The 72,089-nt window shown below is 38.3% G+C and overlaps 5 protein-coding genes across 6 annotated transcripts in view; 3 read left to right on the top strand and 2 right to left on the bottom strand.

The window, feature by feature from the left end:
• Positions 1–2,598, top strand: part of LOC140234142 (nuclear exosome regulator NRDE2-like) — a 10,182-nt gene extending 7,584 nt beyond the window's left edge. Inside the window, exons 7-10 of the mRNA XM_072314220.1 lie at positions 280–470; positions 1,274–1,386; positions 1,670–1,741; positions 2,265–2,598. Of these exons, the coding sequence (XP_072170321.1) occupies positions 280–470; positions 1,274–1,386; positions 1,670–1,741; positions 2,265–2,414 (526 nt within the window). The 3' untranslated portion in view covers positions 2,415–2,598. The remainder of the gene's footprint in view (positions 1–279; positions 471–1,273; positions 1,387–1,669; positions 1,742–2,264) is intronic.
• Positions 2,599–15,140: 12,542 nt separating this feature from the next.
• On the bottom strand, positions 15,141–16,832 carry LOC140226230 (uncharacterized). Its single transcript, XM_072306722.1, has 2 exons — positions 16,740–16,832; positions 15,141–16,211 (listed from the first exon to the last, which is right to left on the bottom strand). Exon 2 carries the CDS (start codon positions 16,149–16,151, stop codon positions 15,321–15,323), a length of 831 nt encoding a protein of 276 aa, XP_072162823.1. The 5' UTR covers positions 16,152–16,211; positions 16,740–16,832; the 3' UTR covers positions 15,141–15,320.
• A 347-nt stretch (positions 16,833–17,179) lies between these two features.
• On the top strand, positions 17,180–21,325 carry LOC140226220 (uncharacterized). The gene is made up of 3 exons (XM_072306711.1): positions 17,180–17,811; positions 18,892–19,176; positions 19,861–21,325. Exons 1-3 carry the CDS (start codon positions 17,283–17,285, stop codon positions 20,268–20,270), a joined length of 1,224 nt encoding a protein of 407 aa, XP_072162812.1. The 5' UTR covers positions 17,180–17,282; the 3' UTR covers positions 20,271–21,325.
• Positions 21,326–28,481: 7,156 nt separating this feature from the next.
• Positions 28,482–66,305, top strand: LOC140233692 (glutaminyl-peptide cyclotransferase-like). 2 transcript variants are annotated; one of them, XM_072313803.1, is made up of 7 exons: positions 28,482–28,643; positions 55,691–55,837; positions 58,574–58,858; positions 60,838–60,993; positions 61,819–61,918; positions 63,271–63,384; positions 64,709–66,305. In XM_072313803.1, exons 1-7 carry the CDS (start codon positions 28,515–28,517, stop codon positions 64,858–64,860), a joined length of 1,083 nt encoding a protein of 360 aa, XP_072169904.1. In that variant the 5' UTR covers positions 28,482–28,514; the 3' UTR covers positions 64,861–66,305. The 2 variants fall into 2 exon arrangements, with proteins under 2 accessions (XP_072169904.1, XP_072169896.1); XM_072313795.1 differs by lacking the exon at positions 28,482–28,643 and adding an exon at positions 53,583–54,023.
• A 5,678-nt stretch (positions 66,306–71,983) lies between these two features.
• Positions 71,984–72,089, bottom strand: part of LOC140234024 (uncharacterized) — a 28,748-nt gene continuing 28,642 nt past the window's right edge. The window contains exon 2 of the mRNA XM_072314108.1: positions 71,984–72,089. This exon is cut by the window's right edge and continues 40 nt beyond it. Coding sequence (XP_072170209.1) covers positions 71,984–72,089 — 106 coding nt within the window.

Here is a 72,089-nt window from a genome sequence, read left to right as displayed (position 1 = left end):
AGCGAGGATTACTTGTGATTGTTAGATAATGTGTCATGACTTTCAGGCTAATGCACTCAAGATTTGAGCATGTTTTTTGTCACTTTCCTTAGTTGGTTTGTCTTTTAAGTGGGAGCACCCACTGTTGATATCTAATACTCGGTACTTGATTAACGTATTGGTGTTCCACAAATTCACAGACAAGAAAAGATTTTTAAATGATTTTGCCATTGAGTGTGCTGACTGCAGTAATCAATTTTATAATGTAATGAACTGCTTGCTTTTGAATGAAATGTACAGAAATAGCAACAACCCTGAGCTTCTTGACACCCTGATCATGTTGGAAGAGCGGTCCCACATTGCTGGTAGGCTGAGGCGTTACTTTGACAAGGCAACATCAGAGACCACTCACCCTGTTCCATGGCTGTTTGCAATCCAGGCAGAACTGAGGAGGCTCCAGAAAATACAAGGGGATCAAGATATCGGTGTTGGTGAGCTTTGACAAATACCTTTTAAAGTAGACAGATTTACTACTCAAGCAGTATAAACAGCAATGCTACCTGATTGTTTCAATGCAGACATGGCTTTGTGAGGAAGGCTTAGTGGTAATTGTACTTCAAAGTATTTGTTTATGAAGCAAAGCAAGATTAAAAGAACAAGAAATAAAGCAGTGCCGATCTGTTACTTATCCTTTTTTATATATAATCAAAATTCTTGTCGGATAGATAATACATTGTGCAACTTTATACTCTAAATGACCTACAAATCAAGTCTAACATATTTATATTAAACTTTAATTCTCTCTGCTTATGATTTATGCTTTCCTGTTAAAGTGGAAATTTTTGTGTAATTTTTTGCACAAGAGGTTACGGGTAAGATTGATTTTGTGTGTTTTGAATTCCACAGAATCAAAACATAAAATAGTGTTACATATATATAAAACAAGCAAAAATGTTTCAAGCCTTTATTTTCTTGCATGTTTCTTATCACACAAAAAGCGTGAAAATTTCCACTTTTACAGTAATTGACAGTGTTGTCCCCCACAGTTTACGTTTGATTGCTGTCAAGTCTCACAGTCTTACTGACCATTGACACTTGTGACGAAAGTAAAGCACCCAGAGTGAGCATTGTTTGAATGCGATACAGTGTAAACCTTGTTGTGAAAATGTGAAAAAGTTCCACCTTACTAATCTCCATTCACACCAATTCTGTACACTGTATTGAAAATAGGTTTTGAAATACATATCACATTGGTTAAGTACATTTGTCCTTCATGTTATTTTCTAATTTGCAGCTGGTAGAGAAACAGGCATCACCCATAGGGTTCGCTCCCTCTTTGACAAGGCTACATCCAATAGACACACTCGACACTGTGTTCTGCTTTGGCGCCTTTACCTTCACTTTGAGGTGAGAATGGGTTTAGTTTAGTCTGGGACTGACAGTTTGGTTGAAGTTCTCATTGTCTCATTGAAGATTTATTGATTTGTTGGGAGGAAAATATCTTTTTCATATTTCTTGGAACCGCTACTTTTTTTTTTTCTGCAGAAGTAGAACAATGAAGGATGTTTTGCAGAAACAAAATTTGAAAAGTCTGATGAGAGTTTTCCCCTTTCTTTTGAAAATTATTCACTGAATGAACAAGTACTGGTTACTGTGCATCCTACTCTCATTGTCTTCTCTTTTTTTTCAGGTTCAACAAGGGGACAAGCAGAGGGGAAAGTCTATCTTCTATCGTGCAGTGCAACATTGCCCATGGTCAAAGGTAAAATGAGCTACACCTTGTTACCTGCATTCATGTAAAACTAGCCAACCTGCATGTGTGCTGCAGTTGCTTTCAAACTACCTAGATTGTATATAATTTTCCCTGTTTATTTAATGTAAATGAAAAATAAAATTGAATTGAATTGAATTGAAACGCTGTATGAATGCAAAGAAAGAATGAACAGTAAAACCCAAAATTTTCATGGACATGAAATTTTTACAAATCTCTTGGAGATTTATATATTTTGTAAACAAATATTCTCATCTGTGAAATTAAAAACAAAGGAAGATTTCTATAAATGTCCCAGTGTGCAGAATTAATGGTGTAAAAAAGTTTGCACTTTTGAGAGTTAATGTTGTGGTCACTTCATTGATATACAGAGAAGGGGGGGGGGGGGGAGGGGAGTGGGTGGAAGTACGCTGTGTAAGCACTTGTGAATATACATGTCTTGGCACGGGGAGATTCATTCTGTCTCAATATTGGGCAATGTGGCAATAAAATAGTTTTCATTCCTTTGTACCAGAGCCTGTACATGGACGCAGTGAGGAACTTTCCTGAGGAACTCCAAGCCATTCTGGATCTTCTGCTGGAGAAAGAGATCAGGGTGCGAGCACCGCTGGAGGAAGTGGAGCTGCTGATGAAAATGGCCCAGTCAAAGCTGAAGAAGGAGTGAATGAACAAATGTCTTCCACAAGATAAAATCTCTATTGATGTTATGTAGGATGTCTGAAGAAAAGGTTGAGGGTACATTGCTGCTTTGCGATGATGATTTAAATGTATGTAGGCCTATCTGCAGGTGATCATGGAGTGTGATACATGGTGATGACAAGAATTTGCTTTGATGCAAGTGAGAAAAAACATCAATCTTAAAATTAGGGGGTGGGGGATGAGGGGGGGGGGGGGCAGAGGGAATCATAATCATAGTGTGCACGAATTGTGGTGGTACCCGAGCCCCTTACGCATTGTCTAAATATTCCAAATTAGCAAATTTTAATGATTTTTGTTATTTCTTGATCCTCTTTTGGAAAATTTGTACCCCCAAAATAAATGTAAAAATCAAAACTCTATTTGACATGTACACCTGAGACTGACATTCATATGGCAATAATGCATATTGTTAAAATATGATGTGATATGACTTGATTGCCCATTACAGACCCAAAATAATTCTCTCTTTATGTACAGGTGTACTGTAAAAGTGGATATTTTTGCGCGACTAATTTTTCGCGCTTGGCCGGGTGAGAAGACTTTCGCGTGTTTTTAATTTTGCGGAGTCAAGACATCGACCATTTGAACATATATGGCATGCAAAAATATTCATGTGCTTTTATTTTCGTGCTAGTTTCTGGTTGCGCGAAATGCGCGAAAATTTCAACACCGCGAAAATTTCCACTTTTACAGTATTCTCATGGTTGGACATCCAGGTATTTAGCAGCAGCTGAAGTGAAAGCAAACCCACGATCAGTGCATGATAGGCAAAGTTTTGAGACAAAATTATCTTCTTTTCTTTCATAATTGGCTTTGAAATTCTGTGAAACTGTCAGATGTGGTGCATCTTGATATTTCTCACAGCCACAAGAAATGTTAATGATAAATTATGGAAAAGAATGGTAGATTGAGGATTTTGAACACTGACGCCTTGTTTTCTGTACGCATGTGTGTGCATGCCCAGCATTCACAGCAATTCACACTCCAGCTCCGAGCTCAACACATGTACTGTGTACAGGTGAGCTGTTCGTTTTCACTCCAGTTATACCAGTTGTGGCGTACACCCAATCATGAGCATAGTGTTCCGACAGTTGGAGTGCCATAAAGGCTCTGAGTTGCTGCCATTGTTTGCTGTCCAAAGGTTCAAACCTTTCCTGTGAATGACTGTTGCATTGATTGATTAATCAATTGTTAAATTGAAGCACAACAGTTGCACAGGTTGGGCACAGCAGAGCATCTATGTGTAAATTCTGCACCACCTATGGCCAAGCCTTGTAACCTAAAGTGTATTCTTTGAGCAACCAAAGAAGCGCCCTCTGTGTGCAAGGGAACGAACACCCATGTGTGAATCAGGTATATGTTTTCACATTCTTTCTCTTTTACAAACATGCTTTCTACTGTAACCATATGCATGTCATTGTCACGCAGCATCCTGACGAAATAAACTTTCTACTGGTGAATCTTCATGATTAGTATTTGAATGGTTTATTATTATTTGATGTTTCAACTAGAACTGAAGCTGTCAGTCCAAGTGCCAAAGGAAGATTTTGGGCCTATACAGTGTAGCCTTGTTTTGCCGTCTGCACAGTGTTATTTCAAGGATACTGAATCTGAATCTGGATATTGCAATTCTTGTATCCCTGAGAGTTTTGAGATACTCAAGATGGTTGCCAGAATGGGTGCCAAAAACTAAAATTCCCATATTTTCCTGTGAATGGTAAAAAATTGAAAAAAAAACAAACGATGGTTTTGCCCTTTGTATTTTGAGGGTGCCCATTCCAAATCTGGATGATACAACCTTTTCATCCCTCAGGGTTTTAAGATATTCAAGAACAAAAATTCCCATAAGCCTACATTTCCTTATGAATGGTGACCAATTGAAAGTAAGTTCATGGTTTAACCCAATTTTGAGGGTGATGAAACTGGATCTGGATGTTGCAGTTCTTTCATTCTTGACAGTTTAGAGATACGTATTCAAGATGGTTGCCAGAATGGCCACGAAAATGGCCACCAAAATCTGAAATTTCTTTATACAGTACAGTGTGTACACGTATTTCATTATGAATGTTGAAAAATTGAAAAAAAATTTTTTTGTTGTTTACTTTTTTTCGAGGGTGCTAAATCCAAATCTAGATCTGAATCTGGATGGTGAAACTCTTGTATTCATGAAGGTAGTGAGTCCACTTTTTACTTTTTTGTCCATACCTTTGAAATCGCTCGTTATCTTCTTGAAACGTGGTATGTAAACATGTAATGCCTGAATGATTCTCTTGAGAATTTTTTGTTCATGGAGTAAGGGTTGAAGGCCAAGAGAAAAAAAAAATGCTATAAGTGCTGAAATTACACTATTTTTAGCTCACCTGAGCCGTAGGGTCAAGTGATCTATTGCGATCGTTCTTCGTTCTTCGTCCGGCGTCCGGCTGTGTGCGTCGTCCGGCGTGCGTCGTGCATAAACTTTTAACATTTTCATCTTCTTCTTAAAAACCCTGGACCGATTTTCACCAAACTTGGCAGATAGCATCCCTAGGGGGTTAGGATCTCAATTTGTTAAAATGGGCACCATGCCCCACCCAGGGGGCCCCCAGGGGGCCCCCAGGGGGCCCACCCCCCCCCCCCAAATTAAGGAATCTTTAAAAAAATCTTCTCCTCTAGAACCAGAAGTGATAGAGCTAAGTTAATACTATGAGTTAGTACATTAATGACTGTAGTTCCAGGTGTGTTCATGGCGGATCCAGGGGCCCACTTGGGGCGGGTGGGGGGATGGGTAGGTCCAAGTAGGGGTCTAAATTGTACATTTTCATCTTCTTGAAAACCTCATGATGGATTTTCACCAAACTTGGAAGGTAGCATCCCTAGGCAGGGGGTTGGGATGTCAATTTGTTAAAATGGGCCCCATGCCCCACCCAGGGGGCCCCAGGGGGCCCAAACGTCCCCAAATTCCCAAAATCAAGGAATCTTTAAAAATCTTCTTCTCTAGAACCAGAAGTGATAGAGCTAATTTATAAGCTAATACTATGAGTTAGTACATTGATGACTGTAGTTTCAAGTTTGTTCATGGCAGAATCAGGGGTGCCCCCCTTGGGACCCAGGGGAAGGGGCTGAGGAGGGGTCATAATGGGGCCTAAATTGTACATTTTCATCTTCTTCTTGAGAACCGCATGACCGATTTTCACCAAACTTTGCAGGCAGCATCTCTAGGAGGATAGGATGTCAATTTTTTTCAAATGGGCACTGTGTCTCACCTGGAGGGCACCCAAGGGACCCAAACCTCCCAAAATTAGGGAATCTTTAAAAGTCTTCTCTAGAATCAGAAGTGATAGAGCTAAGTTAATACTATGAGTTAGTACGTTAATGACTGTAATTTCAAGTTTGTTGATAGCACATCCAGGGTGCCCCAACCCCTCTTGGGGGCAGGAGGAGGGGTGGGGAGGTTTGAATTGGGGCCTAAATTGTACATTATCATCTTCTTGAAAACCTCATGATTGATTTTCACCAAACTGGGCAGGTAGCATCCCCATGGGGTTAGGACCTCAATTTGTTAAAATGGGCACTATATGCCCCACCCAGGGGGCCCCCTAGGGATGGGGCCACCATCCCCCAAATTAAGGAATCTTTAAAAAATCTTCTTCTTTAGAACCAGAAGTAATAGAGCTAACATTGATACTATGAATGGGGAAGGGGGGGGGGGGGAGGGGTCCAAATTTTGCCCTAATTGTACATTTTCATCTTCTACTTAAGAATGCCTGGTCAAATTTTGGTGGAGCTGTGGTAATTTAGATTAGTAACTGCATGAAAGGTGAACTTGCGATCGATACTCAGGTGAGCGCGAGACCCCCGGGTCTCTTGTCTTCATATCTTGAAAAATACTCAGTGCATGAACTTAATTAAAATAGATGTACATAAACAAGTACATGTGTTACTGTGCAATGATTCTGTAAGGACGGATTTGGGCCTGGGGGTCAAAGGTTACATGATAATGTTATAATGGCACTATTTCCCCCGTATTTTGAAAACACATGTAGCTCAAAGCATTGTCATGATATTTGGATATTACAAGTTTGTGGTTATTTGAAGATAAACATGAGCCATGGGGTCAAAGGGCAAGTGAAAGGGTCAAGTGAAAATGCTCATATTCCCGAATATACGTGTACTTGCTCTCCAAAACACTTTAGCCATACCATTCTAATTGAAATCTAGTTCAAGGAATGTATAAACAACACATATGTTTTGTGCAGCCACTTTGGCAGCCATCTTGAACATTTCAAAACCCACAAGGATGCAAGAGTGATACATGTAGAGGAGGGCGCCCTTTTCTACGGGATCAGACGGTAGGCATGTGATAATGCTGATCTAAATTTCCACCAAAATTCTGACCGAGACTAGATTCTGGCGGTAAGCAAATTAGTTTTCTGTCTCTTGATGATCTGTAGCAGAGCCTGAGTAGTGATGGGATCTAAAAGACAGCTAGACACTCCTGAAAAGTATGACTCCAATCTGACGGCCCCCAGGAAAGTCATCGTGCAAGATCTTGACACGAAGCAGGCCAGCGCGTCGGGGGAGGATTCGGCGGCGGAGGGTGCAGGGGAGACGCAGGTGGGTTCGGCTAAACGTTCTCTTCCGTTGAACAGTGTCGATGGTGTTATGGAATCTGATCCACCGCCGCGTTGGTTCAGCAGCTTTGTTGATCGATTTGAGTCTCGCTTCTCTCGTTTGGAGCAACGCATGGAGTCTCTTCTTCAGGAGAAATTAGATGAAATGACTTTGAAAGTCTCTCATAATGAAGAGAAAATCACAGCATGTGCTATCCAGCTTGACGACGTGATTGCAGAAGTGAAAAAGCTTAAATCAGAGAGAGAAGACATGATTGCCAAGATAGATGACTTAGAGAACAGATCCCGACGCAATAACCTTGTCTTTCATGGTGTGCCGGAAAGCCCTAGAGAAAATTGCAACGAGGTACTACAGGATTTCCTTCATGGTTTTGTGGGCTTATCTCCAGATGAGTCTACATTCGAGAGATGCCATCGCACACCAACCTCACCGAAGAACCCGACTCCAGATCAGAAAACAGGTCCAAGGGTCATACATGTAGCCTTCACATCATACACCGTGAAGGAGAAAGTACGTAAGGCTTGCATCGTCAAACTGAAGGAGAGCAACTTCAAGGGGAAGAAGATCTTTGTGTCCGAAGATTTTTCCAAGCGTGTTCTACAAAAGCGAAGAAACAAGTTGGATCTCATCAAGCGCTTGAGAGATGAGGGGAAGAGACCCTTCTTCCTCTTTCCAGACAGAGTGGCCTTCAGGGATCGAGATGGAAAGCTGCACTTTGTTGGTTAACTCAGCACGTTAATTTATCGTCTTTTTTTTTCTATAATACTTTCAAAGAGGTGTAAACGGATGTTGACTTTCACTTTATTACTTGTTAGCCATTGGTATAGTATCAGTCCCTGAGGCTGTATAGTTCAACTTTATTTTAGCTTCAACCAACGTTACTACAATACAAGTATACATTGATTTGTTACTGATATATCAACAACATGTGAGTTTCTACTCTCTGGACAGTCTTTTGGTGCCTCCATGTTTTGTTGTGATCTCTGTGGGTTTTTTAGCACATGCATTCAGGACCGAGTTTTGATTTTAGGTCCTGTTTTTCATCTTGTGCTTTCCCTCCTATGTTACCTACACCTGTCTCAATATGTCCTTTTTTTCTCTTTTTTTTTATTCATTACTACACTGTTTTTGATATGCTATGTTTGTTTAATGGCAGCTTCTGTATTTTGTGTGCTGATATTGTTTGCTCTATGAAGTTACAGGATACATTCTGTTTGGGATTTAAATGTACAGGTACTTGTGTATTTGTAAACTTAACTAGAGTAATTTTCAGATATTGTGACTATGGAGTTTATTTGTTTGCAAAATGTTATTGAAGCTGCGTTCTTTTAATTGCCGTGGATTGCAAGACCATGTAAAACGAAGGAAGGTTTTTAATTTTATGAGAAGTATTGATAGCGATATTATATTTTTACAGGAAACACACTCAGAAAAAAATGATGAAAATTATTGGAAATGTCTTTGGGGGGAATCTGCTTGGTTCTCAAGTTTTTCTTCTAACAGCAGGGGGGTTGCCATATTGATAAGAAATTCTGTATCTGTCAAGGTCAACTCTATATTTAGGGACCCTAATGGTAGATTTTTGATAATTGATGCATTATTGAATAGTTTATCTGTAATTTTGGTGAATGTATATGCTCCGAATAATGACGACCCTAATTTTTTATTAGAAGTGTTTGGTGAAGTTGAAAATACAAATGGATCATCGTTAATTGTGGGAGGGGATTTTAATACAGTCATCGGCCCCTTGGATTACCAGGGTGGTAGGACACGCCATTCTAATGTAAAATCCAGTGAAATGTTGTCGGTCATAATGGAGGATTTTGGATTATGTGACATATGGAGAAATTTTCATCCCACATTGAAACAATACACAAGGCATCAGAAAACCCCAAGGGTTTTGTCTCGATTAGATTTTATTCTCGTTTCAAATAATTTTTTACATAATTGTGTTAAATCTAAAATTATCCCTGGAATCCAATCAGATCATTCTGTTGTTTCTTTGGAGTTTACTGATAATCAACCAATGAAAGGACGGGGATTTTGGAAGCTGAATTGTTATTATTTAAATCATGATGCTGACTTTGTTAATTTGATTAAGGATAAGATAAACGATTTTAAAGATATTCACAAAGGTTCACAGTGTAATCCTAATAGTTTGTGGGACTCCTTAAAGTGTGTGATTACGGGTGTGTGTATAGAATATACAACTAGAAAAAAGAGAGAAAGAAATAAAGAAAAAGATAAGCTGCTTGCTGAAATTAGTAGAATAAGGATGAAGTTATCAAATGTTGCAAATACCTCAGATCATGATTTTTTATTATTGGAGGAAATGGAAGCCAAATTAAATAAGATATATGATTTTGAAACAAAAGGTCATATAATTCGTTCTAGAGTCCGTTGGTTAGAAGAGGGAGAAAAAAGTTCTAAATATTTTTGTAACTTAGAAAATAGGCAATGGCAGAATAAGAGTATAAACAGATTGAATGATAGTAAAGGAAATTTGATTGTGGACCAAACTGTTATTTTAAAAGAAATAAGTGATTTTTATAGTAAACTGTATTCCTGTAAAGATGATGGCTCAATACATGATATTGGCCGCAAAAGTGAAGTATTTTTGAACAACATTGATATCCCAAAATTAACAGAAGATGAAAAAGCTTCTCTTGAGAAACCCCTCACAAAACAAGAACTATATGATGTAATTAAGTCTATGAAATTTAATAAAACACCAGGTTATGATGGCCTTCCTGTTGAATTTTATACATTCTTTTGGCCTGATATTTGTGATATGTTGCTGAACTCATATAATTATTCCATGCAGAGTGGATTATTGTCGTTATCTCAAAGAAATGGTGTAATAACTTTACTCCCAAAGAAGGATAAAGATCTTTTATATATTAAGAATTATAGACCTATAACACTATTGACGGTTGATTATAAAATTTTAGCGAAGTGTTTAGCTACTCGTTTGAAAAAATACATAAATAATTTAATTCATTCAGATCAATCTGGTTTTTTAAAAGGACGATTTATTGGTAATAATATACACCTTATTTTAGATATTATTGAATATGCTGATTTTAATGATATTCCTGGTGTTATCTTATTATTGGACATAGAAAAGGCCTTTGATAGTGTTAAGCATGATTTTTTGTTCCAAGTTTTGAAACACTTCAACTTTGGAGATTCTTTTATTAATTGGATAAAGGTAATATATTCAGGACGACAAAGTTATGTTATGAATAATGGGTTTTTAACTGATTGTATTACTATGCAAAGGGGTATTTTTCAAGGTTGTCCTATATCTCCATATCTATTTTTATTTGTGATAGAAGTAATGGCTTTGTCAATTCGGCAAAATAACAATATTAATGGTATTTCTGTTGGGGACCAAGAAGCAAAGATTTCTTTATTAGCTGATGACTCGGTTTGTTTCATAGATGGTTCAAAGGACTCATTTGATCACCTTTTTGATACTTTGCATATTTTTGGATCATTATCTGGCTGTAAAATTAACAGAAGTAAATCAGAAGCTATATGGATTGGAAGTAAAAAGGGGTGTCAGGAATTTCCTCCTTCAGCTCAAGGAATTAATTGGAAAACCTCAAATTTTAAGTCATTAGGAATTAATTTTTCTCTTAATCTTGGATTACTTTTTGATCTTAATTATAAAGAGAGATTGAAAAGAATTGAACAAACTCTCAATTGTTGGCGAATGAGAAATCTTTCCTTAATTGGTAAAATATGTGTCTTAAAATCTCTGGTGTTACCACAGTTATTGTATTTATTTTCTGTTCTTTGTATAAAGATACCTCCCCTATTTTTTAAAGGACTCAATAAGTTATTTTATAAATTCATTTGGAATGGAGGTCGAGATAGGGTGCAGAGAAAAATGATGTGTAACGATTATCTTCACTGTGGCTTGCGAATGACTGATGTTCAGATGTTCGCACTTGCTCAAAAAATGTCCTGGGTGAAATGTTTGCTTGATAAAGACTATAATTGTTTGTGGAAGACTATTGAAGTATCCTTTTTAGAAAAATTTAATGCAGACAGAGATGTGTTATGGAAATCTTATGCTCCTGAATGTATATTGAGATCTTTGAATAACATACAGTTAGCAGAATCTTTACGTACATGGTACAGTTTCAGAGAGAAGGCTTCTTTTGTTTATTTTGGACATAAATTTTCAGACCTTGTTTTATGTCAGTCACTGTGGTTTAACAGACTAATTCGTTCAAAATCTAAGCAGTTTTTATATTATGATACTTGGTATGCTAAAAATGTTCGTACAATTGCAGACTTAGTTAATCCACCTTTACCTGGTTATAGATTATTTGAAGAATTTGTGTTAGACTTTGAAGTTCCCAAATCTGATAGAAGAAAATACAACTTTTTAATTAAACATATTCCTCATGAGTGGCTTGATAACCCAAGTAACACAAATGTTGATGTTATTGATACCCTCTCCGAGCATTTGGTTAAAACGAAAAAGGTACCCTGTTATGCTTATAATATATTGTTGGATGAGTGTGTTCCAGACTCACGATATGTATTTTGGGGCAGTAAAGTAGCTCTTCCGCATGATATTAACTGGGAAACTGTGCATATTAATAACTTTAGATGTACTATAGATACTCGTTTACGCTCCTTTTATTTTAAATTATTTCATAATACCATAGCCTTGAATTCCTTTTTATACAAGATTAAACGGAAGAACTCCCCAAATTGTAGTTTTTGCAATAAAGTTGAAGAAACAGTAGTACATCTTTTTTGTGATTGTGAGAAGGTAAGCCCCATTTGGAATGATTTGTTACGCTTAATACATAACAAGTATGATTCAAATTTTAATTTAACAGATTTTAATAAATTTTTTGGGGTTATCAAGGATAAATTTTTGACATTTCTTTTTCTGGCAGTTAAATATTTCATTTATGTGTGCAAATTTAAAGGTGGTAATCCTAATTATGTGGCAGTAAAGTCTTTTATTAGAACTCTGAAGGAAACAGAATATTATTTGGCAAAAAAGAGAGGCAAATTACCAACTCATTTCAAAAAATGGAAGTTTGATTTGTAACGTGCATATGCATATTGTACCTTTTAAATCATGATTCCAATCTTGTTACATGTATATTTACCTTGTTATACTTATCTTATATATTTATCCTGTTAACTTTCAAATACTCTTGTTATATTGCTGTCTGCACCTTTGCCGACTGGTACCTTTACTTTGCTGCCTTTTTTCTCTTTTTCTCTCTTTCTTTTTTTCGCAAACTTATTTTTCTTGTTTGTGTTATTTGTATACCATAATTGGAAATGATTTATGTTTGTATGCCAATTGATGAAATCAATAAAACATATAAAGAAAAAAAAAAAAAAGAGTGATACATGTATCATGTAGATTTGGATGCAGCACCGTCGAAATAGGGTTAAACCACCACCACAAAAAAAAAGAACAAAACATTGAGCGGACGGCAAAACAAAGGTACGCTCAAAATTTGACCCAGACTCAGATGTACAGTACTGCATGCGTATATCCCAGCGAGTTGTACTCAAGATAGTCGGGCGTAGACTGCTTTGTCTTAACTTATTCACTACGATATTCTAAAATCATCATCATAGATTTCATAGGAGACCAATCAGGTTGCTGTTAATAATGGATGGACAAGGCACTCAGCTACGATGTAGTTCTAAGCTTGCTCATCAATTCCACGGCAAATTTGCACACTGTTCAGATTACCTTTTGGCGGTGCAAGTAGCAAATTAAAAAGCTAAGACACGGGGACGGAGACAGTGACATAAACATTATGGTAGTAAAAGGAGATAGAAAAGAACAGTACCTGTAGATAGATAAAATGACAACGAGAGAGAGAGAGAGAGAGAGAGAGAGGGGGGGGGGGGTTGGAAGGGAGATCCTGAAATGATTTCGTCAAGCATCATCGACTTAATGGGATTCCAGCGGCATCCACCGTTTCTAAGGAGACCAAATTACGCATCGTCCGAAAGACAACGGATTCATTTTCTGCAACTGCTAGGGGATACCTTTTTCTTTTTATCTAGCGCTGATGCGGTCCAGCGATATGGAATTGCTCGACTGAGCAACACGTCATTAGGAACACCATAGCAGAAATAAAAAAAAAGCTTGAGAGGTAATGAGAAGTCGAGAGAGAAGGAGAAAGAGAGAGACAGAAAAGGATTTGAATTACCCTTGTTTAACTTGTAGGTAGGACGAGTTACTCATTTTCTTCATTGCTCACGACGAGTGAATACTTGAACATTGCCACACTGCGGTTTGGCTAGGTAACTTGGCTCTTTATATTGCTTAGGGAGGTAACAAGGTAGAAAAAGGGGTAAAAGTAACAAAATTGAGTGAATGGAAATGCAGATCACGCATGCCGTAGTGTGAATATACTTATTGTTAAGTGTGTTTTGAGCTTATGTTGTGCGATTAGATACCATGCATGTCATTCTATTGGAATTCAATGTATTTTGCAACACATTTACTTCACGAAACTATTAAGTACAAAGTTAATTTATACAACCCTTTTCACCTTGCTCATTGCCCGCTTTGATTTACCACACTGTAATACTGTAGGTGTTTTTTTTTTCTCTCTCGCTCTCGCTCTCCACCTCCCCCACCCCACCCCCTTTCTCTTTCTCTGTCACCGGTATCATCCATGCCCTTAATACATGCAAACAGTCTGATAAACATTACTGCTAATGACATATCTGTGCCGTGCAAGAATATTCATGATCACATGTATATGACATATATTAGAAATGATATTTCTAATATAAGTCATAGACTGTGATAATGATATTAATATTATCAAAACCTTAAGGCTGCGAGGGGAAAATGAGCAACATTTTCCTGTGGGCTTATTTCTTTCAAAGGAAGGTAACCCTGTGTTGAGAGGATTTTACAGATTCCAGGATAGTTATGTTTTTTTTTTTTTTCTTATATTCAGATGATAAGCGTGTCACTCATAATAAGTCCTTTCCTTTGCATTCGACAGCTTGTCCCCGGGGAGCTTGTCTACATCTCTCTCCTATGTCATATCCCCATATTTGTATAGTTCTTGGAGGGACGGGGAGGGGTTGAGCGAGGGTTATTAAGAGGCTCCGACAAGGCGGAATGACGGGAAGACGAGCGTACATGGGACTATATTTGCCGAGATTAAATGATGCACATAAACGTTTCAGCTCCGATGGAAGCGTGGGTAATTTACCATTATCTAATGGGCGACATGCACTTCAAATCCCGGAGATGTATAGAACCCTATTTAAGGAATCGTAATCGCCTTGTTTGTTAAATTAAAGGGTTCTTCAACCTCCATTGCCCCTCCTGCCTCCAATATGATGTTTGGTTCACTGCCACTCCCCCCCCCCCCCCTTTCCTCCATCCATCTCTTTTTGTTTCGTTCTTCTGATCACTTTTTAGACTAATAGGATAGATGCAGGCGGGTTGCTTGCTTGCTTGACAGTAACACGATGAACGCACAATTGCCTCTCCTTCCTGGAACCATGACGTCGCTCACAAAGCAAATGAATCCGTTGTTAGTTGTGAATCGAATAAAATTAATCCGACAAGACAAACACCATGGATATACTCTACGAATCAGCAGAGCAATAGATGTAATAATATATTAAGCTACGAAGTCAAGCTAGAAAAATGATAGATACTGATGAACTATAACGTCATTCAGTGAAGACATGCAGTTCATTCTGAATCTTTCTTACGCCCAAAGTCACTAGCGAGCTTTAAATCTGCGACGCGAACGCTAAGACGACGCGGGATCCGGATTAGACAATGGAAACAGCTGTCTCGCGCATGTGCAGAACAGCCCACATCGTCTAACGTTCGTGTCTCGTATCTAAAGCTCGTCAATATGAGGGAAGTGGAAACTCTTTGTCTCTTTTCATCTCCTGGTCAATGTCATTCAGAAATACATTTACTTTCCGACTGCTTTGCTCTGAATGGTGCTCAATTATTGGTCAAGAGAGAACGACAATATATAGACGAATTAGACGGAGTTAGATGTAGCCCCTTTATTAGATTAAAAAAACATCAAAACAGCTACAACAGCCCAAATCAAACCGTGGATGTACCACTCCAGAAACACTGGTTCTTATTTGAATTGGACTTTCTTGTCGCTATCATTTAATTGATAAACTGTGTGATTAAACACGTGACTGTGTAATAAATTTGTATAAAAAGCACCTTTGTCTGTTCAGAGAGGGATCACGTAACACATTGTCATTGACGTCTCTGGCGCTTCTTATGACTTCGGCCCATATCGGATTCGTCGTCAGAGTCACTGTCATCATCTCTTTCGTTCATTCCATGCCTCTTCCGAAGAGACTGCAATCTGTTGAGTGATGACTTCCTTCGAGAAGAGATCTGACAACGCCTTCTCCAAGGAGGGTTGTTTGACAAGCGCTTTGCTACTTCCTGACTCCTTTCCTTAATCATCTTGCGGATGATTTTGACGGATGCCTGGTTGCATCTCATCTCCATGGGAACGGACATCTCGCCAAATTCATCCTCAATGGCGATTAGCGACGGAGCACCATGAAGAAGCGCGAGTTCAACTTCAAGAATAGAGCCTCCGGCGGCGAGCTCTCGATGTCGGCCGAGGACGCGGAGAGGACACACTCTCAAGATGTCTTTGATGTCGCAATAATCATCCTCCTCCTCATTTTTCTCTTCCTCCTCGCCTTCTTCCTCTGCCACAAATACCTTCCCTACCTCATCTTTCCCCTTTTCCTCAGCCTCCGCTTTATTTTCTTCCTCTACTTCCGTGACAAGTACCGCTACACTGGTGCAGGAAGATGCCACTTCGACTTCATCGTTCTCGTATTCTTTGCGGCCATCACTCGCTGCGGCGACGTCATCGACTTCCAAAACGGCAACATGGGCATTCACTTCCTGACTGGAGTCTGATTCATGGATGACGTCAGACGTGAAAAGTTCCTTCTTGTCTACATGTTCCTGATGAGTTGATGGTTGACATGACGGGGTTGTCATGGGTAAGCATGGCCCTGAATTCTGTCCTTGATTGTGGAGAACACTATATGTAAGCACCATTCATTATTTCAATCACCATCAGGTAGCAGAGCGAACTTGAATGATGTTGGCTTGATAGCTCTGTAAGAAGACCATAGGTATGAACGCTTTCAAGTTGGAATCTCACTGAATTCAAGATTAGCATGAGGTTTAAATTAGGAAAGAAAATGATAACGGTTCGGGCATCAACATCGCTTTGCTTTGATACGTCGAGATTCACGTGAATTGAGACATTCTTGGCATTGCCTTACCCAAGAAGTATCGGAATTCTTCACCTTTTTGTCAAATGTATTCCGTGATTCCCCATTGTCCCAAAGATGTGTTTCATAAACCATCATTACCACATCTACACATTGAGAACCGTCATATTCCTCATTATGGTAAACATTTATTTACAGACTCGGATGAAACGAGGATGGGCAAACAATGACGGATTCATGGTTTCCATCGAAGTAATAATTTCATTCGATGTATTTACGGTATTCAATTGAAACATTCTGAAACAAAGCCACTTAGCATTTTCTTCAGCCATCGGTAATCAGTCAATATCGGAAAAACAAGAATACCAAAGCAAATATAAAGATATATAAGAATAAGTAGTAATGATACCAGTTTTCCCGTGTCCGACACTGGTCTTGTACAGGGGTAAGCTCAATGAATCAGCCAAAATGAGTGCTATACATACGAGCATATAAATATTCCAAGATCAGCAAAACGGGCCTATACTAGGAGTATTAGTACAACGTGTACGAGAAGTACGTAAGTGTAGAGTGCAACAGAAGCATGCATTTTCTGCCGGTGGCATGGTAACGTAGGACGCAAATTATTATGACGCAATAATCTTTCTCGGCGATTTGCGTATTCACAACGCCATGACGTCACAAATGAGATTCATGTACAGCATATCAACTCGGAGCCTCCGTATGGATTGTCTAGTAACGCAACAATCGTCTTTGCTGCGCGCTTTATACAATTGTGACGTCATAATTTCCCTTAAGCGCATTGTTACCACCTGTAATGTAATACAAACTGAAGTAGATAAAGATAGACAAATCTAGCTTTGTACCATTCCTCTTATAGTCGATTAATCACCATCAGTAAAGACATAACGGACTTGCAATGAATTAAATAAAATAAGTAGCTGAAGTAGCGATGTTGCCAAGGGCGAGTCCCCAGTGTTGGTCGGACTCGCAAGAGGGACAGAATAAGCCAGACAATGACTTCTTCGACTCGGACAACTTTCAGCTCTTGGTGCTGACTAAGCAACGCGGGGAGGAGACCTGCCGCAAGGCTGTACTCAAAGCCCGTCGGGAGAGGAAGCGGCGACAGGCCCTGATCGACCGATCAACCTCACAAGAGCTCGGCTTTTACAGTCAACTTTTTCGAGCAGACGGTAATCGGAAACCGAAAAAACCGGGCGCTCCTCCGCAGACGTTTTTCGGATTGCGTCGGCCCCTAAACAAGCAAGAGCAGCGTGTGGTAGCAGCTTTGCCCTGTTGGGAAAAATCTTTCCAAGAGTGGGCAGACAAGCCATTTAGCACCGTCTTCCACGGGTACAATGCTTACGATGGACATTTTCCGCTTCTAATGCAAGTAAATTCTGAGTCAGAGGACAAAGTCGTGACGGTGATTCAGACAGAGACGAGAAGAAAGTCCATGGTGATCACCAACTACGCAGACGGTGAGATAAAAACTCATTCGTCAGGTTCCTTTGGGAATAATTAAAGGGGCAGACGATGTCCATAATTTCACATCATACTTGTCATATATAGCACATAAATCGACAACTCCATGTATAGATTTATGGAATTTATTGTGGTCCTTCAGCAGATAAACCAATACATGTACATGTACTCTGAAAAATCTTTAACAAATTACACTTAACATGTTGATGACATAGAAGCCTCACATAATACTATTTCAGAAACGTATATCAGTGTTATTCCATTACAATACCTCTTGCTTAACAAGTTCACTTGTGTAGAATCTACGCATACCTTCTTCTTTTGTTTATTTCCTTGAGCCCCAACTCATGCATTCTTATGGCGACGCTGCCATGTCATCATCCTTGTTCATTGCAATTTGTTATACATTTTGAAAACATTTTTATTCTTCTTCCCAATCACTCTTCATTCTAAAACTGTACTCATTATAACTAATTTATAGTTGTTCAATTGTAAAAAGTCGTAAAATCATCCGGAGGTCGCCTTTAACTGGCGAAGACAATGGTTTTGTAAGGTATAAATCCAGGACTTACGGAAATATTATTTCGTTGATCTTGCCTGTTCCATTATCTCCCGTCATTAAAGTCCTGCAATTCAAATTCGTGTTCCATAATGCATTCTACAACATTATTCTCATTGTTGATTATTAATGGCAATTATGTTGCTAGAGGCAATTATAATTCACCCTGATCACCCTCCGCTGGTTTATAGTGATGGGACTTCATGTTTCCCACGAAGTCCACATTGTTGGCCTATGGGGTAGGCCCTACTGTATCTCTCAATGTGCATTCGTCAAGGATTAGCATTTTCATTCATCTGGATCCATGTTTTCCTAACTATTTACGTACCAAACCTACGGCTAAAAGTACAAAGGCGACATGGTAACATAGAGGAAATAATTGAAAACACGTTTACACAAACACATACATGACATGAAGATAATAAAGATATATTACCCCTACTGTACTTTCCAACATTGAACGATCACGTGAGATTCAAGACCTGTTATTGTTTAATTCCTTAATTCACACCACCAGCTACCATTAAACTGGAGGGGGATGACCAGGCGGTTTGCTACGCGGTCTTTCCCATCCTCCATGTCGTCATCGAGAGCGCCGAATCGAGCGAAAGCTCCGATGCCTGCAGCAGCACCAATAGCAACGGTAGCAGCGACGAAACCAGCATGCCAAGGAATCGACCGCCGCCCCTCCTGCCGCAAGATGTGCTCGATAGACTGACGGCCATTGCTGCACAAAGTCAGTCGAACGACGGGGACAACGATGACGACGAGTCAGATGAATCCGATGTCGGACCTCCCAAAGGTAGATGTCACAAAAACGACAACGTGTCTAAGATTTTGCTTTGACAAGATATCGGGGGGGGGGGGGGACTGCTGCATGCTATTTGAGCCATCGATTTAATCCCATATTCTGATCACCTGCACAGCTTGGCGTCAACGTTGATAAGTTATCAATGACCAATGATTCAAATTTTATACTTATGAAAGATTAGGTGGAGAGGGCGTTTCTATAATCGACATACGGGAGTCATGTGCCACACTAGTTTCGTCACAACATAATACCCATTCCGTAAATACAGTCTCGGCATGATCGCTACATCCTAGCTCAACAATATTCGCATTCCTACTTTATGATTTTTAGATGTGCGGCAGATATTAAAGATTCGACCATATCAGAGGTGAAATTAAAAGAAGAAATAATTTATGTTCACACACACACACACACACAAAAAAAAAGAATTGATCGCTATTACTCGTAAGGAAATGTTTGTACTGTGTGTGAAAAACTGGATTTGTCACGCTCCTCTGTATCTTTTTATATAATCTGAGTTAGAAGATTTTTTGTACAGATCGGGAGGTAGTGTCCTCCCGTCCTGAAATGACTATGAAAGCAGAATTAAGAGATTTGGGGATGTTTAAGTTGATCCAATAAATGCATTTTAATCGTCCTAAACACTGATGTATAAAAGATGTATTGTGCATTCAGGTTGGTTGGAGCGTCAGCAACAGCGCACACAAGGGGAACGACGGCTTTCTATCACGACACGCCCATGCGCCGAGAAGCCCCGCATGCTGAAGCGACGTTCTCTTGACTACGGTTCACTGTTCTACCACCACGAGGTCGAGAGTATGGACGCCATCGTGGAAGACGGTGACGAGGAAAACTCCCCGTCGCCCACGGGCGGAGGCTCCGTGTTGCACTCGCCGCTGTCGATTGTCAAAGGTTCGCGAGAAGGCACGTGGGCCATGGAGGCCATGTCCAAGTTGCGAGAGTCCAAGGATCGAGATCTCAGTGACATCATCCGCCGTGCCGAGCGAGAGATGGAGCTGATGGACACCAACCTCCACAAACTCGAGAAATTTCTGGAGGAAGCTGACTCTGACGACTCAGATTAGTGAAAGTGAAACACGTTCATCACAATGTTTTCCTGTCATGGATTTCATGACTACGACTTTTGTGACAAAATCGAATTAGTACAAACAGTGCCAAAATGGAATTGAGTCACTTATTGTCCGATTATGTGTATTATCAACTATTGACAGATTTCATCAAGCCTTAAAAAGGTTTGCTACGCCCCGTGAATGCTGATAAAATAATATGGATTTAAATGTTTAATCAAAGATATTCCTTAATTCGTTAGTTGATGACGTCTTTATAGTCAGCATTGTTATCTCCAATAAAACATGTAAAATATTTTGGGTTTTCTTATCCTTCTCACCCTAATCACCACCTTTGTCAAATTAGAAATGATAACACTCTTCATCAAATACAGCCATGCGTTTTATCTTTTGTTGTTAGTTGCCATGGTTACAATGATATAATGGATGTGTGAATACTTTTATAAACCACAAAAATTTTCACAGCATTTTCTCTATAGAAAAAGTGTATGCCATGCGTCAACTTTGTAAAACTTGCAGATAATTTTCGCAGCGTGCAGACTTAAATACAAGTGCGTGCGTGTGGTAATGCATGTGTCATACATAATCCAATTATTTACTAGTACTATTTTCATATCTCAGAATTCGTCCACGTAAGTAATCATTACAGTTTGAACACAACTATCACCATTAGTAGTCACATTTATTACCGCCATTTAATTTGATGTGATGAAATAAGCGTGTCCTCTAGAACACTTTTCGATACTATATCACTGCTCAAGTTTCTACACGGAGGTGTGTGCTTGGCAAATATTTCCTAAAATACAGTACTGTATTCTGACTTGTTGCATCATAATATATTGTATATATTGAGAGAGACATCGCCTAGAAATATTTAATGTCATTTTTGCACATGTTTATGAATAGCACAGAGTACAACCAGGGGCCCGTTTCATAAAACTTGTTATTAGTGACAACTGCCACATTTCTATGACAAATTTGCTCTCAGCCAATCAGATGCAAGGATTTCAGAACGAAGAGCTTCTTTCATCACGGCGGTTTGAATGGAGCGAGTCAGCTGTCTAATTAGAGCTGTGAATAAAATTCCTCCTCAACTCGCCATGATTAAAGGAGGAGTGCACCTGAGCCCTAAGGGTATTTGTAATCTCTTCGCCTGATCATTTACAGGTACTTGTATATTTCTGCCTAAACCTGACGAAATCTCCTTGCTTTACTCGTTCTGTTCGTCGTTCATCGTCCAGACCCGTTTTCACTCCCTCACAATGGCGTCACGGATCGCAGTGCAGAGTCAGTCAGGTTCCTCACTGGAAAGACGGATCGCCCTTTCCCGTTGTGTTTATGCAAACTTGTCTCTCGAAAGACAGCGCACAGATCAATAAGAAGTGGAAGATGTTGCGTGTGATCTTTTGAGAAGCAAAATAACTTCAATCTTGCATGTAATGAGAGAAAAATAGATGTGATTATCATTATCATCATTATGCCTTTTTTGTTTGGTATTGGTGGGCATCTTCTCCCCTTGTTGATTTCCAAGTGATCAATTCCATGGGCTACAGTTTGCTATTCCGAAGGTTCGTTAATCCGATACATGACGTAGAAACAATTATTATAAGCCACAGATTGTTCGGATTTTCGGATTAACGAAACGTTTCTCATTTTCTGATTAACGAACGTTCGAAATATCGAACCCTCGGAATAGTGACACAAATGTTAGGCTTAAGAACTTTTTTTTTTTTCCATTTTCGGATTAATGAACCTCTTCCATGGATGATTGTAGTTAGGGAGTTTGTGTGTTTTGGAATAACGAACCTTTGGAATAACGAACTTTGTTTCACTTTTGAATTAACGAATCTTCGGAATAACGAACATCATCAAATTTTATGTACATTTTGGTCAGTTGATTCCGGGATTTTAAATCAGGGAAGAATTTTAACCAATATCGATATAATCTATAATTAGGTGCTTGGGCAGAGCCGACATATCGAATAGCCTTGCCTTTCGAGAGCACAGCGTTGAACAGTCATGAAAAGATATGATCACTGTACACTACTTTGTAAGATTTATTTTTATCCTCTAGTTTCTGTTTATCATTCTCCAGAGTATCATGTTTGTGAACCGTTACCCCAAAAGTCAAATATTCCTCGAAGATGCCGTGTATATTTTGTCCTTTGGGAGGCATTGGTTCATATCGTCTTGCCGGAATTGATTCGTGCATCTTGAAATAAGCACTCTTTAGATCTAGCAATCCTCCAAGGAGGATAAATTGAGGAATCCCATAAATTTCTGAGGCGGGCTTGATGGAGTACGTGAACTCCCACTTGACGGTTGAACGTCCTCCAGGTTGTGTCTCCTAGCAACGAGTTAGAAATAGTACGGGGGCTGGTGGGGGTGGAATTTAAGGCATGGCATGAAACGTATTTCATCGATTATGACGGTTTGTTATTCTGTAATCAGTAATATAGGATGCAATATTCAAGACGACTGACTTGCGATAATGACGTTCACGAAGGACGCCGTTGGGTCGTTCAGGATCTATGAATAACTGATAAAACACGAAATATTCAGTCGACTATGCACTGAGTGGACAATATTAATGTCGAGAAATGAAACGAATTGATGGCTTGTCTGATATCAGAAAGGAATGAAAGATACTGCCCTCGGCAAAGTGACTTCAATAGGAGCATTTCGACACTTAATTGACAACGAAATTGCATCATATCGGATTACGGGATTTAAATAGAACAGCAACAAAGAGACAACAGCAGCAAAACTATATAATGAAGTTAGGATAACGCATCTGCGTATAATAGCCTTCTTTAACGTAGGAACAATGTCTGTTCAGACTTTGTTTTCATCTACTGAAGACAGCATAATATGCAATCATGCATAGTCGTAGATATAGATAAACAGAACGGACTTTAATTCAATACCTCCGACCCGCCATGTGTGAAATCATTTTAAAAAGTCAGCGGTGAGCAGGAATTTTTATGAGAATGGATATATATATTCCTGCTGGCTGGACATGGTGACAACGAGAAACCTCCACAGACAGTTGTCAAAATATAAGAAGACTTGATTTCGCGTTATCTCCCAATCGTCGCGATTCTTAAGGTGCGACGGATCATTAACATTAAACGCCAGCGGCAGAAATCAATGAGAGGGGCTTAACAGCAGACTATAGCAATGCCGGAGTTATGAGTGCCAATGTTTTGATAGCAGGCTTCAGATAAAATAAATTTAAATGAGAACTACACTTACTTTCTCTTTTCCTTCCTTCGTCCTCAACCTCCTACCCCTACCCGCATTGATCCCTTTGTAGGCTCCTTTACGGGGATTGGGACCAGGTTGTTGTTTTTTTCCTAATCTTAAGGACGAAATGCTGGAGATTTTAATCATTGTGTATCATCGTTGAGCCACGATAGGCTGTATGTACTATGCATTCATAGTTTCCGCAAAGTGGACGTGAAACTAAAATAAGTTCTTTGAGTTCACGTTATTATCTTATATTGCATTACATAATAGAAACAGACACATTCGATTGGTAGACCAAATCATGTATAGTCTGAATTGAGAGATTTCCCCACTTGTGAAATTAAAGTCTTGAGAAAATGTAGAAAATAGTGGTTCATATCCTGACTGGTACAAAAGCAGGTTGGCATAAACCGAATTTCACACATTACAGGCAATGCCATTTCATGCACTTGGCAGCGAGAAATGTGCAAAGAAATGTTACGCCTTGCAAGTATTGCAATATGGAAAATTGATGATAAAATTGATGATGATAGATGATTAAAGTAGAGACTACCCACCTTGTACATTTTCATTTTCCATAATGGTTGAATATGAGAGATAATGATGGAAAAAAAAACCCACACACACACACACACACAACCACACCTTTGCTTGTGATGCTTTAATGATAGTTCATTGATACATTATTTCAGTCCATACAGCTCATTAACCCACTTCTTTCTAGTAATGTATATGAATATTATGCAAGACGTAAGCACACACACACACATAAACACACAAGCACAAACACACACGTATACTATATATACATAATATGTATATATATATATATATATATATACATATATAGAAAGAGAGAGAGAGAGAGTACACAAACAACTTGTATAAAATACAGATTCATCGTCTGTGACTTCTATATTCATGAAAGCACTTAGAATTCATTGGATTGCTCAATTCAGATGACGTCATATGGATTATCCAAGAGAGTGAAGATGCGTCACTTGGTGTCCTATCAAATTATTGGCCTCATCATCCATCCTTTATTCTCCACTGGTCCTTAATCATTCTACTGCGATCATTGGTTATCAAAGAGGGTATCCTCTGTGATAATTTAGCTTCGAATACATCACTGTATATTCCCAATCTATATTCTTTTAAAAGCTGATGAATACTGTAAATATGGACAAAACAGGCCTGTTTCCTAATATAACTATTCCAGTTTATGCATGAACTCCCCCTGTAGACGGTATGAAGGGTCTATAGACCGCCATACTATGATTCGTGCAATCAACCTCTAGCCATGTGTATATACAGTTTAAAATCTTAGATGCCGTTTGCATGTGTGTTAGTATTTTCTTATGTTGGACTATAGCCTTAATTGCCTGTGGTTGACAGAAAAAGGGTCTGCTCAGAATTTGGACGCATTAACAAACCTAACTTAAACTGAGATATACCTTGTCATAATAGCTGTCGATGAGTCAGTGTGGGATTTAATCTCTCTTGTGATCTATATTTTTATATTGGTTAAAGCATTACAGTGTCCTATATTCCTACTGTCTCTATTTTCATGACGTATACATTATCCACAATCTTGGGAAGATTTTTAGAATTGAAAGGGTAAAAAAGCCCCCCCCCCCCAAAAAAAAAAAAAAAAAAAAGAAAAGAGAGAAAAAAAGGTAGTAGGCACCTGCATACTGGGTTGCAGAGAAAGGAGGAATGCAAGGAAAATCGGACTTTCGGCGGACTTATGTCACGGCGGCTTTTCCCAGGAGCAAAAGCACTGATGCCGAATGCAAATGATATGCATGTTTTGCCGGGTATTCGGTTCACCCATGAAATACGACATGAGTCGTGGATGTGTGGCCCGCGCTATTAGTCATGTGAATGATTTACATGTTGTTTCGGGCTGTTGTTGTTTTGTGTTTTTTTTTTCTCCTTTTCTGCGGCGAAACGGACCATGAACTTCTGGATTGCCACGCATGCAGTATTTATGTACTAGTATTATGTATTGCCGGTTCAGATGAAGGGGGGGGGGGGGCTGCTGTGATATCTAATGAAGACATTTATTATGATGAATGTATTGCCGCATCATTATTGCAATGCTATGTTGTTATATTTCTAACCCGTCGAAAAGCAGACGGATGGGCAAACTGATGTAAAAAGAATGACGTAGACCACAAACGGGCGCTGGTGCTGGTTGAAAGAAAAAAAAAAATGAATGTATAAAATACGTAAGTTTAAACATGATCTTTCATGTTCTTGTTTATGACAGGGTTTTGCCACGATTTAATGAGTTGCTCGCCACTCCCGCTTTAATAAAACATCCAGTTTACGTATGCACCATACCGGGTTATTTATTCATTTATTTACTTATTTGCATACCTGAACAGTTTAAGAATTAGGGAATAGATTGATTCAATATTACATCCACTAACGGAATATCAGGTTGAGCCTTTCACCATACCTCAGCAGATGGGCGCCAACCATATCTTTTTCGTCTTTTTTTTAACATTATTCTTTTTCCATATGGTTGTATTATAGCGATAAAAAACTAAAATAGATGGAGAAGCAGAATATTGTATTGCAGTAAAGTTGCAAACAATGAGAATAGAGTAGGAAGCTTCGATGGATGCGAAACAAAGGACCTAGACTGTATATACTACAGAAAATATAACGGCACTTGCAGTGCTACCTTTCGAAAAGTGGGTAAATGTATTCTCAAAACTTATTTCTTGGAAAACGTAGCAGCGAACATCAAGTGATAGGAAACTAAAGAAGAAGAAGAAGGGAAAAATATCTCACAAAATGGAGCAAATGAACGATTACATTTCCGTTGCCATGCCAACAGATGAAGGTTTTATTTTCGTCGGTTGAGATCTCGTTCTGTTGGGGCCGCCTGAAGCTTTGAGGGCAATGCTTTCAAACTGATGCATCTATAGATAGTTTGCCATGCGCGAAGTACCGTGCATGTGTTTGTGTGTATGTGTGTGCGTGTGTGTGTGTGTGTGTGTGTGTGTGTGTGTATGTGTGTGTGTGTACTTGCGCGTGTATGCGAGTGTGTGTCAGTGTGTGGTCTGTGTCGACAGACAGCGTGTGTGCATGACACGAAAGGATAGATTACAACCACAAGCTTCAGTCACTCTGTAATCAGTTTTCGAATACAATTTCACTCCAAATCACTTTTTATACCATAAATAAAAAAAGAAAATAGAGTATCAGCTGTTGCTTACAACCATATCCCTGGCATAGTCGTACAATACTCGTGTTGTTTCCAAAGTTTAGATATCGAAATGTCAGCCATCAGAATTACTTTACAAATCAGAACCAAACACAGCCAAACCAAAAGGAGATAAACACATTTTAACCTTTCTCTTTTTCCCCTGTGTGAATAGGAGTGTCATGAAAACCACTAAACTCTTTCATCTCTACAGATGTGCAAATGCCATTTACTGCATTTTATTCAACTGTTTTTTTTTTTTAATGTAAGAATAGGCCCTAGTAGGCCTACAATACATTGTAGTTTCATGACGAATAATTGTTTATGCAAAGACAATGTCATCCTGCATGTTTAGTCTTGCTCCTTAGTCGAGAGAGATAGATGCTGGATTTCAGGTTTGTTGTTTGAAATTCCGGAGTCTTATTCACTATATCACGGAGCTCCCTCAAAAAGAACGATATATCATAATAAGCCCTATATATACATTATCCGTTAGTGTCGATCACCAATATCACCAACTTCAAGTATAAATACACACGTATGATACTGTATAGCAATATCTCAAATCATTTTGATGTCATTGCATAACATCCAGCATCAAGTTGACTTACCAGATAATTAGCTGGGGCTATATAAATAGTTGGCCTATATAGTGTTTCTGGCAAGCATGACAAGAAAACGCTTGTTGCAAATCAGTGGAAACGACTGTCACTAAAATGCCCCGAAAATTAATGTGATTTCGGCTTTGTATTGTCATTTATGATTGTGTATGAGAGTAAAAGACATTGTTTTCAGTCAGTGTGTGTATGGAGCGAGGTCCTATAACATGTATTTCTCATTGTCCATTTACCTAAGGTAGTCGTTCTGTATACGAATTTAAATCAAGCACATAGAAATATCTTTGATTTATAAGGGATATGGGCTATAGATTATCATTAATAATCATATAAAGATGATCATGTAGCGTTTGATGTTGACCAATTGGCATTGTTGAAAATCGAAGGTTTATTCATCATATATGCAAATTTAACCAAATTTATATACCTGTTTTACAAAAGATCCATACTTTCATTTGGAAGTTTACTTGCTGAAAAGCAAAACCTTTGATACCGATCAAAGATTTGGATATATTTCGTGCCAATTTTTATTATCATGCATCTGGAACTTCGCAATGCTGACTCATTCAATTTCACTTGCTAAGAAAAACAAAATTAAACACCAGGTTAATGCAATTATTTTCGATACCACGCGCATTCTTCTTTTTCAAACTGACAGTTTGAGTCATCAGCAACAACAATACTGTTGAACACTGAAAATACCACACACACACACACACACAGACAGACAGACAGACATACAAACTACAGTTGCCTTGAAAGGTTTGCGCTTCTCGGTATTTTGTTTCAACAGGAAATTTCTGTCTGTCCGTGTGTGCACGTCCGCACTTTCCATCATGCAACTGTTGCATACAAAGGTAATTCGTATTGAACACGACACGACTGCAAGCCCTGCCCACATCCGATATGGACATGGCAATACGTACAATGCCGGTTGGATGGCCACACGATTTATGATGAATGGCTGTTCGTGCAACCTACTGTAGCTAACTGACTCTTTGTTTCAATCCAGTTCCTTGCCGGCTTTGCCAACCAACATGGAGTTTTAACAGTGAAATTATCAGGAAAAGACGATCAGTTTGTGTGGTGTAGGGGTATTTGCGATCTCGAAGTGGAAAAAAAAAGCAGCGCTTGAGGTCGAACGCGGAATCAGACAAGATGATTCTGACTGTTAAGCTGCTGTTTTTCATCGTGACTCTGCTCGCAGCGAGTCGCCAGGTTTATTCTCGCCAGGGCCGCTGGGGCAGCCAACGACCAGCAAGAAGGTTCCACTGGACAAGGGAAAAGGTGAGGTAGGCGAGGGATTATCATGCAGAATCAGAGGCAAAGTGTATTATGAAATGCGCTTTTTTCTCATTATCAATTGATTCTGGCAGTTCAATTTTGAGAGGGTTACATAGACGTTTGATTGTTTAGAAGTGACAAAATGAAAATAAAAGGAAATTTTTGTTAGAAGATGATGAGTGCATGTATTATTACGATAAAACAACAATAAACCAATTCATATTGACAATATATTTTGAAAGCAGTTATTAAAGAAGAATATAAATTGATGTCTTATAGCTCTGTACGCATTTCCCGCACTGTTCACGCATTTGTCATAGGTATTATTATTATAATTATTCTCTTTCTAATGAAAATTTTATCGTTGCAATCTTATTATGATATTTATTATAAACACTGTGTTTTATGTAAGGGGGTTCATAACATGCAGCAGACATCTGCAAAAATGAAACTCTTTTCTAGATCAAGAATACGTGCATAATGATTGGTGTAGGCCCTATAAAACATTTATATAGAATATTGCTCAGTGTATTCAGTTGTGTTGAAATTTGTGTTGAAAATCTCTTGGCAACCCATTTATGGGATCTCACCCGCCTGCGCCATTCCCGCGTCACTCCTGCCAACCATGCAGTATTTTTGTGTTTTTTGTTTTCCGTGATAAGTTCATGGTCTCTACGGCCTAATCCGTTTCTGGTGGTAATCACATCACGACCTTTAGGAGTCTGCTCCGGCTTTAAGTCTCCGGCTCTGCCAACTCCGAATTCTATCGTACGATTTAAAGCTTGGCTGAATAATTCTTAGCCTTCAGTGCGAGTTAGGACATAGGAATTCTCCTGTTTCATTCGTGAGCTTCGAATTGACAGTTTATTTCATCGACTATTGTCCTAAAGAACAACGACAATCCATGAATCTTCAACATCCAGGAAGTGATAGTGAACGCGATAATGATAATCTCTTTTCAAATTGAATTCGAATCGTGGTTTCATAAACCATGACGTCAGTAACCATAGAATCTGGTATTTTAGTCTCACGTGCCCACTAACAAAATGATAATCATACCACAGACACTAATTCCAACAGATCAAATCAACAGAGGTCACGTGTGGATGACGAATGACAGCTCGTTGGAGGGTTGCCCGATCTACTGGGTTGCTGATGTCACTCTCTTTGAATGTCAAACAAGAACTCCAATCCAGGGATCTCAATCTGCATACAATATGGATATTCCCATTGATATTCAAATATTAGGCGTTCCACTTTGCAAGTGTTGGTCAACCATGTCTGACATGGCAACTAAATTAACAACAAATAATTCTAGCTATAAAAGAAACAGTAGACATAACTTTAAGCATTTCAGCAGACTGGTTACCTATAGCTGAACTTGGTAGCAGAGGTTGTTTCCCCGAGAACCGAGAAAGCTAACCGAGATTGTTTCACATAGCAATAACCAATGCATACGAACTTAAAGGAATAAATACATGAGAAGTTTGTTAGTATAGCTACGTCTGAAAAAAAAAAAACCTATCCATAATCTGAAAGTAATTCAGTTTCAGTTTCAGTTTATTTTATTTAATCACGGCAATTTGCTTCAGCAAAGCTGTTCTTCTGCAAATCCTTGAAAAACATAAAAATAGCAGAAATACATTCAAATTGCATATACAACTGGCTTCATGATGTCAATTGGTCTGTGACTGAACGGAATTACCCATAGGTGGATAAATCAGTAAGCTGGTGTGATATATTGGTCATCTTCTTGCCGCAAGTATGTATGAATTTGATTACACAGGTGAAATTAGTCAATTCCCTCTCTGCTAGCGGACAGCAGGTAATAATGAAATCACCTGTCAATACAAATGACGTCGAACGTGGTCAAAAGCCAAACAAAAGCCGAATAAAGTGCGATTGCCACAGAGGATCACCCGATGGCACCTGAACCACACAGTCACGACAGCTATACACGGAGATTGTGAATACACTGTATTTATTAAGAAGTTTACCGAAAGTACCCACTAAGGAAACACAATGGCTATATACACGAACATTTTTGCCACCGCTCATTCCCCGATTCAAGTTGCTGCCGGAGTCTGAGAAACTCCACCACCGGTCATACGATGGCTTATGATGCCCTCGTCGATGGCCCGATATTTAGGCGATCAGAGCCGAATTTGAACATTTCCTTTATCGTACGTCTATCTTTGCTCGATTTCGGGACCCTGTGACGCCTGCATACGCAAGACAAACAACATAATATCATTCGGGGTTCGGATGAATTGGAAGTTTATGAAAAGTAGACATGGATGAAAGTACACGGTCTGGTGTGATCACTACCACTTCCGATAGGAATTCCGATAGGAAAAGGAGCAAGAGTTAGTAACCATAATGATTCTTGTATGTACATTTTTGCCAGAATAATACGACATGTATACAGGAATGGACACGCAGGATCGGTTTAGAGTAGTGAAAATGTCAATTTCATGCCATTGTATCACATAATATGGTAGGACATACCTGACAAGGTTATTCCTTGTCATCGCACAACCACGTCGTGACCCATGAAATGCCTTTGAAATGTGGGTATAATGAAATAACTTCATGCCTTCGAAATTTCACAGCTTTCATTATCGTTGCATGACTCGCGTTATAAACAATAATTCAAATTAAATCAACACAAAAACATGAAATGTAGACTTCAACCAGTGTCAACGACTAAATTGACTGTTAATGACTACATCAAGGATCGCCAACATGTTTGTGGTGATAAAGAAATCTCTTCTGGGTACAACTTGGGAGGAGGAAGAGACTGATGTCGCGGGGGAACCAATCTCATTTTACCTCACCCTTTTGGAATGTTCCTTGACAGCAATAACGACCAATTAAAGAGCAACATTCCCAAAATGTCAGGGATTAATTATTACTTGGGGAGCAACCGGCCCGATTTTTCATCAGCCGCTATAATTGCATTGCGACTATACACGAAGACGCCATGTTGTCAGCCAGGATCAGGAACATTAAACCATCTGTTTCCAAAGCTGATAACAAATTGTGTATGTATTCAATATGCCAACCGATTAAACCAATCTAATTCTACTACACTTGCATTCCAATCAAACTCTACTCTCTGCCCATCTATTTATGCCCATATACCTCCTTCCCTCTCTTTCTCTTCCCTTCCGTCTGTTCACTTTTCTCCCGCCGTTTACAGGGATAGTATACATTGGTTGACATGGGGCTTCAGGTTTCCAACATATATATTCTTTTTTTTTGTGAGATAAAGAGAAACCTGTTATGAAGTATGAAAGCGCGGTTAAAGGGATGGTGTAATATTGGTTGAGATGACGATTGGGTTTAAGTTTTGCAAGATACCATTCTAAGAGGAATTCAAAGTTTATTTGATGAAAATCGGTTATGGAGTGGCTGAGACATCCAAAAACAAAGTAAAACAAAGCGATCGTAATAAAAGGGGGTCCCACCTTTTATTACGATCGCTCTGTTTTGGATATCTCAGTCATTTCAAAACCAATTTTCATCAGTGTTGAATTCCCCTTAGAATTACATGCTCTTTCACATTTCATAAGAGGTTTCTCATTATCTCACCAAGAATATTTAGAAACCTGAAGTTTATAGGTTTCAACCAAAACGACCCCTTTATAAGAGAGATTCAATATTTATTATAAGTTGATGAAAATTAGATTTGAAATGGCTGAGATATCCGAAACAAAGTGATCCTAAAAAAAAAGTGAGACTCACTTTTTATTAAGACTTTGTTTTACTTTGTTTTTGGATATCTGTCATTTCAAAATCGATTGTCATCTAATAAACATTGAACTTCTCTTCGAATTCTATGCTTTTTAACATTCAATAATGTGTTTTCTAAGTATCGTGCAAAACGTTGAATTGATACTAAACCACCCTTTTAACTAATGGCTTAGTCTTATCATCCATCCTATCTGACGCTTTATACCTTGTGATATTATTCAATAGTAATTATTATGTCATGAACATGCTTGTCAAGTAGCCCTACTTTGTCTATAATATAAAAGGTTCCTTATTACGCTCTCATGCTTTCCATGGATTCGCATCCATTCACTGTAAATCCAGTCTTCCTTGTCTAATTTACTGGGCTGTTATTATTGCTCGTTTTCTTTCTGAAAGTTTGAAGAACATGCATTAAAAAAAAAATCAATTTTAACATCGGGGAGACATCCGGCGTGATCCTGAATTAGCACCAGCATATCACTGGAAAATATTAAGCTTGCTTAATAATACTTTGTCATCCCGGAGATAATGAATGAAAACAATTTCTCCCTTGAAGCCACCATGTAGACGCTAAATACACCAGGGACACTCCGTTTAGACGCCGGGAGGTTCGTATTAACATTGGTTTCTTTCTGGTTTGAAATTCAGCGTGTGCTATTTTGTCAGTAACATGAAAAGTCGAAGTGCAAATCAAGCCATGTGTGACGGACATAGTGTTATCCGTATCATTGTGAAGACAAAAGACGTGCCCTGATACATTCGACATGAAGCGTCCAAGGTCACTGATAAAACAGGATCTTGAACACCTCTGAACTTATCTCTACCTCGGATGAATCCCATGAAGGCAAAGAGTCACTATATTGGGTAACAACGCCCAAGTATATGAACCCACATTCGGAAAAAAAAAAAACAAATCAAAAGATAGCTTTTAAATCAGGTAGGTCCGAAGAGTAAGAAGGCAATCGATAACCCTTCACCTTTCTGAAGAGCAGGAACAGGATGTTACCGATAAGTATAAGTCCATTGAACTGCTGTACAATAAGTCACTCGTCAACCTTCGGGGATATCCAAATAGAAAACGTATACACCTCCAAGTAAGACCCGTCAAGAGATGCAGTGGCCTCCGCGTTCTTGCTTGAATTGAAACTTGTGTTAGCTCTGAGTGTGTTGCCGATGTTTTCTTCTCTGTACGTATAATCGTATTTTTCCGTGCATACACCCAGTTGGGAACGGAATACCCGGATAAAGATCCGGGCTGATCCGTGATGTGATCAGTGAAAGTGGTGACCACGGATTTCTACATTTCGTCGTAATTCTGTTGCCGTTTTTACATTGGGATAGGAATCCCACATTTGCCAAGATGTAAAACAATTTCTGGCATGATTTTACGCTATCGGCGCATATTTCCTTTCTTGCTGTGTACTAGTTGAATCTGTCACTCGATGTCTACACAGAAGTTTTGCTCGATTACGCTACTCAAAAGAAACATTGGGGAAGAAAACCCTTTCATCTTTCGGAGTAATGTTTTATTCCTACATAATGTTCATTCCTATATATCTGGAAGACAGATTCCCGGATGGAGACGAGTGACAGTAATATTTTACCCTGTCTTTTGTTGGTTTTCACGTGCTTGTTTATGAACCATGGTTTCAGATAACGAAGGAGTATGGGAGTAAATCACTCATTGATATTCATGGGATGATCGGGCCGAGTTGTCTGAGAGATTCAACGTCCCTAAATCACCGCCTTAGTAGTAGAGAGCCTGACTTATCTCAATTCCTCGACGATTTCTTAACGTATTCGGTATTCACGAAGCCGAAGATCCCCAGAACTATACGTCACGTAAACGCGCGCGCGCGCGCACACACACACACACACACACACACACATTCATGATGTGTTGTCTTTTGAGTTATCTGTTCCTTTCGATCGTTCACCTCCTTAATGTTTCCCTCTGTAATAAGTCTTCTTTTCGGCTCTCGAGAAAACCAATAATTCGAATTTAGTTTATAATCAATATGAGCAAAATAATTGTCAAATCAGCAAGAATGGTATCCAAAATGGCTTCAACAATGGTAATTAAATGGTAATGGTAAGATGTCCCAATGTGTCTGAAAAGATGTTTTCACGCCTATCCTGAAAAGGTTGATATTAACATCCTCTTATAAGAGATGACAGTCTGAAACGAAAACAAAATTAATGTATGATTTGACTTGACCGACTTAGTTTCATGATGACAATGTGTCCCTGGAGAAGGATCACTCCTACGAGTGACCCTTCTCCAGTTTTGTCTTCCTTGAGCTTGATATTCAACCTCTTTTAGGGGAATGCAAGTCACTTTCGATCTGGTATCTGCATCGGGCTGGTGGGCGTCTTTGTTCTTTTTGAGAAAATTATTCTTGAAGACATGGAAAGAGATCCTGCGTGAGGGCATGGGCCTACATGCCCGAATCATTTCAGTCGCCTTTTAGGATAAACTCATCACCGAAAGGTGAGCTACTACATAATCATGATCTTAGCCAAAAGGCCGAGATGCTCTCACTTCCCTGGTGTTAGGAAGATGAAGCCTCTGCCTCATATCCTTATTCCTTATCTTGCCGATGAGCCTTTGTACACTACGAATTATACAATTGACGTTGATCAGCTTGCCGTAGTGTCCAGGACTTAGCTCCGTAGATGGCAATAGGGAGGGTGAGTTCTTTGTAGATTCTCACTTTGAGTGATCTGGTGATAATCTGGTTGGTCTATAGTAATTCTCAGCTTGCCAAATGCCTAAACAGCTAATCTGGTACGGCGTTTCACATCTTTTGTTATTGAAGGAATGTTACTGCCGAAGAAGACGAAGTTATCAACTTAATCGATGATTGCTCCATTCAGGAATATATACGTTTGTCTTGTTACATGATTTTGAATTAACTTGGGTTTAATTTTCAACCCCCCCCCCCCCGCCGCAGTTTTTTTTTTTTTTCAAGTTCGTTTGTTATACTTGTGGCTTCTCAAAGACAAGGTCCATCAATTTCGGAGATTTTTCATCACGAATCCAAGAAACGGGTTGAAACAAGACGAGTTTATGCTAGTGTCAAGATATGACTAATATAGCTCATTCATAATGCTATTAAGGCATACAAAATCGAAAACTTTATCGATGGCCGCCAAGATGGCTCCCAAGATGTGAAGTTACTCTGTTTCGCCTAGTACTTTATTAATGTTGATTTTGTTGTATTGATAGCAAGATGCATAAGTGTAATGAGTCATGGTCGTGGTAGTGATAGGTAGGAGGGTCTACAATGAGTTTTATTATTGAGTATACTGTTGGGTTACAGATACTTCGCCTGTCATGCCTCTACATTTTTGCTATCGGCTATCGTCCTGTTGGTTTTGGTCTGGATTGTGGTGGTGGTGGTGGTGGTGATGTGTGGTTACCATGGGCGTGGGTGTATAGCTAGAATAGACGGGTGATGGATGTAAAGCGCTGTGAAGCAAATTGTGCTACATGGTTGCTGGGCAGGCTTCGGTGGGGATGGTGGTGGGTGGGTGTGTTTTGTTTTGGTGTGATGGGTGTGTCCGCAGTGGCGTGAGGAGCTTGTGCTGCGCGTCCACTCACGGCGACCACCAGGGAGAATTCCGCCCAACCATTCGAGGGTTGCATCTCTTGACTTCAGGGTGTCGAGTGAACCTCGAGTAGCCTAGTCTTTTCTTGCCAGCCGCTTATTCTCTAAAAATCTAAGCTGTGTCCAACAGCACAATCACATTATGTTGTGATGTGAAAAAGATTTGTGTGTGAAGACCAAACTTTTTATTTTCCGGATCAAGTGTCCACGTTCTAGCTACACAATAAAGAGATGACCCTCTCGAAGCCACAACCCCCGAGTTCCAGCGATTATGCGTATGACCGGTCGTGAATAGTGTTGACAGTTTCAATACACCTGTTGATCGACCTTACCCGTCGTTGAAATGGAACTCTGGACACCAAGTATTCTTTTGAGTATGGTCTAGGATTGAAGTTTATAAGACTCGAGTGGACAATGGATAATGCAAGCCGGGTTTATACGCTCAGCGTCGAAGCTTTTTGCCCGTATTTATTCGCGAAAAAATGTAAGAGTGCAAGAGTTACGCCCCTGCATCCACTTAACACAAAGCAAGGCTCGGAAGTTTGAGATCTAATGTACACCTCACACAAACACTGTTGACAAGATGAGCTCCCATTTTTGCTCATTAAAAGAATACTGTTTTTGCCTGAATATCCGCTTTGAGACTTAATTTTCCTTTTCCTACAACACTGGTCAATCTCACATGAAGTCTGTGAAAAAATTACTAACAAAAGAATACAGACAATAAGTAGATTTAACTTATTATTCATTCAAGCGTTTTTTAAAACTATATGTATAAGTCTACAGAAATGCCCATGTAGATACCAGCGCAGTTGTGCATGGTATGAGTTATTTTTTAACTGGTTTTGGCAGTCATTACTGTTTATAGACATGTTTTATCATTACAGTTGGACGAGAGTATGTGGTGATATAAACACGGGGTGCATATTTCGCTGTCGGCCTGCATTGGTTTTCTTGAGGATAATGGAAATATAATGGCTGTGGTAGTGATAGGTATAGGCATGTTTTACCATCACAGTTGGCTCTGCAGAATGGACTCCAGGGTAATAGTAACACAAAGCAGACTGTTTTACCTCCGCCAGTATGTGAAACCTACGGCCGACGGATGTTATGTTTTCTGTTCCGTATGTCCGTCTGTCTGTATGTATATGTATGTCTGTGTATCGTTCTGTGAACACGATAACTGGAGAACGGATGAACGAATTTTCACAAAATGTACAGGATGTGTTCATAATGAGGTAAGAGAGAAAGATTACTTTTGGGGGGTAAAAATCTGACTTTGGCACCCAGACTATCCTCACATAAACAAGATGAGCAGATGAATTGATTTGACACCACTTCCACGTCTCAAAATGTGTTAAGTTGCATAGAAGCAGCAAAGTCCATGAAGTCTGTCAAAGATTAATAATGAGAAAATAAGGTTTTTCCTTCTTCATACTGATTACACATGCACGCAAACACACCACACACACATACCTTCATATGCATATATTTGTATTTGTGATGTCAATCATTTCAAATTCTTTCAATAAAGACAATGGTGCATGTAATACCAATCGCATCTCTGCAGCATCTTCATGGGATATGTTCCAGACGATATAATAATATAATTTCACACCATGATAGATGAATCTGACTTCAGAGCACTGGCGGCCATAACTGGGGGTTTCCAAAGAAGAAGAAAGCACTTTCACTGAGTTTGGCAATGAGACAGGTGCGTTGCTATGTCAGTGCTTAAATTATCTTTTGTTAGCCTACTTGAAACCCCCACTCGGAAATTATCATTAAAAACTAGTACCCAAACCGAATAAGCCAGTTCGGAGATAGCTCATGGGTACAATGACCTTTCACTTTTCTCAGTTGGTTAGGCACTTCACTCAATTCAAAGCGACAGCAGCTTGCCCAACATAGCAATTTATGGAACTCGTATTCTAACAAAGAATGAACCTGTGTAGATGAAGTGACCAGAATGGTTCGTCAATCAACACTTTGGGAAGCATCCATTTCAATGTGCTGTTTTAAATACATTAACAACATAGTATAAATACCAGGCTTGCTGTCAGGTGGATGTACTGCGGGCACCATTTATAAGGATTACATGAATAATCATAACATCACAGATGCTTATCTCATTGAAATTAAAAACCAACCTGTCTCTCGGTACAAATGACCTTTTTCTGCTCATGCTCAAACGGGAACTCCGAATTGGCTTATTGGTCTGTAAACATTAATGATGTCATCACAATGTTGTCATGTATTGATTTGTGGAATTCATTGCGGTCCGTGGGCAGAGATAGCAATACTCTGAAAAACCCAAAACATAACACACTGAACAAGGATGATGACGAGCAGTCTCAAATTTTCCAATAATGTAACAGCGTAATTCCATTACAATACGGCTTGCCTCACCTGTGTAGAATTTGTGCATGATTTCTTCTTTTGTCCTGCTACTTTGAGCGCCGAATCATGTATTCTTATGTTAAGCTGCTATATACGTCATCGTCCTTGTTCATTTGTGATTTGTTATGAATTCTGAAAACATTCTTTCTCAAATTCTGAATTTCTGTGGGCCTACCCATGCAGTATAAACAGTTTGTATGTTCAAATGCAAATGTCTGAAAATCATGCAGAAGTCTCCTGCAATTGATAACAGACGTTGGACAAGGGCATTCTCTAACATGTCTTGAAATGTTTAGCGATGGAGTCTTGGTCGAATGGGTAATGGAAATGCCTAATGCATGATGTAGCACCCTGCCAACGAGTGCATGCATATACCTTCCAACCAACCGTGGATTTGGCGCTCTTTCTCACCCAAGGCACAGCCTGAGGAGTCTCCATCCCCGAAATCGAACCGCGCTCTAATTTGCTGTTGACTGCACAAACCGTTAAGTCTTAAATGGACACATACCTAATACAGTGCACTCCCGTTATAACGAAATGCTCGGGACCGGCAGTTTTCTTTCGTTATAACGAAATTTCGTTATAACCGAACAAATACAATATATAACGAAAACAAGGAAACCACGCATATATATCATATTCTGTTTGCTGAATACTCGTCATTCACTGGAAAGCTATGTGAAATGGGAAGGGATTATTTTATTACAATATTAAACGCAAGTTCCCCTCAGAAACTGTGCATGACACAAGGAGCGAACACACAGTGATGTGAAGCATTCGCCCGGCCAGAGACACTACAAATGCTTTTTCCGCTAGGTATTTTCGAAAGCAATTCGCATTTCGTTATAACGGAGCAAATTTCTTTTGTTTTTCTTTGTCAGTGGCGCTCGGAAAACACTTCGTTATATCGAAAATTTCGTTATAACCGTGTTCGTTATAAGCGAATTTTGTACCATAGGCTTTAATGGTGTTAATTTTGGGACCAGAAGTTTTACTTCGTTATAACGAAATTTCGTTATAACCGTGTTCGTTGTAACGGGAGTGCACTGTAGACCTGAAAACAGCATTAAGGGGAAGATTTATGAAATGCTGATTATATAAAGAGAAGGATGTACGCCCTAGATGGGTGAAATGGGATGAAATCAACTTATAAACTATATATGAAAGTTTGATAACGGAACAATGGACACATTACGTGGATATTTCTCTGCTTATAGCGGTCTTTCATCGTGTCTCGTTTATGTTGACATACTGACTGTGCGTGCACACTTCCTGTAAAAGTTAATGTGTATTAATTTTGATGTAGCCGGTGTTACTGAAGAATGGTAACGGACCCTCCCTGCTGCTCTGTGTTTGTTTGTTTGTTTGTTTTTTCCCTCTTTTGGCTGAACTTTGTCTAAAACTTCGATTCAATTATATAATTCTTGAAATTAAAGCTCTCATGATAATATATACAGCCATGCATAATAAGCCTATACATGTATTTCAAATTCGGAACGGAGCTTGCTGACTTATGAAATCGGATGTTTATTTTTCCCCTGAGAATAATGAAGCGAGGTTACAATAAACTGTCGGAGAAACGTTAGTGTATCGCACTATGTACACTGCAGTCAGGGTACATCGGAAGTTGCAATTCGTCAGTCCCATACAAACTATCTAGCCCTGCCTTGGGACGTTTGTGCCGTGGCGACGCTTAACGTATAGTTTTCATCGGTCGGAAAATCAATTCTGCGTCGCTTGAACTCCGTTGAGAAATAAGGATGCAGAAAGCTCGCAGTGTAATGATTCCCTTATGATGGATCGTGGTGAGCAAATTTTTGATATCTCAGTTCTTTGTTTTATGCATTCATTATATAAGACAGATATGTAGCATTAGCTTGATGTAGATATTGAGTTTATACAGATTTAGGTCTAAATATAAAATTATATAAACTTGATGTATACGATGTTTATGTATTAATGAAGGACAATCTATGTATTTATAATGTGTACTAAGTATATCCTACTCTTTACGAAAGGAAAATAAAACAAACACTTACACACTTGCACACAGAAGTATAGTTTGACATTTAATGCGCCTTCTGCGACTCGGCATTTCTTCGGTCGCTGTGGAGATGTGCATTTTCGCGTCACCCTTTCGCCACGAACGCTTATCTAGATACACATCTGTATACTTGTTCGATAGTCCCTCCCCTAGAATGTAAATGTCACCGGAGTATACCGATATTGCCTTCAGTGGGGCATATTACCCTTAGGGTGTCATGAAGTCGGATTTTCGCTCCAGTTAGTGGAATTAAAATAAAAAAAGATCGCCTCTGGGGCGACGTGCAAAGTACCCACTTCGTCTGTTCCGCCGTTCACCGAATTAAGAGTGAATTTGGAACAGTCGGAAACATACGAGGCGATCGAGTTCAGCTGAGTGAGCTTTGGACTATTCAAAAGTTACCGAGGGTGGATGATTCACTAACGCCCGACTAAGTAACGTGCATTAATGGTGCGAGATTTAGATTTCGCGGCAGCCAATTTTCCCAAGATTCCCAGACTAACATGACTATTAACAGCTCCAAGCAAATTGAACCACACACATTTACAGTTGCAATGCACTTATTGTACACAAGCAATGCAGCAGAGCGCAGACGAGCGGTAATAATACCGGACCTCTTTGGTACAGGTGTGGTATAGTATAATACCAACGACCTGTGAAGAAAAGTTGAGCCTGTAGACGAAGACTCGTCACGTTATGGCTCTCGGCCAATCACTTGATTAGGATTCATATACCGTTCCGGCGCCACGACCAACTGTATATTCAAATGATTAATAACTATAGCACTTATATGGCCCATCTGTATTAGTGTTCAAGTACTACAATAAAAAATGGTAATTTAACTCTGGCTGTCCGTCTGTTCAAGCACGGCTTATAACGGCGGCCCTCTGTATCATATGTATATATTATATATTGTACTGTGAATTAAGTCATTATTGGCCATATAAACATTTTGTATGTTATTTAACGTTTCATTTGTCTTTACATACAAAATATGACTTACTATGTAATATGTCAATAATTTTCAGAATTGTATCTGTGTAATTGAACCTGCCTTTGTTATTTTTGTTATTCTGAAAGAAAATATGAAATGCAGAAAATAAAATCTTTTCAAACAAACAATGTTTATAATATGTGCTAGTGTATCGGCCCTATACCAGCTTTACGTGTGTATATGAGTGTGTGTGTGGAATGTGCTGTAGTAATTTCCAATATCAGTATAATCGCAGTCAAAATATCGCCAAAATCATCAACATGTTATTATCATCAACATGTTATTAAACTTAAAAGATTTCTACACGGAAAGGGAACCCAACCTCCTGTATATACTCATTACAGAATCTTTTTAGGCAAGTTCTTGGTTGAGTGGAGACATTACGTTACTTGGTCTATGACTATGCCACACTTCGTAATGGACATCAATCATGAGATCAAATTTTTTCTTCGGAAACATAATAAAGTAAACCTTAAAGGACAAGTCCACCTTCTTAGACATGTGAAAAGAGTGAATGCAGCAATATTTAGTGGAACGCATCAGTGAGAGTTTGAGGAAAATCGGACAATCTGTTCAGAAGTTCTGAATTTTTTAAGTTTCTCCTCAGTCACTGCTGGATGAGAAGACTACTACAGCTTGTGATGTCATGATTGTGTAGAACGATATAAAGATAATATAAAGAATATTCAACATATTTTCACTTTTCTGTCGTAATAAAAGAACGCTTTACTTGCCTCTTTCAGAAGGCAGATGGAATAATTTCACCTTCAACATACGTCAGTGACAAGTGGAGAAAATGTGCACTTTTTTTCAAAAAATAAAATTTTGTGAAATTCTCTATCTTTATTTTGTTCTAGGCATGTGACATCATACACTGTAGTAGTCTTCTCATCGTACAGTGACTGCGCAGATACTTTAAAAATTCATAACTTTTGAACGGATAGTCTGATTTTCCCCAAACTTTCATCGATGTGTTCTATTAATATTGCTGCATTCTTTCAATCCACTTGTGTGTGAAGGTAGACTTGTTCTTTAAGGAACGTAATTTTATTCAGAACTCTCGCTTACTGCATGCACTATACATGAATGGTGTATAAGCAAATTCTTATTTTCTCTGTAATAATCGTATATTAACTGTCTCTCTCCATCTTTTTTCACCTTTCTATTCATCCATCCATCAATCCAGCTATCAATCTTTGCTTAAGTTCGCTGTGAGCACCAATGTTATAGCAGCGAATTTATAAGCTTATCCTCTGTCAAAAGTGATGACATCTTGCTCGCTCGTTAAAATGCCACTTTCGTTGTTCCGTGTGTCCGTATCATTCAGAATGACAATTCAGAATCCCCCCCCCCCCCCATAGTGTATCTCATGTAAAAGCTTCAAATGATAATGGGAAGTAAATGGTGGCAGCGAACCGTTGACGAACACAAAATCTGTCAATAATGGGAATTTAAGTGTGTCTGTTCACAATGCACCGCTGACTTGGCAGTCAATAACGAGTTGATTATTGCCTGACAATGATGGGGATCTGGCCGCGTTGGCACATCAACAACTGCATCGTAATTGCACTTCGATTCCAGGTTTAATTTGATGTGAGATTTCTCTGCCGGTGATTTTTTATTTTGATCATAGAAAATTGTCGTGTAAAATATGAAAGGTCGAAATGAATTGATTTTCCTGGCTGGCGGACATGAGTTTTGTGCCCGAGTGATTTACAGCATACTGCTGATGACAAATTACTGCAGTATACACGACTGGAGCCAACTCAACGCAGGCAAACTGCCAGTGACAACAATATTAGTAGAAGGCTTCGAGACAAGGCGCGTGTAATCCTTACTCGCGTTTATTTACTGAGCGGCTCCAATCTCATGGGTTGAAAATCTATTTCAGTCGTCTAATTGTAATCAGAGGAATGATGATTGCAAAATGTGCAGAGTATACGATTCGTCGAGGAAGTTTATCCATCACGGCTCTGTCGAATACCATGACACGAATTTCATTCCCCTTCGGAAGCAAGGACTTAATGCTGTTTGTGTTAGAAAACAAGAAAATACCATGATGAGCTGTTGCAGTTCTGATTATACAGTCTTTGTCCCTTGAGGCATTCTATTGCATGCGTTTGTGATTTTCTTTTTTTTTTTAAACATGCAGGGATATCATTATAGGGAAACAAGTAATATTTTACAATATCATATCCCACTTCTTCTACCATCACAATTTTCCCTTTTGTAATTCTTGTGTGTTGCTTTGAATAAACGATGATGAATTTGTAACTTTTTATTTGTTCGTTTTTCTTCTATCTATCCATGATGTATTGTGTTGTTCATCGCACATTTCACTTTATCGTCTTTATCAAAGGTCACTGAAGATCAGTAACCCAATCAGACACAAAATAATGTATTAGACATAGGAACCTAATTCATTTACTTTGAAACTTTGAATTTCTTACGATTATGATAGCCCCCATCCACCCACACACCCACACACACACACACACACACACACACACAAATAAGTGTGTATAATAACGCGAGCAAAGAAAGGAACTTGTGACCAAGCTCAAGGTCCCCATGCTCCACTGAAAAATTGTAATATTAATTTAGTAGGCAACCCGCATTAGCTTAACGTGTAAAATTGAAGATCCACAATATAACATTTTCACGAGCGCTGATTGCATTATAATGCCGGTTACATGTTTGTTATCTACATTCCTAGTATGTATACCCTATAGTATTTATCAATACGCGGGTTCTTACAGCAGAATTCTAGAATCATCCAAGGTGTAAAGAAGAGCTTGCTAGTGCAAAAACAAAAACAAAACGACAAAAAAGAGACAAAATGAATTAATATAAAAAATAAAACCAAAACCAATAAATAGCATCAGATGGAGAAGGGGTTGCTTATATCAAGATCATAAATCTGGACCCACTCAATCTTTTAACACTTGTAATAAAATAGACGTGCCAAGTATGAACGTCAAATGATTTTCTTTTTATGCCTCCGCCACGAAGTGGTGCCGGAGGCATTATGTTTTCGGGTTGTCCGTCCGTCCGTACGTCCGTCCGTCCGCTTTCGTTTACGCGATAACTTGAGTAATATTTACTGGAATTTTACCAAACTTGGTCCAAGTATGAAGTATGATAGGGCAATTATTTGATTAGATTTTGGGTGAAATCGGCTGAAGGTCAAAGGTCAAGGTCAAATCATGAAATTGTATCCGTTTACACGATAACTCCTCAAAACTGGATAAAGCAAATTTCACCAAACTTTGTTGGAGGGTGATGTATAATGGGACAATTACTTAATTAGTTTTTCAGTGAAATCGGACAGAGGTCAAAGGTCAAAGATCAAGGTCAAATCCTAAAATTTATCTGTTAACGTGATAACTCAAAACTGGATGAAGCAGCTTTCACCAAACTTGGTCCAAAGATGATGTATGATAGGGCAATTAGTTGAGTAGATTTTAGTGACATTGGCAAGAGGTCAAAGGTCAAACGGTCAAGGTCAAATGCTACAAATGTTGCAATTTCCCCCATATCTATGCAATGCCCAAAGGTATTTTCTTGAAACTTGGTGTGGACATGTACTACTGCGTAGAGATTCTCCAGAGAGAGTTTCATGTCATAAGGTCAAAGGTCAAAAGGTCAAAGGTTAGGTGAAATGTTGCAATATCACTTTTCTCGCAAATGGTTCAATGTATCTTCGTGGAACTTGGTACATACGCATGTACTGACTGGCAGGGATTATCTAGGGAATTTAGTGGTCATGGGTCAATAGTCAGGGGGTCAAAGGTCAAGGTCATCTCCTCAAAATTTAGCTATTTCCCTCATATACTAGTATATGCAATGCTTGCATTATTAGTTTCAAAACTTAATACATGCATTACCTAATGGAGATTCTCTGGGAAATTTCCGGCCAGAAGGTCAAAGGTCAAACATTTTGTACCGTCATTACACTCTTTCTTCATACCTTGGAAATTACTCAATGCATAAACTTATAAAAAGGTCTGTCAGAATTCAAGTAAAAATTCTCAATTCCCCATAGATGTGTACCTGCACTCTTAAAAAATTAAAGCAAACCCAGTTCAAGACATTTCTGACAAACCTGTCATTTCAATATTTTGCCAGTTATGTGAAACTGTCATGGATCACACATTGTGAAGACATTGTACTATACGCCTATTGGGAGAATCATGCATTATGGCGGAGGCATCAGTCGCCATAGCGACATTCCTAGTTTCCTGACCTGATTTCATCTCGTTGGTCATGTGTACGTCTATGGTAAAGACTCCGCATATTGTGTTTCAAGTTGATCATTAATTTAATCCTATTTTGATTCTTCTTCATCATCCCCAAAACATGTTGGGCTTATAAGATACTTGCGGCTTACTTCATCTACAGGAAGTCAAATTTGGAAAAGCGAGCAAAACATATATCGGGAGGCAGAAAAGATGATAGCATTATGGTAATTCAACACAACCCCCTTGTCATGCTCTTTCTAGATCATAAGCCACCACTGCTTGTTTGTCTGCACTTCTGAATACTCAGAGTGAATTGTGGGTTTTTTGTTTGTTTGTTTTTTGCAGCTGTTTTTCTATCTCCTATATTTCACTATGATGAGAATGACAAAAACTGACGTTGGTTTACATGGCTGAAACTGTGTACTTTCGGTGGGTTTTTTTTTTTTCCAGAAGCACAACGCAATCTCTAGAAATTCATGTTTTCTATTAATTTATTTAACAGTGTTGCGGTTGGCTATGGCATTGGTGATAATTATATTGTTATCTTTGTGAAATCGTGTCCCTGGCTGTTGTTTCTATTAAGATATAATCGTAGTACATTATCATCACCCCCCCCCCCCCCACACACACACACACACACACACACACTCGGAATATCCTCGTGGCTCTGTGATATTATATTCCCTTTATATACATTAAAAAAACACATATATACATTAAAAAAACCAATATACATAAAAAAAAACACACACACACACACACTCGCCCGATACGAAATTATTATGCTCTGTTTTTCTGTAACTACTTTGTGCGCCTTTCTTGTGTTTGTTTATGGTGTAGGCGCAGCGTATAGAATTTTGCTGTAGTATGTGCAGAGTACCATGATAAATTACCACGAAAATAAACCAGCGCGTGCGTGCGCACACATTTCCATCATAGGAAAATTTGAGATGTTATTACAAAATGTTCTCACTTTTGTGTAAACCGCCATATATCACTTATAAAGTGACATTTGTCTACCATCGTATTCTTTAAAAGAATGGGATAGTGAGAGTAGGGGGAGGGAGAAAGAGAGAAGAAAGGGATGAAAGGAGTGTGAGGGAGAGGAAGATTGGGATGGAATGAGAAAAAGACACAGAAATATCCTTTTAAAAAACATGAAGTAAGCTGATCGTCAGTATTCTCTGTTGTGGTCGGTTGCACGTCATTGGTAACCGGATGTATAGTGAGAGAGAATCTAAAACGGGGATGACTGTCAGGCAATATGGTACAATGTGTATTTACGGAAGATCAATCATTACTGTCACACTCAAGGAAAAGGAGCGGGCATATTCAACTCCCTCATGTCATGCACGGCCCGAGTGTTGAACAAGGAGATTGTTTACAATCTTTTTGGGGTTGAATAATCAAATACATGGCAAATCTATACAGCAAAGTCAAATGGTCTCCCCAGCTATAAGTTGGTAGCTCGCAAAAACAGGCTCCATATAGTGCTATGGAAAATTTCTTGGATGGTTAACTTCTCAAAAACATGGAGAGTTGTTAACAAACGGGTGTCATGACTCGCATTCACGCTATGTGGATTTTATATAAGTATTGCATGCAATTTTGCAAAATTATTGGAAGCAATTTAGTCTAATATCATGCAACAAGGGTTTCAGTTCTTTTGCATGTATGAAATAAATTATATATATATATATATATATATATATATATATATATATATATATATATATATATACTTTTCCCGCAGTCAGAGTATTCTAATCAGAATTGATGAAGAGTACACGTATATACACGAATGTGTGCGTACTACCGCTGAAAACAATAATAGTCTGGGTGCCAAAGCGACTTTTTGGGCCTAACCTTGTTTTACCGTCCACCCAATGTTTTTTGATGGTTTTACCCTATTTCGGGGGTGCTGAATCCGAATCTGGATGATGCAACTCTTGCATCCTTGAGGGTTTTGAGATATTTAAGATGGCCGCCAAAATGGCCGCCCGAACTGGAAATTCCCACGTATTTCCTTCTAAATGGTGATAGATTGAAAACAATTGACGGTTTTACCCTATTTCGAGGGTGCTGAATCCAAATCTGGATGATGCAACTCTTGCATCCTTGAGGGTTTTGAAATATTTAAGATGGCCGCCAAAATGGCCGCCCGAACTGGAAATTCCCACGTATTTCCTTCTAAATGGTGATAGATTGAAAACAATTGACGGTTTTACCCTATTTCGAGGGTACTGAATCCGAATATGGATGATGCAACTCATGCATCCATGAAGTCTTTGAGATATTCAAGATGGCCTCCAAAATGGCCGCACCAATTAAAACCAGAAATTCCCATGTATTTCCTTCTAAATGGTGAGAAATTGAAAACAATTGATGGTTTTACCCTATTTCGAGGGTGCTGAATCCGAAACTGGATGATGCAACTCTTGCATCCATGAAGTGTTTGAGATATTCAAGATGGCCGCCAAAATGGCCGCCAATTAAAAACGGGAATTCCCACATATTTCCTTCTAAATGGTGAGATATGGAAAACAATTGGTGGTTTTGCCCTATTTCGAGGGTGCTGAATCCGAATCTGGATGATGCAACTCTTGCATCCATGAAGTTTTTGAGATATTCAAGATGGCCGCCAAAATGGCCGCCAAATAAAACCGGAATTTCCCACGTATTTCCTTCTTAATGGTGAGATATGGAAAACATATCATATTGTGATAGTGATGTAGAGAAGTGTACTGAAATTACCCAATATTACCTGTCTTAATCCATGAGCAGTTTTAATCTCTTCATCCATGAACACTCAAATTGGTTATTTGGTTTATATTGATGGTCTTGATGACATTGTTGAAGACACGAGGGGGACATTTTTATAGTTATGCTTCAATTTTTTTTTCAATTATGATGTAACATTATATATGTGTATATGTATAATATGTATACGTATAATGATATATTACAAACACACACGAGGGGACGGTCATATCACAGGTAACGCGAAAAAAATTGAGTAAAAAAACAAACGACAACATGGAAGGTAATAATTTAAGTATAAGAAAATGTTAAGGAGTTTCCGTTCATACAGGACATTTTAGATGTCCCAAAACCTTCAAAGACCGTCAGCACCCTCGTAATAGGGTAAGACCATCAATTTATTTTAAAACTTTTACCATTAAGAAAAAATATATTAACATTGGAATTCTGCCACTTACTTTGGATGTCATCTTGGTCGTCTAAAAACCCTAAAGAATGGATGAATTTCAACAACCAAGTTTCGAGGGTGCTGAATAGGGTCTAAAATTTTCCAATTTTTGACAGTTATATTGGCGGTCATCTTGGACATCTCAAAAACCCTTAAAAAGAATACGAAAGTTGCATCAACCAGGTTCGGACTCAGCACCCTCGAAATAGAGTAAAACCGCCAATTGTTTTCAATTTTACACCATTTAGAAGGTAACAGAGGGCTTACAGGGAAAATTTCGTTTTTAACGGCCATTTAGGGGCCATTCTGGCGGTCATCTTTATTATCTCAAAACCCTCAAGGAAGCAAGAGCTGTATCCTGGAGCTTCAAATTCAGCAAACTCAAAATAGTGTAAAACCACCAACTGTTTTATATTTTACACCATTTAGAAGGAAATAGGGGGTCTACATATGAATTTCCGTTTTTGGCAGTCATTTTTGGCAGTCATTTTTATCATCTCAAAACCCTTAAGGATGCAAGAGTTGTATCCTGAGCTTCGGATTCAGCACACTCAAAATAAGATAAAAACCACCAATGGCTTTCAATATATGGGAACTTCCGTTTTGGGTGGCCATTCTGGCGGCCATATTGAATATCTCAAAATCTTCAACAATGCAGGAGTTGCATCATCCAGATTCTCATTCAGCACCCTCGAAATAGGGCAAAACCATCAATTGTTTTCAATTTCTCACCATTTAGAAGGAAATACGAGGGAATTTTCGGTTTTGGCGGCCATTTTGGCGGCCATATTGAATATCTCAAAATCCTCAAGGAAGCAAGAGTTGCATCATCCAGATTCGGATTCAGCACCCTCGAAATAGGGTAAAACCATCAATTGTTTTCCATATCTCACCATTTAGAAGGAAATACGTGGGAAATTCCGGTTTTGATTGGCGGCCATTTTGGCGGCCATCTTGAATATCCCGAAAACTTCATGGATGCAAGAGTTGCATCATCCAGATTCGGATTCAGCACCCTCGAAATAGGGCAAAACCATCAATTGTTTTCCATATCTCACCATTTAGAAGGAAATACGTGGGAATTCCCGTTTTTAATTGGCGGCCATTTTGGCGGCCATCTTGAATATCTCAAAAACTTCATGGATGCAAGAGTTGCATCATCCAGTTTCGGATTCAGCACCCTCGAAATAGGGTAAAACCATCCGATTGTTTTCAATTTCTCACCATTTAGAAGGAAATACATGGGAATTTCCGGTTTTAATTGGCGCAGCCATTTTGGAGGCCATCTTGAATATCTCAAAAACTTCATGGATGCATGAGTTGCATCATCCATATTCGGATTCAGCACCTTCCAAATAGGATAGAATTATCAATTGTTTTCAATTTCACACCATTTAGAAGGAAATACGTGGGAATTTTCGATTTTGGCGGCCATTTTGGCGGCCATCTTGAATATCTCAAAACCCTCAAGGATGCAAGAGTTGCATCATCCAGATTCGGATTCAGCATCCCCGAAATAGGATAAAACCATAAAAAAACATTGGGTGGACGGTAAAACAAGGTTCAGCCTCTGGCACCCAGACTATAACATTTATGATATTGCTTCAGGATACCTTACGGTTTAATATAGCAGTCATAAAGAGTGCAATAGCTTAAAATATATATCAATGACAAGTATTTTTCCTAAGTTCAAAGTTCAAAGTTCAAAGTTTATTTCATTTTTCGACATAACATGATAGTTTCACTTCTTTTGATAACAGAGAACAAGGTAAATAGAACATAGTGAAATAAATAGACTGTACAATAATTGAGGACCTATAGTAATCATACATTGTATAGTAAAAAAGCAACAGAAGTGATCGAAGTGAAGTACATGTATACCGAATAAGAATATGTTATACGAGGAATAATGCTGAGGCTTCATTCTGACTGTTATTTTCGTACCCTGTTATATTCATAATCCTGCTTCCAGAGTTTTACCCTAGAACCCGAGTATCCGTGATATATTTATATCTGGTGTCAGATCGGTCTCCTGATTAACGTTTCTGGCGCCTCAGGCGTTGCTTAGCAACGGATGTCCCTCAACATCTACGGTGACACCTTCGGATATCTACGGACGAAAACAAACAACACACCTGAAAATGTGTGAGATATACTGATCCAAGATGCTTGTGTGTCGTAACGTAGACATGACATTTCCGTGCTTATGGATACAGAGACAGAGAGAAAGGCTTTCGTGAAGTTATATCAGGCCTGCATGCAGGGCAAATAAAGACTATTACTTACAAACTAAGGACTACGGATGGCTCCTTAATAATTATATTCATCTTTTCCTCGCCTGTACGTTATTACTTCATGTTGCTGGTCTTGTATAGTCAGTATAATAGTGGTAGATTCACAATAAAATAGTTTGTATTCAGTACCATCTCAAATTCACTCTAAAAAGCAGACATGAAGTCGGAGTTGATTTGCTAATAGAAGGCGATATAATAGCATAATTTAAAGCGGTTCAACTTTGACCCCACATTCAAGTCTTATTCCCGAACTCATTAAATTGAGTATTGTTGTGTGAGTAAATTATAGAATAATATTGCACGGGCAAATCCATCGAAACGGTGTTAGATATAAAATCGAGATTTTACATCTACGGTATTCTGATTTATAAAAGACACTCGGCATAGATATTGTTTTGTTTTGTTTTGTCTTGTTTTAGTGTTCCCAGTTCAAGATATGTGCCACTTTGCCTCGTTGTAGGCCTGTACTTGCTTAGACTACGACTACTCCTTACTTTGGCACAAGCACATGTGGCTGATTGGTTTCCTCTATATAGGTCCAGCGTTCTAGGATACATTCGAATTTGCAGTGTCAAGTGTCGCTCAGTGGATAAAAACAGTTCCCTGCATTATTATGCTGCGGCGGTTGTGGACCCTGAGCAAGACACTTATCCTTGTCTATAGTCATTCTATTCGGAAGACAGGTGTATATAGGTCCCAGCATAAAATATTTCCTTTTATAGCTTCATTCTCGAAAACAAAGTCAAATTCAAATGATTTATAAACCTGCTCTAGTGACGTCCATATTCAAGTTGTTAGTTACGTGCTGATCTGTTCAATTTCGCAGCTTTTCACATACAAAGTGAACCTTTTTTTACCTCATACTGTATCTCCTTTATGTTCCTAGTTTGTTTGTATCAAGAAACCCGAAGTGGAATGAGACGCTCTTACCTCTTCCGTACTTGGTGGATCCGAACCGGTTGGCGGATCCGAACCGGTTAAAAACCGAATAACTGCATCACCTAAAATTCCATCACGCCCTACTGTTGGAAAACTGCTAAGATGAAAAATATGTTTGAATTTGCGAGTTTAGGCAACTTGATTCCTAACGATTATCGTTAGAATACAGTAGCCTACTGTGTTAATCTCCTTTCTCTCCACACAGCCCACTGATCTCAGATTAAGGCACGTTTCCAGGCACATAAGATTGTCCTATAGGGCTCACACCTGTAAATAAAGTGGAATGTCCCAGACCCCTTTACAAATTCGTACCAAAGATACCAAAATAAATGAAGAAAAAAAAATTAATTAAAAATCAGTTTCAGTTTCAGTAAGTGTTATTTCTCCACTTGTACATAACAGAAAATAAGTATAACAATAATGAACATTATATTATTCACAAGTCATGAAAATATAAACAAAATTTCGCATTACAAATATATAATCATGTGAAATAATACGTAAATATCATTACAGGGTCCCGTTGCAGAAAACTTTTTTAGCAACCTTAAAAAATTCAGGTTGGGATTTGCCCAACCTGATTTTTTTAAGGTTGCTAACCTAAGAATGTAAAATCCGTTGCATAAAAACTCTGGTTGGAAGCTTCCAACCGGAATTTTGTGATTTCAACCGGAAAAAAAAATCCGGTTGGAGATTTATGCAACGGGCCCCAGATCTTTAAGTGTACAGGTGGAGGAGACCGTTATCAATGAGCAAAACGCTTGACTTGGACAAAAAGTTACGGCCTCTGAACATAATATGCCTTGTAAAAATTTTTATCTAACTAAATAAAATAAAATCAATAATGCAGTTTGGCATAAAACTGAATACTGAGTAGCTGCAGATATTGAGTATGAATTCCTCTACAAATTGCATTTTGGTTTGAAGATGAAAGCTTTTCTCATAGAATTTGAAGGGACTATAATTATTTCATTGGGTTCATGTACGGAAAATAGGTGATTTTTTTTTTTGAGTGAAAAGAACTCGTAGTCTGGCTTTGCGGACCTTTGGACAGAGTTTGAGCTGAAGAACCCGCCTTAGAAATTTGATGGATGACAGGGTATAGCTCACTTATCCAGGTTAGTGAAGATGAAACACCTCATTTCTCCCAGCTATTTTACAGAATTTTTTGAATTTTGAATTTTAACACACGTCTCTATGAAGAATTATTTTATCTGCGTGAGCCCTATAGATTGTGCGTTTTTTGGCAATAGGGGGCAGCAGCATGAGTCAGAGTGCAGAGTGTTGTCGGATCGTATCGTTCCTTGTGTCTAGCTTGGGTAGCGTAGCTTTGGTAGTGGGTGGTGTGTGTTCGTGGTGGTTCGTGTACGTGCTGCGGTTGCGAGCATACTCTAATACGCCTGTACAATGTACAGCTAGCTGTACGACGTGTCTATTTATCACACAACGTAAATCCTGTTTGAGCGTGAATCATCTGTCGCTGAATAGCAACGGCAGTATGAAATCTAGGATATGACGTATTAGAGGACCTTCTGAGAGCAGATCTGGCACGAATGTATGGCTAGCAGAAATGGAAAGAGGAAGATAGCGAAGTCGAAGGCGGGAAGGGGCCCAAAAATGAGACAGATGGATATGTTTGAGGACGGTACTATGTCGGATAGCGCCAGCCTAATGACAGAGCAGCCGACGGCACCCAAGCGCTCCTCTCGCCCGAGTCTTCGGCTTATCTTTGGACTCGGTGTCGGTGCTTGTATCGTGCTGCTTGTAATCACGGGGATAGTGCTTGTGTCGATAAGTAATCAAGCGTCGAGTGATTCCTCGACAAATGAACAGGACGCTCCTGCTGAAGTGTGGAAGAAGGACCCTGCTTATGGCCTTTCAACGGATGAAGTGTTTGTATGTTAACCTTTGAGTTTTGACAATCGTCGTTTGATCGACCTCTATTTATGTTTACGTTGCACTAACAAACAGTTACTTTTTATGGTTCCTGCTTCTTTTGCACACAGGACTAGCAGTTAAGTTCGCTTCAAGTTTTAGCTAAAAGTTAGGGCAACAGCTTTTTGATGTGATATTTACCTCCACCAATAAGGGAGGAGGAGGTATGTTTTCGTTTATACCGTTGGTTTGTTTGTTTGTATGCAAAATAACTCAAAAAGTTCAGCACGGATTTGGATGAAACTTGCAGGAAAGATTTAAAATGACACAAGTAACAGATGGTTAAATTTTGGTAGTGATCAGGAAATTTTTATGGATTTTATAAAGGATTTTCGATTTTTTTTGGCATGTAGGGTCAATGAACTTGGGAGTTCAAGCTGCGCATTTTTTAGTTTTTCATACGCGCACTGAAGTGCATGCTCTAGTTCCTGCTAGGGCGAGGCACGACGTGCAGCTGAGGGTTTATGACGTAACAAAGGTTCTTTTATATTGGGATATCGGGCTATTTTTCAGCATGCATACGTATGGGTGAAATCACTGATCTCAAGATCATTGGTGGAAAGTAGCTGTTTGGCGGAGGTCTATGCTCTCAGAGTGCTTTTCTTCTTGTTTTTTTTTTGGGGGGGGGCACGGAAGGGGCCAAGGGTTGGCATGCAGTATCAGTGACCAAACTCAGCAGTAAAGAAATAACATTTTCTCTTTTTTTTTTTTTTCTCCTAAATATTAATGCTAGTGCTCACTTCTCCCACTATAGCACTCAGTTTGGAATTTGAAGTTCTGCTTTAACATGGTGTGGATGATCCATCCAGGGCTTAGTTGTTGGAGGTCATGCATTGATATGGACCTGCTTTAATGGAAGTCAAAATAACGGCCTTTGATATTTCACACTGTAGGTCCTAGCGAAATGGCATTCTCAAATATGTCATCTTCTCTGTGGATCATGGTATCATTCAGATGTACTTCTGGCAATAAATATTGAAGCTGGAAAAGCACTCGAAAAGTGCAGACCTCCGCCAAGCAGGTGATTTTCACCCATACACATGTGCTGAAATTGCCCACTTTCCTAATATAGAAGCCTTTTGTTTATATCATCAGCTTCCAGCTATATGTCTTGGTTTAATTGTAAAATGCATTCACAACTTTTTGACTTATTTTGCAAACCGATAAATCAACGCTAATGAAAACATAACCTAGCCTGCCTTGGCAGAGGTAATGATTATGACAAAATTGCCAGATGTGCACTAAAATGTAGAATAGTAAATGTATTTACTTTTGTCTGCCCTGATCCTCGTGTAGTCTCATTTCATTTCATTTTCATTTTGTGTAACGTGTACAGTACAGTGTATCCTAATTTGTAATGTTCATTCTGGTTTTTGTTTCATGTTTGTGATGTTAATGATATGTATCCTATATTCTTTACCTGGTCGAATAAATAATATTAATAATAATGATAATAAAATAACCAAATGCCACTATCATTTTAACACAACTTGATCTATTTTTTACTTTTTGTTGTTAAGAAAATGACTTGTTACCTGAGGCGCTGAGGTGTATGTTTTGTTAACCAATTACAAATGACTTCCCTAAAATAGTTCTCTTCTCTTCTGTTTGTACTGTGCTTTCTGCAGCTGAGGCATCGTGCCACCAGCCTAACCTCCCAAGCCTTGAGGGATGTTGCCAATGCGGTCAACGTCCAGAGCCTCAAGGACCAAGAACTGGCCCCTCTCCTCATACCCAGGGTGCCAGACACTACAGGCAGTCAGCAAGCTCGAGATGTAAGTCCACGATGAGGATGTGATGATGATGATGATAATAATGATGGCGGAAATCATAGAGATTAGGATTACGGGTATCATGATGGTGAAGATGACGACCCATAGTGGCTGGTTAGGTGATGGTAATGTTTAGTGGCAGTCTGTTTACTTGATAAGAGAAAAGTGCATGATGGTAAGTGCACTTTCTGCACGAAGAAACCTATACTTCAGTAATTCACCAAGTTCACACATCAATTGACATTATCAAAATCAGCCAGAGAGGAATCAAGAAGTGCTTGTATGACCTCTTCACGTGTGGCTCGATTAATTTTTGTCTTCCTGAAATTCATTGTATGGGAATAGCACTTCACTTTGGCATGCAAATTACTCAACTTTATTTCTCAAAGCTCCTTGCCATTGTGAATAATGAAGGAAGAGGGCAGTGTGGTTTATTTTAAATGTTGATAAAGGTTGAAAGGGTTGAGATGCAGTTTTGAGAAAGGGAAAGAATAGTTCTGAAATGCGAGTTAGGGATAGAAACAACAAATGTAAAATGATAATCAATGTAGTCAATGTTGAGTAAATTGTTTAATATACAAAATGTGAACAATAATTTAATGATAAAATTGTTTCTAGAATAAGCCATCTACAGTTATGGTTAATTTGGAAAAATTGTGATATCCCCCTATTTTTAGGCTTTATTGCAAACTTTTCATAGGGTGGGATGTTTTGTGATACAACTGACCTATATATATGCATCAAATGTGATAACTCAAACATTTTTTTTAAAAATCACTACTCCCAATGGTAGACAGTACCGTTATAGGGAGTGAGTGTCAGAATGATTTTGTTTATAATAATTCTGCGTATATTGTGTTTTTCTTCGAGTAATATAGGTAATTTTTTTAGATGATTAATATGTTGAAGGCATCCTCTCACTTTATTATCAGAGTGTTGTATTCAGCCAACTATGCAGACTAATTTTAGCCCAGCAGTGATCATTTTCGTCAATCACTGTGACTCATCATCAGAAGGGCCAACAATGGCATCTATGGGATAATAGGACTCACTTTGTATCCAAAATTAAAATTTTGCTCTGTTTGTTGAAACATAGTTCCTCTACAGGAAAATAACTTGCCAACAAGTTCATTCAGACGCTTCAGCATGCATACCAGTTGGTGCTTTGTATTCATCACAATGTACAAACTTGCAGATTTCATTTCTTTGTTGTCCGAGTGTCAATAATATCTAATTGAGTACCAGAGGAGAATGAATAGAATAGGTTGTGACCTCAAGGCATTCATTGTGGGCTTGAGTCCAAAGTACATAGCAGATCTAGCATAGTGTATCTAAATTTCACAATGAATGTTGTCATGTTCTATGTCAACACTGCTCTGGTGCTATCTCAACACTGGAACCAGCAATAATCCAAAACTTGAAGTTCATTTGATGTGAGTTGGTCGACCTGAAAAAGATGACATAATTCTGGTAGCTAGGGTTGGACCCAGTATTGAAAATCATCTGCTGAGCTAAGCTCCACTTTTCACATAGGCAATTATGCTTTTTGGTTGTAGACTAACACCAGACCCTGGGATGATTACATTATCCCCACTCACATCACGTATGTACAGAACCTGCAGTAGTCACTATAGAAATGTGTATGAACAGCACAAGACATGACCACACACCGGTAATTCTGTGCCAGGAAGCAAACTTGGAAGCAAACTTAAGATTGTTGTATTGGGGATATGTTTGTGACATTCAAGCCCTTCTTCCCCATCATGTGTCAAACATACCATTTATGACTATATCAAGCTTTGAATTTGACAGGAACCAATTGCCCATTACCAGAGTACATTGCTAAGTAGAAAAAAATTATGTGAAACGTAAAGTGAAAATTGTATGTGTCAGTGGAGATGAATAACACACAGATATTTTTTCATTCATTAATTTATTCATTCATTCATTTTCCAACTTGCTATTCATGTTGTTGCTCTTGTATATTAATGTATTTATCTTTAAAAACATAAGCTATTTATTAAACCTTCAATAATAGTAATAGTAGTAGTAGTAATAATAATAATAATGATAATAATGGCTTCAAACAAAAACGTTCATAGCTCTGAAGAGGAGAGATAACTCTCGAGACATGCAGTGCATGCATACAATATAATGATAACAGTGAACAAATATTAACAAGTACTAGTGAGATAAGTACAAAAGAAAAACTACATTCTACAATTCTTACTGATCAATGTATCATTGTAAATTGTATACAAACTCAATGCGGCACAGTACGCTGTGGCAAGTTTGTGTTCAGTCCATTTTGTTGCTCTGTGCAGTTTGCTCTTACACACTCTAGACCACATTGCAAGGTGATCCACCATGATATGCTTGCTGACTCAGTTCAATCTGGCATGGTTCAGCTGAGGTGTGTTCAGTCCTAACTCATGGTACACTGTCGTTTGCTCTACCATGCCTTTGAAAAATAGGACTGAATGCACCATTGGTTTTAGTTCTCTTGTAGGAATGTCACCAGTGTGTAGATCATAATTTGTTTTAATGTTTATACCCACTGCAGAACTAAAAAGTTTCAGAAGGAAAAAAGATTAAATGATCATGTGTGAGTCATGCTATTAAACTGTCTAACAATAGGAGAGGATAGAACCTTGTAAATTCACCCCCACCCCTTCCAGTTGAGTCATGTCAAGCATAGATTTGATTAGTAACACATTACTCTACCCCTACCCTTTGCAGCACATTGTTGGTAAGCTAGCGAATCTTGGTGGCTGGGATGTGGAGCTGAATACCTTCAGAGACAAGACACCGTATGGCCAGAAGTCCTTCACCAACATCATTGCCACGGCCAACCCAAATGTGAAGCGGCGCCTTGTCCTGGCATGCCACTATGACAGCAAGTACTACCCCGAGAGCGAAGGCACTTTCATCGGAGCCACAGACTCCGCCCTACCTTGTGCCCAGATTCTCTATTTGGCTAGGATGCTCAACAACTCACTGAAGCAGGCAAATGTCACCAACCCTGTGAGTGGTGAAAAAAAAAAGATGTGGATCAAAGTTGCATTTTTTTTCCAGATTTGGGTACTGGTTATAGGCATTTTATAGTGCAGTTCTCACAATGATATGTCAAATATCTGTGGCCTTGCAAATCGATGTTAAAAAAACAGTATTGTGCAACAGAAAACGTGCCAGAATATGTGTGCAAGAGACAACAACAGCAATATCATAGATAGTTTGAGATTTGAAAAAATTATTTACGTAGAGATTTTAAACAGATCTATTTAATTTATAGCTTTTGAAAGCTTCATTTGAGATGTACAAATTGTTTTGACAAAGAAAATTGGAATGGCAAGTCAATTTCAAATCAACTGTGAAGCAGGTTAGGTACTTACGTCATAATTTTGCAAACATATCATGTGCAGAGCATTTTTCAGCCAGCAGTGTTTTTCTATTGTGGTTTTGGATGGATGTGGATGGGGCCAATACACATGTACATACAACAAAGGCTGTTGAAAACATCTTGAATTTCAATTGTTGCAGCTGCTAGTTTTTGCAGTAGAGAAATAGCATTGACCAAATCAATAGGCGTTTTCACATCAGCTCGATAAAAATCCAAGCTCGAAATATTTTCCGCGATTGCGAATTAGAGGGCTATTTCATTTCATATTCACATCAGCCCGAAGAGCTGGTAGCCTGAATAGTTAGAAATTTTAAAATAGCTAATTCGACAGCTGAGTATGTGCAAACAGCATCAGTAATGTGTGTGCCCTCTCAAAAATTCCTCATGATTTGTGTGCAGTGTGTCTCGATCGATCGGGTCACACACGCTAGGCATGATGGGATTCATCGCGCTAATTTCTCGAGTCGTTTTCACATTATCAAATAGCACGCTACTATCCCGCTATTTCAGAAATTTCCGGAGTTGGAGTCGAGAAATTTTCTCGATCAGAGCGATACAATTAGCGCGCTAATTTGTGTTCACATTATCAAATAGCGCGCTATTTCGCTATCGGGAAAATTTCCCAAGTCAGAAAATAGCGCGCTATTTCGAAACATCGGGCTGATGTGAAAACGCCTAACGGGGAAAAGACCTGTTCATTCCAACAACAACAAAAAAATGTATGAATATAATTTACCAATTAAATAGTTGGTTTTGTATGTGTTCTTCAAAAAATGACAGCTGTTCTAACTGTGGTATATAAGCATTAGCATATACACTATGGCAGAAATTTCCTTGTGTGCACTATCGTTACATGGGCAGGGAGCCAAGTGTGATGTATGATGAAAAAGTGCCTGATGTAGTACACACATACAACTTAAAGGGGAAAGCTGGACCACTTAAAGTTTGTCTGAAAAGAAATAGCAACATTTTTACAAGCAGAACAGTGAAGATTTGATCAAAATTACATTAAAATTTGGGAAAATATGAAATTGTGAGGATTTGCTAATTTATACAAACAATGCAAATAGTGAGTTGATAATGTCATTGCCACACATCTTGCCATATATTTTGTACATAATCTCTTTGTAATATCCTTCCTTCTTTTTTTTTTTAACTGAATAATGCCCAAGTCTCAAATCCTAATATACAATGTATTTGCCTGATCATTATTTTGAAGTTATTTAAGACAGGAATAATATTATGTTTTACACTTTTATAGCAGGAAACTTTATTTTCATCATCTTTGTTTTTTATACAGTCAAGACAAATTGTTAAGTGATGACATATTCAGCTCACTCATTTGCATGTTCATATCAGCTGTTCAAGAACTGTTTTGCCAAAACCAGAGAATCTCGTAAATCTCTTAACTTCCTTACTTTTAATTCAATTTCAATCAAATATTCACATCTGTGCTTGTAAAATCTTACTCTTTCTTTCGAGAGTGACTGTTAAATGGTCCAGAATTCCCCCTTAAAGGACCAAACCTTTTTCAGAACTGATATGAAAGACTTTTCTTAATTATCTAATTGCTTATGTCTTCTGCTTTATTTTTTGCTCACAGCCCGTCACACTTCAGCTCATCTTCTTTGACGGTGAAGAAGCCTTCGTCAGATGGACCTCTAAAGATTCAATCTACGGGGCACGACACCTGGCAAAGAAGATGTCCCTCACAGCCCATCCGCCCGGAGCTCAGAATACAAATCTGCTCCATGGAATGGTAACAGACAAAACCTCAGTGCAGCTACCATTTGCAAGATGGCATACTATCATTTACTTTCCAAAAAGGAACAGTGCAGTCATCATAAAAGATGATTTGCTTTTTCAGTCATTGACCTCCTTGTGTACTTCCTGTGTCATGTTTTATATTTTGGTGTTGCTGAAACATAAAGATAGGTATCAAACCAACTCAGTAGTACTTCTTAGAGGAAGGGGATCTTTAAAGTTGGTCATATAGGGACAATGCCCCCCAAGGGACCTATGACTTGAGCCCAAATGACCAGAGATTGGCATATTGTTTTAAACCTTCCCCAGCACAAGAATTGTTAAAGCCAATTTTTGTGTGACATGCAAATAGATTATCAGTAATGAATACTATCATTATATAGGTCTATCTTGTATGTTATGTGTGCATGTATATCTCTGCATGTGTCCTAGGTAGGATATCATACTCAAATTTTGCTGAAATTTATTCTGTATTGAAACAAACTGTGTAGGTATTGTTTACTGAACTTAGTGGTCTTGGGGTGGATGCTATTTTTCATATTACTCTCTACTGGAGGTTTGTCCAATTCATATGCTTTCTTGTCAGTTTGAGTGATGACAGTGAAATGGACAAGCAGCCATATCATTATTTGTAATCTAATCAAGTGTACATTTCTTGTGTTAGTTTCTGTTGAAAATGTACCAAAATTATGGGAGTTAGAAATCATAATGTATCTGTCATCTGTATTGATATGTGTAGTTCAAATATACATTACTTGCTTTACAATCTTACTGTGCCTTATATATTCATATGTGTTTGTTTCTCTATCACTTTTCTCAGGATATGTTTATTTTGCTGGATTTATTGGGGGCCAGAAATCCAAGCATCCCCAACTTTTTCAGCTCAACCAGTACCTGGTACAATCGCATGGCCAACATAGGTAAGCTCCATGACAAAAAATAGTTATCAAATGTTAACTGTCAAGCTCCTTTTAGAGTAGGGACTTATGGTGTCATACCACGGAGGTTCAAGAGATGCAATCACAACAGTCTTATTTCCTTTGATCCTTGTTCGATGCCGCCACTCAGAAATATTGTATGTGCCAAACTGGATCTGTCTCACAGATAGGATTCATGTTGCACTGTGTAATGACCAGCCACATAAAGGAAAATATATCTTAATGATGGTAATTACTGTTTGCCATGCCTACTTATAAAAGATGAGCGGTACATAATGGTAAAGACATAAGGATGGGCAAATAGAAATTGCGCAAAGATTAATGAGTAAAAATTAGAAAAATACTTGACTGGTCGAGTCTTGACAATAATCTAACATATATTAATTTATAAAGAACTATGCTTGAAGAGTATACCTTATCAAATTTGTTTAAAGAAATTAATGAGAAAAGTGATAACTTGGGCTTTCCAGGAGGGTACAGTTTCAAACACATTCAAACAGCTCTGATTTCCACTTTTGCACTTATTTCTGGACTTGACTGACTACTGTATATGCCATATATTTCGCGAGTCTAAATTTTCGTGAATCGGGACTGCCGGACAATTTCGCGAGTGGTTAAATTCGCAATCGTGGAGTCCTGTACCGAACGGAGAAATGTGTACGCGTACGTCACATTCATATTGGCATCAGTCAATATTTTCGGGTTTTCAATTACGCGAATAGCAGCTGACACGCGAAATTCTCACAAATTAAAAACCTCACGAAATTTTCGGCGTATACAGTATCTTTAGTATGTTTTATCATTCACTGAAATTTCATTTCATTTAATGAAATTAACACGCAAAATATTGTTTTTTTAAATCAAAATATGCATTCATGGCTTGCTCAACTGTCTGCTACAGCTGATGTAGTTAGATGGCTGAATGGCTGGCTGCACATTTTCCATTTTGGCTGCTGGAGTAGTGGAAGTCACATGACAAAATATTGTAGCTTCATCGAATAAAAAAAAAACCACAAAATTTGGTGTAGATCTATCATTTGCTTCGTATATCGAATATATGCACAGTTTATATCTTATACGTTTAATGAGGATGAATTTTGCTTCAATGGCATGAAACATAGTCAACCATTTTCCTCCTATAATGAAATGTCTGAACACTTGAGTGTAAGAATATTTTGTTTACCTGAAAACAAAATGGCATGTAGCCTTCGGACTGCCTTTCACAATTTCACTTGTATAGCATTATATCATCAGAAAATATTGGCAAATGAAATAATTCTTATTTTTTTCTTGTGATATGATAGCTTTGTCTTCTTTTCATTTCTTCTTTCCAGAACAACGGCTGAAGAGAGCCAAGTTGACTTCTCGTTATAACCAAAACTATTTTAACGGTCATCAGAGATTTAGTGGAGGCATACAAGATGATCACATTCCGTTCCTAGCAAGAGGTTTGTATCACTCGTCGTATTTGATTTTTTTTTTCCCCCCAAGATACTCAAATGCTCCATCAACATACACATACACACACACACACGCCCATTTGCAAATCTAGAAAATGTAATACAGCAAATCCAAATGCTGAAACTAATTGATTTTGTTTTTGTGTGAAACTTTCTGCTAGTACAGTATTATTTCTAGTTAATACTAAACATTACCAACACTGTTTTACATACTGCAGTAAGTTAGATCATGCCATCAAAAATGTTAGTGTGTGAACATCCTCTGAAAAAGAAGCTTTTCTTTTGTCATCTGATGAATCAATTTAGTGACATACAATGTGTTTGTGGGTGTATTAAAGCATATTGATTGTAAAATTTGATTGTAGTGAACAGTAATTTCTTTCTCATGTTGAAGAAAATATTGGATTATCCTTGAAGCTTTGCTGAAAACAAGGTCATTCTGTCTCCCTAATTTAGAAAGTATATGCCAAAGATACATTAAAAACACACTCAAATCTTTTTGGCATCAGAGCCTGTTGGGGGAAATTCAATATTTGACCAACTTTTTGACAGGTGGCAGGTTCTGGTGTTGATATGTGAAGAGTATATGACATAGCATGTCTCTGCACCTGGATATTGTATTCTTAGTGGTCACTGTCCTGGCAGTTGACCACAAAAGATACATTCCCACATACAAGATTTTCAATTCAATGTTTTGAAGAAGTTGATTTCCATGTCTATGCTGAGCAGTGTTAGTATGTCTGTTTTGTTTTGTTTTTGTTTTTGTTTTTGTTTTTGTTTTTGTTTTATTTTATTTTGTTTTTGTTTTTGTTTTTGTTTTTGTTTTTGTGTTTGTTTGTTTTTTTTTTTTTGGGGGGGGGTGTTAAGTTTGTTAAGCAAGCAGTGTCAAATACACTGAAACAACCAAATGTTCACACATCTGTTCTTGGCAAGCATCAGTTCAGACAGACCTTGTGACTAAGAACTATTCAAATGAATGTTCTAGCTGCACAATTCCTGTATCCCAATGTGGGAAATCGCAAATAGAAGCTCTTTGCTACTTTGTAGGCAGTTGATCAACTTCCTGTGCTCTCTTCCTGTAATGTTCTATCTAGTCCCCAGTATAGAATCTGAAAGACTCAACCATCAAGCCAAATATAGATGTTTAATATACCTGCAGAGCACATATGGATTCATTTCTTTGCCTAGCATCCAGCACTTATCACCTCACTTTTATTTATTTGTTTGTTTGTTTGTTTGTTTTCTCGTTATGCATGAGTTTGCTGTGATGATACCTGACATGCTTGGCCACTTTGTCTGCCTTTGACCACAGGGGTGCGAATTCTGCACCTGATTCCGAGCCCGTTTCCGTCCGTCTGGCACACCATGCGGGATAACGCAGCTGCCTTGGATGACGCCACCATCCAGAACCTCAGCAAGATCCTCCACGTGTTCGTAGCAGAGTATCTAAACCTGCCGGTGTAGAGCAAAGCTCCCAAAAAACAAAAGTTCTGTTCCAGCATCTCCACAGAGCTCATAGTTCATTTGCAGTAACACCAGTTGACATACAGAAGGTTAAAGGTTATACCCCTCATTTCTGTGGAGGGGGTTGTATAGAAGAAGACAGGCTTGTTTGAATCTGAATACTAAGATTTATCCCTTTAAGTATCCAGAGTATTCGATTCATACTTACAATGCAACGTGTATGTCAAAAATTACATTTTCCTCCTCAATGGCAGATGGTTTGAAAGCTCATCGAAAAGAGCTAGTGGTTAGCATTCTCCTGTACCGAGACTGCTTCTTGTTGTAACCCTGTATTTTGTTGCGGAATATTTTGTACTAAAACATTTTATCATAACCAGCAGATATAGCCCATCTTGTATAATAAAGACAACAAGTTTTGTTTTATTTACCTGATTATTTATACTCAGATCTTACACAGTAGCCAGAAGATGCCTTCATGATTAAAAAAAAAAAAAGCACATTTCATAAGAATAGTTTAGACTCATTTTATCACTTTATGCGAAAAAGAAAAGGAGATAGGGTAGTCTAAATTTGATATTGGGCAGGTCATTTCTAAAGCTACATGTGGATGGTATATAAGGGAGAGTAGAAAGGTCTTGTTAAAAAGGTCAGCTACCTTTACCAATGAGTGTTTTTGTGTTTCTAAGTTGTGTTTTTGCTAAATCTACTTAATTGGCTGTGCAAAAGTGATATGTCAGAGTAAAAGTCTGTAGGATTTTTATCAATTTCGCTGTTTATTATTTCTTTGCTCACAAAAAAAGAGAGATTCATTTTTTTGCTAAATTTACTTAATGGGCTGTGCAAAAGTGATATGTCAGAGTAAAAGTCTGTAGGATATTTATCAATTTTGCTGTTTATTATTTCTTTGCACAAAAAAAGAGAGATTCATTGCAATCTGATAAATCAAAGAGGCAAGTTATACAGTGCAATTTTAAGTGTAAATAGGTATCTTTATATTGCTTTTTTTTTTCCTTTGTGGTTGCAATGTGCGGGAAATTTGTGTTAAATCTGTTCCTGTAGGGATGAGTGGCAAAAACACTATGTAGGTAACACGACAGCATGCACAGGTCTGTGAAATTGACAATATATTTTCTTTTGGAGTCTATATTCGTCATTTTGGCATTGGTTTGGCAATATTTTAGTTAACACGTCGGACAAGTAAAATCTCAGAATCATGTAAATCTCATAATGGCAGAGTTGTAAAGCTGGGGTAGAGTATGGTAAAATCCTCATTAATGATAGATGCATATTGTGTATATGAGATAGAAGTTAGCAAGGAGGTTCGATACTTATGTGGTGTAACGTTCATTACAGGGAGCTCAGCCTTCAAGGGCCTGCCTATACACTCTAGGCACTTAAAAGGGGATGGCTAGTAACTGATCAGTGGGAATCAGTGGGAATGCTGGAGGATGATTGTTCCAATCCTTGTGGAATTCATTTAAGAGTACATTATATATCTATTGTTGAGTGAAAATTATTTGCTTCAGAATGGTCTCATATTCAAGTAATGTGCAGTTTAATGGTTCCAGGTTAGCGTGCCTGGTCAGTGACGGGGCATTAAACTGCACATTACTTGAATATGAGACCGTTCTGAAGCAAACAATTTTCACACAACAGTAGATATATAATGTACTCTTAAATGAATCCCACAAGGATTTGAACAATCATCCCCCAACATTCCCACTGATTCCCACTGATCGGTTACTAGCCATCCCCTTTGAATTAATGTTCATGTACTTCAAATCTAGACACTTCAAATCAATTCCATTTCAGGTATTTCTGTTGTAATTTTCTCAAACAGAATGTTGAAATTTGCTTAATGGTACATTACAGCACAAGTGTGATAATTGAGAATGTTTATACTGGTTCTCATCCTGTGAGCTGAAGTTGTTTTCTTTGCCTTTACTTATCTTGGTGATGGTATGATTGAAAATAATGTGGGACATCTGATCATGAAATGTTGAAACTGGAGAGAAGATGGAAGTTTATTACCAGTTTATCAGAATTTTAAGAATTAAATAACAACATTTATTAAGCACAGAGGTATATTAATGTCACATTAATATTTTCATTCCTATAATGCCAACAAATATGGGCATTTGATACAATGTCTTTCATAGATATACTTGAGTGTTTTGCTAATGAGTTCACATAATGAAAACTGCAAGAAACAGCAGTGTGCCCCTACTGTAGACTATTGGAGTGATGTAAAATCCTTCCCGTTCTATGATGAATCATAAATAGGTGTTTTTTCCATTCACGCTATCCTTATACCAACCTGATTTCTCACGTATTGTGTATAACAAAAGTGGGGAACGTACGGCTGTACCATATGACTGAGACAATCTGAGCTTTTGTGAATTATTTTTCATCAATAAAACAATATCAGATTCCTCTAGTTTTTGAATGACTTCATACCTATTGTACAGTGATAACTTTTTCTTGTCTGATGGTGAATTAGGTGAATTTATAATTCTGATTTTGACAATTACTACATTTGAATGCATGTCTATATATATATATAAATATATATATAATATATATTCATAATATATATATGTATGTTTATATAATTATATTACTGTATATGCTGTTATTTTTGCAAATTTATCGACACGCGAAAATGCCTCCATGTGCTGTGTTAATAGAGCATTAACGTAAAGGTTGGCGTTGATTCGCGAAAATGTCTATGACCTCATCTTCGCGAAAATATCTGTTAGGAAATATTATTATTATTATTATTTTATTTGGCAGAAAACATACAATTCACAATCAATTACAAAACTCAAAATAATCAATCAATACAATAACACAAAAATACCTAAACATTGGATGCACCTGAAGGGCTGCCAGGCATTGGGCAAAGTTAACTAAATAACTGTAGTCCGCGGACCGCCCTAACCTATATCCCCTCCAGGCGCATCCAGTGTTACAGATTTATGTGCCACTGATTATCATAATAAAATATTCATAACTATACCGTTTAAAATCACTTGCATAAAAATACAAACTATGTAAAAATCCTTATATATTTTCCGACAATATCAAATCAATATAACAGCGTATACAGTATATTTATTATTGATTGTTGATTGGAGTACAGTGTATATATATATATATATATATATATATATATATATATATATATATATATATATATATATATATCGTATCCGGGCAATTATCCCCAGAGGGCAATTACCCCAGGGCTAGATACTGGTTAGTGGTAAGGTTAGAGTTAAGATTAGGGTTAGGGTTAGGTTTAGTGTTAGGAGTTTGGGTTATGGTTAGGATTAGTTTCAGGATTAGGATTAGGATTAGGGACAGGGGAAGGGTCCGGGGTAATTGCCCAGGGTGTAATTGCCCTAGACCCATATATATATATATATACACTGTACTCCCATCAACGATCAATATAATAGTTACTCCCGTGACCACAAAATAACAGCTCAACACATCCATCTACATTTTGTCATTTATTGATGATCATGGTGGCTTTGTACCACGTTCAACGTATCACTATTTTTTCACCATAATATAAAAGTTGCAAAAGCACATGTTAACATTTTGAGAGTTGAGACTTGCATATAATATGACTTTGTTTCAATAACATAATAAATTACACTTGACGCCCACTCAGATTCGAATGTAGGTCCTTCTACCTTGTCGCTTCATGTTAACTTGAGCACGCCACATAAACGGCTTACTGACATAGCTTTATTTTTTATGATGCACGCACAGAACTTTTTGTATGTCCTTGATATGATCACTATTTAAAATCAGAGATCTGCTAGACTTGAAATACATGCTGGTAAACTAAGACAAAGATTACTGGAATCAGTAATGAAATGATACCCACACCATTTCCAGTGTTTTGGTTTTTGTTTGAGCAACCTCTCCCATTCCCACAATATTCTAATACTGTGAGGAAAAAAGGACCAAAACCGAGATGCCGAGGAGACATCGATTTTATATTAAACTCGAATAATTAAAAAAAAAAAAAAATCCACACAACCAGTACATGATTTCTGCACTCTTGACATCACATATCGCACGAAATATGACGCGACCGTACAAGAAAGTCAATGTATGGATAGCAGAATAAATTGACTAACAAATATTACATGTAACAGTAGCGATAAGAACATCTTGTTTGAATTCGCACTTGAATAGATCATGAATGAGAAAAAAAATGATAAAAAAAAGAAAAATACCTATAAAATCTTTGGTTAGTTCTTTATACCAGCATATCCGCATTCCAAATAAGGCACAGATTCAATAAGGGCCTTATCTTACAGAATTAATTTGCTTCGACAATAAAAGGGAATTCAACTTGTCAAGTGAGGAATTTGTTACTAGCAAAGGTAAGATATCCTAATCACGTTAACATGATATTTTGAGTCTTCTTATTACAAATATTCAATATGTTCAGTTCGCAACGAGAATTTCGACGAACCTCGATGAAATGTTTAAAAACACGTCGTCTGTGGTTGATGATTTATACAACATATAAAAATAACTCCTGCTTTCTTTATTTACAGTGGCAAGTACGTAATAAAACAGGAAATAATCTTGCTGCGATATTTACACTGCACCGGTATGCTTATCAACATGTATATTTCATTTTCATGTAAATGGCAGTGGATCCAAATGGTAGTTTGTCACTCAAGCAGTATAGAATATGCCAATCATAACGGATTGGATTTTGATGAAAATGTATTATTCTAAACTTAATTAATAGTTGACGGTCATTCTTATTGGTTCCCATTAGCTGGGCCATTTTGTAGGCTTAAACATACTTCAATAAATCAGCTGTAAATTACAATCACTGAAGTTACCATGACAACACCAAGGCAACAGCCTATCAAGTGTCTGTCAGTAACGTGGTTGCTAAGATGTAGGCCTACGCGGTATAGATATTGTCTGTGAGTTGCAAAATGAAGCTCAGCATGCAGACAAATTATTAAACACAGACATCAAGGTCCGCGTATTATGTGGTATACCATACCTACTTCCAAGACTTATATGGTTACATACCTCACAATTCATCTAGTAACATTTTGGGTTGTTAAAATTCATCTTTGTCTTTCCTCTCGCCAAGAAAGTGGCATTTATTGAGGTGTTCCCATAATATCAATATTCAACTACATGCGAAAACTCGCAAAGAAAACGAATGAATAAGTTAGATGATAAAGAATAGATTAATAAATATATGAAAGTTGAATGAAATGATAAATAAAAACTATGCAAATATATCGCTTTTCCGCGTTCTTGCACAGACGACACGATTTGGGGCAAACAATAAAATCATGACACAGAAATCACATATAAACTAGTTTGGAAAAGAAAGAAAGAAAGAAAAGAGGTTATGTCCTACAAGCACTGATACTCTTACTTGGCATTCGAACAAGATTTAAACAATAGTGACAGTGGGAATAGGTCTGGTTTCGCTTTCCTTTTCGGAGACAAATGAAAAACAGAAGAAAATCAATGATCTGATTGCAAAGTTTTGACGCACTTCCGCTCGCGAAGGAGCGATTTCTTGGGTAGCTCTCACACCATCTCGACTCGCGTCAAATCCACATGATTCTACGTGAGCACTGAGATGTCAACTATTTAAAACAAATGTCAGCTCAAGAAAGAGTCAATGGTGAATTTCATACTGTGAGTTCGACACCTTGATATTTCCATCTCAACTCATCTGAAGTCATATACTTTTGAAGCGACTACACAACCAGTACTCCATACAGAAATCTGCAGGCGTTGGAGGACAATTTTCATCTTGAAAAAACGAAGAATATGAAAATATTTTTGTATGGTGATCTTTTCCTTTTCAATATATACTTTGCTGCCTATAACTATTCAGAACGAACTATACATTATCACGTTATTTCGAACACAATGTGCCCGTTTCGATCCAACACAGCTTATACGGATATTCTAAACCGGAATCGTTTCAGCTATACCAGTACGACAATACCTGTCTTGTTTAGCTGTGAAACGATTACATTCATTGATTTGATGTGGATTCGGCCAGTTTGACGAAGCAAGATTTCAGTGAAAAAAAAAAAGTTAAATAGTGCTATGACAAAACGAAGATCCGTCGATATTTAAACAAAAGTCAATGCGATCTTTACGTCATAAGAAAAATAGAGTTTGCATAGTTTTTCCTCTCCCTTCCTCTCTATATTTCCGACTCTCTCAACCATGATGAAATCTGCCGAAGCTAAACAAGCATCGGTAATAAACTGTTTCGTAATTTCGTCCAATGTGCACGATGCACTACAAAGGCATGATGTTGTTGTATATTGCATTGATGTATATTTTTAAGAACCTATACCAGTACATGTATAACCTTCACTGAGAGTCGACGATTGATCTTTAATGTACGGTAAACGTGACAAGAAGATCATGCACACACACCCATCAATGTTGTTTAGTCATATTATCTCTTTGGAAGGGTTGTTAAAAATGAGGGTTTTTTTTTTTAAAAAACACGCTGTAAAATTGTTTGTGTCACGCATATTATGACAATATATAAAAAGATGTTTTCATTCCACCAACATCATTCAATTCGTTGTTCGGTACCTCACGACAATCTGTCTAAAGAGGGCTTTGCCCAACAAGCTCAAGTCTGTTTGATACAGGCGTGCCACACCCTTTAATTAGTGCCATGATCCTGTTGATGTGAGCCCGTCTATACTGTGGCATGTACCGATTCACCTTTGTTGAATGTTCTCATAATTTCGGTTTTCATTCATTCACTCATTCATTTAATTTTCTTAAACTCCGTCATGCAGATATTATCAAAAATATATTATGATGATAACATTATGTACATAAAATAATCATGGTGTGAAACCCATTCTCGCAATGAATGTCAAGCACAACTTATAACAAAATCTCCGATCCGTCCTCGATTCTGTACATTCTACAGGTGCATGGATCCGAACGCTGTAATCCTCTCTTGATCTCACATCACGTTTTCCTGGAAGTGCATATGATTTCACCAATGCTGACAGTTTTTGACGATCACGTGACAGGACACATTTCACACCATGACATCATTTACTGCTGCAAGTCGTCAAAATTCGATCGTGTCCTTCTGTCTCCTCTTCGCCAGTCGTAGGAGTTCGTACGTCTTTTGCCGCGCGCGGGCGCTGCGCTCCATCAACTCCTCCGTCCGTTTG

Source organism: Diadema setosum, chromosome 1 (genome assembly GCF_964275005.1).
Source record: "Diadema setosum chromosome 1, eeDiaSeto1, whole genome shotgun sequence".
Lineage (NCBI taxonomy): Eukaryota > Metazoa > Echinodermata > Echinoidea > Diadematoida > Diadematidae > Diadema > Diadema setosum.
Note: the sequence above shows the minus strand (reverse complement) of the source record. Positions and strands in the feature narration are given on the sequence as shown.

Bases quoted from the DNA above. Each gene is read 5' to 3' on its own strand.
- LOC140233692 (XM_072313795.1), top strand. From the start codon at position 53,685: ATGGCTAGCAGAAATGGAAAGAGGAAGATAGCGAAGTCGAAGGCGGGA. The intron at 61,919-63,270 runs GTAAGCTCCATG...TCTTCTTTCCAG, and splicing joins CAATCGCATGGCCAACATAG to AACAACGGCTGAAGAGAGCC. The intron at 63,385-64,708 runs GTTTGTATCACT...CTTTGACCACAG, and splicing joins CATTCCGTTCCTAGCAAGAG to GGGTGCGAATTCTGCACCTG.
- LOC140226220 (XM_072306711.1), top strand. From the start codon at position 17,283: ATGTTGCCAAGGGCGAGTCCCCAGTGTTGGTCGGACTCGCAAGAGGGA. The intron at 17,812-18,891 runs GTGAGATAAAAA...TCACACCACCAG, and splicing joins GATCACCAACTACGCAGACG to CTACCATTAAACTGGAGGGG. The intron at 19,177-19,860 runs GTAGATGTCACA...TTGTGCATTCAG, and splicing joins CGATGTCGGACCTCCCAAAG to GTTGGTTGGAGCGTCAGCAA.
- LOC140226230 (XM_072306722.1), bottom strand. From the start codon at position 16,151: ATGGTGCTTACATATAGTGTTCTCCACAATCAAGGACAGAATTCAGGG.